Source organism: Impatiens glandulifera, chromosome 4 (genome assembly GCF_907164915.1).
Source record: "Impatiens glandulifera chromosome 4, dImpGla2.1, whole genome shotgun sequence".
Lineage (NCBI taxonomy): Eukaryota > Viridiplantae > Streptophyta > Magnoliopsida > Ericales > Balsaminaceae > Impatiens > Impatiens glandulifera.
The window spans coordinates 51,723,299-51,785,118 of record NC_061865.1 but is presented as its reverse complement, the minus strand read 5'-3'; the positions used below and the strand labels follow the sequence as shown (position 1 = coordinate 51,785,118).

General features: G+C 32.7%; 6 protein-coding genes across 8 annotated transcripts; 1 reads left to right on the top strand and 5 right to left on the bottom strand.

Moving 5' to 3' along the window:
- Positions 1-1,774: 1,774 nt before the first annotated feature.
- On the bottom strand, positions 1,775-7,182 carry LOC124936448 (cyclin-SDS-like). 2 transcript variants are annotated; one of them, XR_007099127.1, is made up of 11 exons: positions 6,717-7,182; positions 6,433-6,538; positions 5,098-6,094; positions 4,815-4,982; positions 4,281-4,447; positions 4,059-4,187; positions 3,786-3,966; positions 3,658-3,702; positions 3,330-3,566; positions 2,725-2,813; positions 1,775-2,111 (listed from the first exon to the last, which is right to left on the bottom strand). XR_007099127.1 is itself a non-coding variant. In XM_047476945.1 (9 exons), exons 3-9 carry the CDS (start codon positions 6,061-6,063, stop codon positions 3,531-3,533), a joined length of 1,692 nt encoding a protein of 563 aa, XP_047332901.1. In that variant the 5' UTR covers positions 6,064-6,094; positions 6,433-6,538; positions 6,717-7,182; the 3' UTR covers positions 3,120-3,530. The 2 variants fall into 2 exon arrangements, 1 of the variants encoding a protein (XP_047332901.1); XM_047476945.1 differs by lacking the exons at positions 1,775-2,111; positions 2,725-2,813 and having other exon boundaries at positions 3,120-3,566.
- Positions 7,183-10,911: 3,729 nt separating this feature from the next.
- Positions 10,912-13,963, top strand: LOC124936710 (cyclin-SDS). Its single transcript, XM_047477229.1, has 7 exons — positions 10,912-11,994; positions 12,134-12,301; positions 12,855-13,021; positions 13,115-13,243; positions 13,336-13,516; positions 13,600-13,644; positions 13,736-13,963. Exons 1-7 carry the CDS (start codon positions 11,017-11,019, stop codon positions 13,769-13,771), a joined length of 1,704 nt encoding a protein of 567 aa, XP_047333185.1. The 5' UTR covers positions 10,912-11,016; the 3' UTR covers positions 13,772-13,963.
- A 1,283-nt stretch (positions 13,964-15,246) lies between these two features.
- Positions 15,247-17,354, bottom strand: LOC124935354 (PHD finger protein MALE MEIOCYTE DEATH 1-like). Its single transcript, XM_047475790.1, has 3 exons — positions 17,084-17,354; positions 16,759-17,008; positions 15,247-16,675 (listed from the first exon to the last, which is right to left on the bottom strand). Exons 1-3 carry the CDS (start codon positions 17,352-17,354, stop codon positions 15,247-15,249), a joined length of 1,950 nt encoding a protein of 649 aa, XP_047331746.1.
- A 2,872-nt stretch (positions 17,355-20,226) lies between these two features.
- LOC124933888 (THO complex subunit 2) lies at positions 20,227-37,089 on the bottom strand. 2 transcript variants are annotated; one of them, XM_047474330.1, is made up of 33 exons: positions 36,723-37,086; positions 36,509-36,634; positions 35,939-35,980; positions 35,789-35,848; positions 35,637-35,699; positions 34,872-34,952; positions 34,125-34,196; positions 33,995-34,042; positions 33,824-33,892; positions 33,609-33,742; positions 33,439-33,514; positions 32,930-33,123; positions 32,682-32,762; positions 32,337-32,544; positions 32,026-32,253; positions 31,865-31,945; positions 31,647-31,766; positions 31,506-31,565; positions 30,053-30,180; positions 27,381-27,477; positions 27,174-27,302; positions 26,224-26,327; positions 25,918-26,098; positions 25,546-25,721; positions 24,636-25,242; positions 24,450-24,554; positions 24,089-24,244; positions 23,923-24,003; positions 23,516-23,606; positions 23,169-23,389; positions 21,374-22,315; positions 20,621-20,904; positions 20,227-20,527 (listed from the first exon to the last, which is right to left on the bottom strand). In XM_047474330.1, the coding sequence occupies exons 1-33, from the start codon at positions 36,855-36,857 to the stop codon at positions 20,449-20,451; spliced, it is 5,259 nt and encodes a 1,752-aa protein (XP_047330286.1). In that variant the 5' UTR covers positions 36,858-37,086; the 3' UTR covers positions 20,227-20,448. The 2 variants fall into 2 exon arrangements, with proteins under 2 accessions (XP_047330286.1, XP_047330287.1); XM_047474331.1 differs by lacking the exons at positions 20,227-20,527; positions 20,621-20,904; positions 21,374-22,315 and having other exon boundaries at positions 23,314-23,453; positions 36,723-37,089.
- Positions 37,090-39,612: 2,523 nt separating this feature from the next.
- Positions 39,613-42,463, bottom strand: LOC124934398 (receptor protein kinase TMK1-like). The gene is made up of 2 exons (XM_047474924.1): positions 40,312-42,463; positions 39,613-40,049 (listed from the first exon to the last, which is right to left on the bottom strand). The coding sequence occupies exons 1-2, from the start codon at positions 42,446-42,448 to the stop codon at positions 39,643-39,645; spliced, it is 2,544 nt and encodes an 847-aa protein (XP_047330880.1). The 5' UTR covers positions 42,449-42,463; the 3' UTR covers positions 39,613-39,642.
- A 15,144-nt stretch (positions 42,464-57,607) lies between these two features.
- On the bottom strand, positions 57,608-61,381 carry LOC124933673 (receptor protein kinase TMK1-like). Its single transcript, XM_047474107.1, has 2 exons — positions 58,897-61,381; positions 57,608-58,300 (listed from the first exon to the last, which is right to left on the bottom strand). The coding sequence occupies exons 1-2, from the start codon at positions 61,169-61,171 to the stop codon at positions 57,771-57,773; spliced, it is 2,805 nt and encodes a 934-aa protein (XP_047330063.1). The 5' UTR covers positions 61,172-61,381; the 3' UTR covers positions 57,608-57,770.
- Between the last annotated feature and the right edge of the window lie 439 nt (positions 61,382-61,820).

Genomic DNA, 61,820 nt, shown 5'->3' with positions numbered 1-61,820 from the left:
TGTTGAAACGCATCGAACATCGAGCTTCCTCACGGTAGTCCCTTCATATTGTCACGTGCCTCTTGACAAGTGTTAAGTTATGGAACGGGGCATAGACCGGGGTACCCTTACCGACCCGTTTGGAATTTATTTTTAAATTTTAACACTTTTCTGATATTTTTCAGAACCCCCGACTACTAATTAAAGAAAATAAATGTTATAAATAAATTTTTGAAATAGCTAGACTTTGTTTATTTTAAAAATAAAACCGTTATTTAACGGACGCGAAAACCCTTTGCCGAGCATAACCAAAATACGAACCTCTTATAGAAACTCTAGTAAGGTACGTTTGTAAATGTACCATTTTATTAATTTTTCTAAAATCATTTGGCGACTCTATATACAAATAAATAATCTTTTAAATTAGTTATATTCAATTAATTTAATTCGGGTTTTTGTTAAATTGTTATTTGGCCTCAAATTATTAAAATTTGAATAAAAATTAATTATTTTTATATAAATAATTTCTAAGGCTCCTAAGTATTATTTTAATTTTTTTTAAAATAATGTTTTATTTTAAAAGATGTTTGACACGCAAACGAAAGTTGAAACGCATTAAACCTCGAGCCTCGATTCCCTCTTATTGTCATGTGTCCATGACACGTGCTAAGTTGCGAAAAGGACAATATATTGAGGGTTACAATATCAATATTACATTATTATATTTTGTTATAAGTTTAATCTAATGTATATATATTAGAGGTTATGTAACTTTAAATATATCATTCAATATAATAATTTTTCAATATTCTAAAATGGTATCAGAGATAAAGTATTATTTTTTAGCTACAAAATTTAGTCTTTCGTTGCCTCCATCAATGAATTTTTTCTAATGAATTTGCCTAAGTGACTTGAAATTGGACAGAAGCATAATATTCTTTTATTTATGTCCAATCACTATCAACAAAATGACCAATGAGACACAAATAATTTACTCTTTGAACCGAAATTCAAGTGTTTATGGTAACAAAAATCATTTAATCACTATTCTTAAAATAAGTCATGAGTTTTAATTTCGCACTCATATATAAATCATAGCAATCCTTAGTTATTGTCCATCTAGATGGAATGTAAAACTTAGGACAAGCAGATGACATGAAATACTTAAATACTTCACCATCCACAAAGGAAAAAGGAAGCTCATTTATTATGAGCATACATGCCAAACTTTTACGAACATTATCTTGGTCGAATTTCCATACCGAAAGAGAGCTTATTTTTCTTGTGTCTAGACCTTTCTCTCTCGAATGATTTGCTTGACAACTATTTAAATGTTGTTTCAAGAATGATTTGCTTGACAACTATTTAAATGTTGTTTCAAGGTGTTTGTTCCATATCTCGATGGTACAATATACAAATTCTTACAATGTATGTACCTAACTATCGGATTTCCTTCATTATTTTCAAACATTTCAAAATGCATCCACACATCCGACCTTTGCATTATTACTCGTCATCTCCCTCATCTCTGTTGACTCATCTATTTGTAACATATTATTTATCAAAGTAATAAAATCTCAAAATTGTCACACTTTGCACTTTTCAAAGATTAATATCTTGAAAAATTTTAGTATATCACACAAAGAAAAAAAGACAATATTAAAAATAATAATTTGAACATCATCATTTGAGAGAACACTTGCAAACATAATATTCAGATATCTAAGATAATAATATTCAAATAGATTTCAACTCTTCATGACTAATTAGTTCAAAATCTAAGCTACAATCAATTAGTTACATCAAACAAAATTATTTGAAAATAATACCTAGTTATTCAAATAACCCCAAATCAAACAAATCACACTACCCAAATTAAAACACAAGCTACACTCACTTCGTCTACCATCTAAATTTCTTTATGAAAAACCTATCATCTCCATTCTGGATTTCATTATAAATTTAAAAAAATTAACAGTTCTGAGGCTAGTTTACCAACTAAAAAATTTCAGCATTGAAAAATTACATGCTTCAAGGATCATAACTTGAATTTCCCAATAATAGCTCTCTACAAAATCTGAATCTGAAAGTGATGGATTTCAATTCCAAGATGCTTTAAACTCCCAAACACCCTGTATATCAATGGTGGAACAAAAACATAACTTATCCCATGTAGGAAATAAATAAACTAGAAATAAAAGGATGATTTCTATAATAACAAAACCATTTAATTTGTTTGCTATGAAAGAAACAAAACAAAGATAACAATGAAACATAAATGCAAAGCCTATAAAAAAACAGTATAGTAATTTGTATGGAACATTACCCGATAAAAAATTTCAGCTTAAAAAATTACATGTTTCAAAGGTCATTACTTGAATTTCTTAATAATAGCTCTCTACAGAAAATGAACCTGATGGATTCAAACTCAAGTAAGTTACCTAATTATATTGGAAACCTCACCAAATTACTTGAACTACTCGATGCAGAAGATAATGTATACAACAGAAGCTGTGAAATCAATGATTCAACTAGAAACATGATCTCCAAAGAAAGTGTATCGATTTAGATGGGATTATGATCGATAACAAGGAAAAAGAATGAAGACATATGATTCATTTCTTAATCTATCATGCTCACAGCGTTATCAAATGATATTGGATTAACCCATAAAGGGAAATGAAACAAAGAAAAACAAAATGATAGCCAAGAAGAATGCAAATCGACCAACCGAAGGAGGCGTACCTGTTTAGAGTCCCTTGTGTAACTCTGGTAGTGATTTGTCTCAACACTCGAACTCTATACATGGCGTTACGATCTCAAGTGTCCTTTTCCTGAACAAACTCACCAAGAAGGGAAGAAGTTGAAGAAATAAATCGATAATATTTCTGATTAAGGTTGCATCAGTTATTAAATTAGTATGTAAATTGAAATATATATCTTTCTAGGCTAAGTTATTAAATTCTTTCATACATTAATTATCATTTTGATTTCACTCCTTTGAACCAATCATTTATCATAAATAAAACATAGATCATCTTCTACAAAAAAAAAAAAAAAAAAAAAAAAAAATATATATATATATATATATATATGTTTTATTTAAATGAAATAATATCATAAAGAATATATTTGTTCAGAAAATTAATATAAATTATAAATATAAACTATGCATATCTATGGACGAAAGTACCCTGGGGTTTATACAATAAAATGACTAAACAGTTGAAGGGTATAACTATACTTTCTATTTCCTTCCTATCACTTACCCCAAGACTAACTAACTAACTAGCACTGGTAGTTTCATTTTTTTATTATTTTTTTGGCGCTATATAAAAGTAGTTACATACTCTTCATTCTTCAACAACGAAAATACCCCCCTCCACTTTCTACAACCGTCTCTTCACTTCACTGTCTACTGATCTCCTCTCTAATGGCCACAACTCAAAGACAAGAGAGAAATCTTTTTCCATTTCACACCTTCGCTAGTTCCATTTCGATCGTCGATTTCCCCTTTACTTTGATTAATCGATCCCCTTTAGTGAGTACTCCTATGTGACCTTCTGGTTTATCAAGCTTCCAAGACACTGCCAACACAAACAAAATCAGTAGTAATAAGAGAATGTTTAATTTCCCTTATTCACCATTTCAATTTTACAACCAAATTAAGTAGCTTACCTTTATGCATCCAGTGAGGTCATCTCCTTCCGTATTGACATGAGTCTAACAAAAGAGCATCCATCAGTTCATTTCTTGCTATTTATTTCCATATCAATCAATTATAATTATGGAAAAATTGATGGTACCTCTATGACGCGCTGAGAGAATGCGTCTTTATTGGCGGCCATTGAAGCAAGTATGACAAGTCCAGCTGCAACTGTTGAAGGCCAGAAAGAAAGTCGTTCATGTCCTAACAATGCAAGTACAGAAAGTCCCATCACATTTTTCTCCACCTCTTCATTTGCTTTTGCAGCTTTCAGGTAAAACCTTGTTGTATAATTGCAACTATTAATTAGTACAAGTGCATTTTTTAATCTTAAATAATGGACACAACTTGTTACTAATATGGAAAACTATACCATAAGAAACTGTAGATTGTAGGCAGATAGCAATTGAAGTTGAGAACTTCCAGCACAAGCCACTCCATTGCTACTACTTCACATCTACTGAATGTACTGTGTCCAGCTCTAAATGTCTTCTGTCTGAAACTGGAAAAGCCACAAAAGGAAAACTTTGATATTAATTATTTGAACATACAATGAAAGTGCTATAGGAGAAACTGAAAAGGTTCAGGTTCTTACCTATTGTAAGGTTGGTTTTCCTCTATCCTTGTGGCTAATGTCAAACAGGAAATTCCCACAATTTGAATGTTCCGCTTGCTTCTGAAATACCCTTTGCTTAGGAATCGGTCAAAGAGGCTAATTGCTAAGAACATTGTTTCCTTCTGAAGTTCTTTTGCTGTTGAATGCTGTTTTTGAATCATACAATGAATCAATGATGGGGTCAGCATACATATATGCAACTGGACATTTTATTATGCTATTTCAATGAAAGAATATTATACATTATACCAATAAAATTATCTAATCAATTAAGTTTCATCCATAACAAATCATCCCGCAAATCAAACTGATAAAAAAGTATATAACAATAATGCGATTTGAGCATACTTTTCGAAGTTAAATAATGAAATCCCTGAAATAGAGGTGCTATCAATGATTGAATCCTAATGCAAGTTCTTAATGAACTCTAACTTGATATAATGAAAACAGATCTTATCAACAAAATCTTACTGAAATTGAAGTGGATTATCAAAAGCAATATTAGAAACTAACCTTAACTATCCACTGTATCATTTGTGACCGTTGATCGATAATGAGTTCTTCAAATCCAGTGGAGCGGCAGTACTCTGCAAAGTTCGGAAGAAGATCGTATTTTCTCTCCCTGTTCCTGAATATCTGGTAACACGTTCTGTCTTCTTCTTCTTCTAGGCACATCAACAACTGCATGCAGTTTGCCATAAATTAATTGACGTAAATGTATTAAGGTAATGGAAGTTAAAGTTGATTATAGTTCTTCCAAATTCACTTAATGAAAAGGTCAGTTGGATTGACTTACTGATGGATCAATGAAATACTCTTCTTCAGAAACAGGAGAAATGAATTTAGATTGGCAAGGTGAAGTTGATGTAGAGAATTGTTGACTATACTCAAGGAAGAGTGAGAATGTTGGTGATGGACCTGAGTCGATGAAGGATTTCTCGGAGAACTTGCTTCCAGATTCCATCCATATAGACGGACTAAAGGTTGATGAATCTAGGTCTAAACTGTTCTGTGAAATTCCTGTCCGGTGGCTAGAATATGAAGATGAATAATCAGAAATGTCTTCATCGCAACATAGATTCTCTAGACAAACTAGATCAGAGTGGTTGAAGATGAGTATTTCTCTCTGGTCTACAGTTGATTCTGAATTCGGATCTGTAAACTTGCTCTCAGCATGTTTTTCTGAAGCATCAGAGTTTTCAATAGTTAAAACTCGTGTTTCACCATCTGTGACTTCTTCTTCCGGCATGATATTTCCGACGGATGAACAGATAGTTGAATCAACTCCTATATCCTTCAATTTAAATAACTTCTCACTTGATTCTAAACAATTGTTTCCAATTTCAGATCCATCACCGTTTGGATATTCAAATTCCTTAACCTCCTTACTCTTTACAGCTCCTTTAAGCTTAATTCTCTTATGATTTCTCTCCTCCGCAACTCTCGAACTCGATTCAACGCAAGAGGATTCCGAGACTTGGATCTCTTCTCCCTTACTGGATCTCTTTGACTTGCGCAGCAGCTCGTTTTCTCTCGCATCTTCATTTATCTTCACATCCTTGTTTACAGAGATTCCGCTAGAAGAACATGAAATCTCCGTTGTCAAGTGAGAAGAAGCAGTTGAATCCACCGCCACCACCACCGGAGGAGCCATAAGAAGACGCGCTTTCTTGTCGGAGCATTGGATCGGAGAGACTTTTGTTCGGCGTTTGCGAGGTATCCTTTTGCCAGTGAGCTGGATCGGTTGAATCTCGTGCTTCATTACGTTGTTTTTGCAAATTGTGAGCTCGAATCTAGGAATTCGATTGGATGAAGATAGTAGAAAGAAGGTGTAAGAGTTTAGTTTGAACTGTGAAATATGTAAGAGGAGTTCTGACTGAGTGAAGCAAAGCAGTTAAGAAAATGAGAGAATGAAATACCTCAAATATATGGTCAAATAATATTCAAGGATAGAAAATTGAACCAAAACTATTCAAAGAGTAACAGATGTGTGGTAAATGCATCATGAGTTACTTAATTTATTGAATATGGTCATATATGACTAACATAAAAAGTTAATTATGCATCTAATAACTGCATTAATAACTGCATTAATAACTGCCACATAATTCAAAAGGAAAAAGCAATATACCATCACCATCCAGATATCTGGTTCTGCCTCATAAAATACACGAGAATTCAATTCTGCAATTCTGCTTCTACGACGTCGCCAAGCGACTGCCTCCGGTGAGAAAATTCTGCGAAAATGGCAGTTAATATGTTACCAAGGGCTTCATATGAACAATGAATACAAATCAACACAAAAGCTTGATATCTAAGCTCTAGTCGATGCTTATTCAGGTTGAACTAGTCCACTTTATGATCAAATATTGGAAGAACTTATAATTGATTCAAGCTAAAACATACTGGACTAACCTGGTAAAAGTGACAAGTCCTTCACTAAGCCCTACGACAGAAAGTTGAGTTGAAATAGGTAAATCAGAAGGAAAGAAGAAGAATATCTTATCCAATTCTTTTCCTTCATATTCTCCCCTTGTCAAGTCAAACATACATATTTGTATGGATTCAGTGACAGTAGCAGCCGATGACAACCGCATCTTAATTAACAAATCATACACCTTCGAAGACGATTCGAAGAAGATTCGAAGACGAAGGAATAGCGGTCGATGAGAAAGAAAGAGATCGGGGATGAGAAACGTCGATTTCAGTTGCGTCCAACCCTAAATCTAGAGCTTAAACAGAACATACGAATGGGAGTAAGTAGGATGATCTGGTAGGTTACTTGCAGGAGGATAACATACTTCCATGGATGAGAATCAGAATCTGAACCAGCAAGTATCGATTGAATGAAACCCCAACGCTATGAATGGCGAAGTTTACCACCGCGAAATGCCAAGAACTGGCAGTTAAGAGAATAAGAGAATGATTAAACTTTAATGAAATTATTTTATATTTATATTACATTTGTAAATGCTAGATAGTTAGTATTTGTAACTTTTTTTTTTTTTTAATTAATGGACAATTAATTTTTAATTTAGATATTAATTTATGTTGAATTAAAGTTGACTTTAGATATTTTCTTTTAAATTACATCATTTTAGAAATTTTTTTTTAATAAAGAAAAACTAGCATTACAACTCTACGTTCAACCATTTTAGTTTTTTAATTTTAGTTTTTTAATTGTTAAAATCATACCAAGAATGTCTCTTAATAATGTTTGAAATAAGTAACTTATTATTTGTGTGAAATTTATAAATAAATAAATAAATAATATATATGTCATTATTTTAATTATCGAATTTCAACAAATTAATTGTTTTGACTAGGCGGTAAATAGAATCGATCCTGAATTTTGGGTTGGCTCAGTAGAAAAAAAAAGTTAACCTTTTGTTTTACCCTAGGTTTAGTTTTGAAAAGGTGATAAAAAAAATTATTTTTTTTAATATTTAAACTCCTAATCAAATAAAACTACTGAAGAGTGAGTTGTCGTAGCATGAGAGTTTGTTGGTTTACCCCCAAGGTCGACCCTAGCTATAAACGAGTCAAGCCAAACTCAAGCAAATTTGAGCTCGAGCTTGACTCGATTAAGTATTTATTAGTTTGGCTCGAATTCGACTCGATTAAGTATTTATTAGTTTGGCTCGAACTCGATGACTACCTCAAGAGCAAAACGTATTAATTCCTCCAGATATACCCGTAAGCTAAAAAAAAAGAAAATTCCTAAACCAAAAAGTTGAAACTCTCTCTGCCACTATACTAGGAATAATCGAACTTTCGAAAGATTACGGTCCATGGAAAAATTAACCAAAAATATAACTGAACGAGACCACATGTCTCGGTCACCTTCCTTACGAGTTAAGAATTTGGATAATCGTCTACACAAGATTGGATTTATCATATATATCTTAACATAAAATGAACTCGGACTCTTTAAGCAAGATAATCTCTCATGACTTTAGAAATGCTCGTATCTTACCCCAAACACATTTCGAATCCAATTCACTATGATTCGTGGATAGGATTAATGTTTCTTCTATTTTCAAACATTATTTGAAACAGAATTGGGAACAGTCCATTTCCCTAAAATGACAAAACAACGGTCGATGTTTCACCCAGTTGTTAAGGTCACTTCATAAAATAAAAGAAAAAAAGTTATGTTGAAATACTACATAAATGAATAAAGTCCCTTGAGAGCCGATTGTTTCAATCCAGCTGTGAAGGACATTTTGTCACATTAAAGCCAAAGCTTCCTTCAAAACAAAACGATTGATGTTTCACCTAGTTGTGAATGACACTTTGTCAAAATCAGAAGAGATAAATTGCCAATCTGAATAGCTCATATCGTAAACCATGAACTATGTTTTTTCAATCAGTTGTGAAGATCATTTTATAAAAGATCTCTCTAAAGCCCCATCTTTGATAGACACAATAGATCATTATTATGATTCTTAAAGCCCCATTCTGATAGGCATCCATGTAACTTATTACTATAACATATCCCTTTAGAGTGATTTTTATCACAATTCTTCAATGAATGAGTCCTAGTTTATAATAGGCATTCATGTAGGTCATTATTATGACTTATCCCCTTGTTATCATTTGTCCCTTCAGAGTGATTGTTATCACATGTCTTCTCAATAGGTCATTGTAATAACATATTCCCTCAAAATGATTGTTATCATAGACACATCGTGATTATTATCACCATCCTCAGCGTGATTGTTATCACACTCCCAGAAGAGTCCTAGTTGTGGGTAGACACTAAAAGAGAAATTTTACCTACAATTTTAATACCCTTCCCCACAGTAAATTCCATCTAATGACAGACATCCATGGAAGTCATTATTATGACTAACTTCCAGCGAAGAATTTCATCTCTTGATAGACATAGCGTGATTATTATCACTATTTCCCACGAGAATATTCCCAAAAGAGTCATATTCCCAATAATATTTAAATCACAATATTTAAACTATTCTCATTTATATTATATTAATTAATATTTTAAAAAAATAAAATAATTTTAACACTTACTAATCCTATTATAATTTTTTTAATTAAATCAAAATGAAATACCAACTTTATTAATTTTGATATCATAGTTGTGAATAAACATCTATATTTTTATAATTAACAAAAAAAAAATGAAAATATTTAAAGAATGATATATGTGATTATGATCTAAAAATAATCAATTCATCATTATAATGATAAATATATTTATTTCAAACTAAGTATACAAATTATACTATAATTTAATTGATGATAAAAATAATTTGTATAACAAAAAGTACACTAGCTATAATATAAATAACAATAAAAAACTATACCAACCCAAAAAAAGTACCTAAAATTTTAAATGTAACATTTTAAAATTAAATTGTGACACATCAAAGTTCTTTGTTTTTTACTAAATTTTTCACTTTAGACAGGGTAGATAGTTTTATTCATTATTTGGCTATATGTTTCTATAGTATTCAAACTTTTTTTTTGCATTTTCGATTTATTCACTAACTAATCGAGAGAAATAAAGAAAAATTGCTAGACCAGTTTGAATCCGTTTATTTTCTATGATCTCGGTCGGGTTTGGAAGGCTGATCGAAGAGACGGTTTTTAGGTATTTTCAACTTTTTGCTATCTTTTCTTACCATCGAGATTAATCAATATGAAAGTTTTCAGTATCAATTTGTTCATGGTCATAAGCTTTACTCCTAATCTTGAACAATTAAATTTTGCCTAGGGTTTTGAACAAGACTCCTTATAAGATAATATAAACTATGAATTAACACAAATAAAATGAGAAAGAGAGCATGCATGAAAGTGGCAAAGCCTTGTGCAAATATCTAATATTTATATGATTCAAAAAATAAATATAATTGAAAAATAAATATATTTTATTTCAAACAAATACAAGCTATTTTAACTTTAACCATTATACACTGAAATAAATAAATTCAAATCAAACAAAATTTTTTCTAAGTTATAATACCTCATGTTAAAGTAAAGTTATAATATATTAAAGAAATTAAATATATATAGATAATTGTTGGGAAATTTGACGAAATGACTATAATAATTATACTTTTTTGAAAAATAATCAAAAATAAAGTTTACAAAAATGACATTTTTGTTCTATCTAAAGACGCATTATCGCGTGACAAAAAAGCATAACTTGATAATGTTTGTAAAAATGACATCGCGTGGGTGCGTCGCGTCACGCGAGGTCATCTTTGCTATGATTATCAGGTCATCCATTCGCATCACGCGATGACGCGAAAGGTATTTTCGTCCGAAATAATATTTTTTCAAACTTTATTAGGTCTGGGTTATTTCTCAAAATGATGTTATTATTAAGTTCATTTCATCAAATTTCTCATAATTGTTATTACCATACTAGACACTGACTTACGGTAATAAATGATTTAAAATAACAATATTTTATACAAATAATTTATTAAATTGAGAATAAAATACAAAATTGTTCACAAGGTAAAAAGAAAAGCAGTTATGATAACTGAATCTAATGGCGCTAAATGGGGACCACTACGAATATATGATAAAACTGTTTTCTCTCACTCATTTCTTAACTGCTTTGCTTCACTCAGAACTCCTCTCACATATTTCAGAGTTCAAACTAAACTCTTACACCTTCTTTCTACTATCTTCATCCAATCGGATTCCTAGATTCGAGCTCACAGTTTGCAAAAACAACGCAATGAAGCATGAGATTCAACCGATCCAGCTCACTGGCAAAAGGATACCTCGCAAACGCCGAACAAAAGTCTCTCCGATCCAATGCTCCGACAAGAAAGCGCGTCTTCTTATGGCTCCTCCGGTGGTTGTGGCGGTGGATTCAACTGCTTCTTCTCACTTGACAACGGCGATTTCATGTTCTTCTAGCGGAATCTCTGTAAACAAGGATGCGATAGTAAACGAGCTGCTGCGGAAGTTGAAGAGATCCAGCAAGGGAGAAGAGATCCAGAGAGTGATCTGTCAAAACGAATTCCATGTCTCTGAGTCCTCCTCTTGCGTTGAATCGAGTTCGAGAGTTGCGGAGGAGAGAAATCATAAGAGAATTAAGCTTAAAGGAGCTGTAAAGAGTAAAGAGGTTAAGGAATTTGAATATCCAAACGCTGATGTATCTGAAGTTGGAAACAATTGTTTAGAATCAAGTGAGAAGTTATTTAAATTGAAGGATATTGGAGTTGATTCAACTATCTGTTCATCCGTTGGAAATATCTTGCCGGAAGAAGAAGTCACAGATGGTGAAACACGAGTTTTAACTATTGAATTATCTGATGCTTCAGAAAAACATGCTGAGAGTAAGTTTACAGCTCCGAATTCAGAATCAACTGTGGACCAGAGAGAAATACTCATCGCCAACCACTCTGATCTCGTTTGTTTAGAACATCTATGTTGCGATGAAGACATTTCTGATTATTCGTCTACATATTCTAGCCACCGGACAGGAATTTCACAGAACAGTTTAGACCTAGATTCATCAGACTTTAGTCCGTCTATATGGATGGAATCTGGAAGCGAGTTCTCCGAGAAATCCTTCAGCGACTCAGGTCCATCGCCAACATTCTCACTCTTCCTTGAGTATAGCGAACAATTCTCTACATCAACTTCACCGTGCCAATCTAAATTCATTTCTCCTGTTTCTGAAGAAGAGTATTTCATTGATCCATCAGTAAGTCAATCCAACTGACCTTTTCGATAAGTGAATTTGGAAGAACTATAATCAACTTGAACTGTCATCATTACCGTAATACATTTACGTTACCTAATAGAGTTATTACGTTAATTAATTTATGGCAAACTGCATGCAGTTGTTGATGTGCCTAGAAGAAGAAGAAGACCGAATGTGTTACCAAATATTCAGGAACAGGGAGAGAAAATACGAGCTTCTTCCGAACTTTGCAGAGTACTGCCGCTCCACTGGCTTTGAAGAACTCATTATCGATCAACGATCACAAATGATACAATGGATAGTTAAGGTTAGTTTCTTTATCCCTTGTTAAAAAAATCTTTGGTACATGCAAATTGAACTTGTATTATAACTCCATTCTTGAAGTTTTCACTGAAATTATATGCTTGTTTATTTCTTTGGTGTATTTTATGGTTAATACTGCTTTTGGTGAAATGCTTCAATTTCACTCATGCTAGATGTTTGTTTATAAGACTATAAGAAGTCAAATTCTCCTCCATTTCTATGAACATGTAAGATTTTGTTGAATGGTTATATAAGATCTGTTTTCAATGTATCGAGTTGGAGTTAATTAAGAACTTGCATTAGGATTCAAACATTGACATCACCTCTATTTCAGGGATTTCATTATTTAACTTCGAAAAGTATGCTCAAATCACATTATTGTTTAATACTTTTTATCAGTTTGATTTGTTATGGATGAAACTAATTGATTAGATAATTTTATTGGTATAATGTATATTACTCTTTCATTGAATAATACAATCAATAGTTCTTATTATGTCCAGTTGCATGTATGTATGCTGACCCGATCACTGATTCATTGTATAACTCATAAACAGCATTCAACAGCAAAAGAGCTTCAGAAGGAGACAATGTTCTTAGCAATTAGCCTCTTTGACCGATTCCTAAGCAAAGGGTATTTCAGAAGCAAGCGAAATATTCAAATTGTGGGAATTTCCTGTTTGACATTAGCCACAAGGATAGAGGAAAACCAACCTTACAATAGGTAAGAACCTGAACCTTTTCAGTTTCTTCTATAGCACTTTCTTTGTATGTTCAAATAATTAATATCGAAGTTTTCCTTTTGTGGTTTTTTCAGTGTCAGACAGAAGACATTTAGAGCTGGACACAGTACATTCAGTAGATGTGAAGTAGTAGCAATGGAGTGGCTTGTGCTGGAAGTTCTCAACTTCAAGTGCTTTCTGCCTACAATCTACAGTTTCTTATGGTATAGTTGGCCACATTAGTAACAAGTTGTGTCCATTATTTAAGATTAAAAAATTCACTTGTACTAATAAATAGTTGCACTTATACAACAAGGTTTTACCTGAAAGCTGCAAAAGCAAATGAAGAGGTGGAGAAAAATGTGATGGGACTTTCAGTACTTGCATTGTTTGGACATGAACGACTTTCTTTCTGGCCTTCAACAGTTGCAGCTGGACTTGTCATACTTGCTTCAATGGCCGCCAATAAAGACGCATTCTCTCAGCGCGTCATAGAGGTACCATCAATTTTGCCATAATTATAATTGATTGATATGGAAATAAATAGCAAGAAATGAACTGATTGATGTTCTTTTGTTAGACTCATGTCAATATGGAAGGAGATGACCTCACTGGATGCATAAAGGTAAGCTACTTAATGTGGTTGTAAAATTGAAATGGTGAATAAGGGAAATTAAACATTCTCTTATTACTACTGATTTTGTTTGTGTTGGCAGTGTCTTGGAAGCTTGATAAACCAGAAGGTCACATAGGAGTATTAACTAAAGGGGATCGATCAATCAAAGTAAGTAGTACATGCTTTATACTCAACTTACACATATGATCTATAATTAGTTAAGATGCTGGATTTCCTTATCCAGTATTATTAATTAGTAATAATAATGGGGTGAATTGATCTCCCTTGTTAGTTAGTTATTAAAACTATAATATTGTTTTAGAACTGCCAATCAAAGGACAAAAACAAGGCAAATAGTAGACACCCACCCCACAAACTATCCACCATCCCTATTATTTGTAATTTCGAACAATTACTTTTATTTTAAGAAAATATTTGATATTTCAGGCATTCAAAACAATAAATTTGATCTTTGTCAGTATTGTTACTAAATATTGTTGCTTCCTTAACACCATTTTAACTATCCTCACTGGTGGTCATCCAAAGGCTGCCATGTGGAAATCCTATACTCAAATATTTATGAACCCAAATTTAAGGAAAAATAAATGGAATGAGAATCCATGATTTTCATTGGCTCTATCATTGTTGTGAGAACCTGAATTCTGTAGGATGAATTTCAAAAGCCCTATACAACATATATAATCAATATTTTTGATAATGTATAAGACTTTTAAATGTTCCTTAACATATTCCAAAAGTTCCTTTAACATGATTCACTAGAGCCATCAATATTCACTAGGTCAAAACTTGAAAAATTATTTGCAACCCAACCGTAGACTATTTACAAGCTGGTTAGGTAATTAGTAATGTTGAAGATCTCAAATAATAATTTTATTTAAACACACATAACAACACAGCCCCCGCCGCCTCTTGTTTAATATCGACTCAGTATTAATGTATACCCACTTTTTGTTTTTTGGAATATGACTGATTTGAATTTGTTAATAAGTTTAATAACTTATAAGCTGAATTTTAGTTATTTAATATGCATAATTCCACTAAAAATTATCTTAAATTGAAGTAAGAAACTATTATAAGAAGGATAATATCTTTCTAAAATAAAAATTTATAGAATTTTTTTTTTGGTATAATATGCATGAAAAACTTACTATTTTTAAATTGAGGTTAAACTTACAATTATCAATATAAAACTTACAATTATCAAAATAATTTGTAAACTTACCATAATTCAAAGAATCAAAATAATTATTCTTTTATAACCAAACAATTCTGCTGTCAACAGTTTCCTTTGCACCTTATTCATTCATTTATCTATCTATCTATCTATCCCACCTTTGAGAATCATTAATAAAGTATATATCAAAACTAATAGCAATAATGCAACTTACAAAAATAAGCAAAATTAATAATATCTACCATTCTTTCTACTAAGTAGTACTAAGGCAAAAATTATATGCATAACACAAAATTTCAATAATCATTTTGATTTATATTATGATTAACTCATAATACATACTTCAAATTAAGTTTCTTTTTAACCAACTGCTATAAAATATAAATTTATATGATGGATCACTTGCTGGCTAATCTTCATCCACTCTGATATCTCAACGGAGTACACAAGTCCAACCCACACCCTCTAACCCAAACATGCGCACCTGGCTCAACCGCGCACGATAGCACCGTATCATCTTCCATCCCTTTAAGCCCTCCAATTTGCTTAACTTCAAACTTGTCCATCAAACAATAAGTATCTCTAAATACATCTTGGGCCACCACTTTCAATTCCCCAATAGTTATCTCCGCCGGAACCCTAACCAATTCCCCCGGCGGCAATGGACGCTTTAACTCAGTCTCTAACTCGTCAAAACTCGGTAAAACTCGGCACGTCAATGTCATTAACGACTCATCATTGTCGTTTTCCTCAACCACTTCCCATTCTTCCTTCACAAAGTTCTTACTGTATAACACAACTCGTGATGCTAAACTCACAACTGAGTCTGATTCTGACTCGGGGTAATCCATTAGAACGTTCTCGTATATAAACAGTACATCGTTATATATTTCCATACCAGGCAACAATGACGAAGAGTTATGATCAATAATGGCGAACTCTATCATCTTAGTTGATGAATTTCTTGATCTAGAAACAATCTGATGATCAAATACAAACCCATCAATTGATTTCAACACATAATCAATCAAACCTGTATCTCCAACATAAACCCTAGCTGCATCCCTCAGTTCTTGTCTTTGCATGCTCTTCTTCTCCTTAAGTATGTTCATGATTACCTCTGTAGCATACTCCAATCTCTTCTTAGGCCATCTCGAATCATGAACAAGTTGAGAAAAAACAAATTCAGATGATTCTTTTATGGAGAATTCAACAAGTTTCGTCGATGGATTTATAGTTCGACGAATCACATGATCTCCCAATCTTACACAATTGATAGATTTAAGAAGAAAATCAATCAACCCTGTATCTCCAATGTATTGTCTAGCTGCATCTCGTAGTTCTTTCCTCGACATTACATATTCAACGTTTTCATTTCCTCTTTTACTCTTCAATTGATTCGATATTACCTTCATTACATACTCTAATCTCTTCTCTGACCATCTACAATCAATGTTGGCTAATGAAGATACAAATGATTCCAGACTTACCGCAGAATCTGTACTCTTCTTTTTGTTCTTCCTATCTATAGAATCGAGACCGAGCATGAATTGCAAGAGATCTCCGATTGTAATCAATTGGATCTTGCTTAATCCTCTGTAGTTTTGAATAATCTTCACTAACCTTAAACCTAATTTGGAGTTTCGAAAATCATAGGTGATTTTATCAAGGTCAAGAGTGGTGAGAATATGAACAGCCATATTGTAATCATCTTCGGTAACATCAAAGCTTCCATTTGAGAATTTATATCCCCAAGTTTCAAACCAAGAACGTCCTTGTGCTGCGTTCTGTAACAATCTCAGTTCTATAGTTCCTCTTTTCAGATTATCACTCACTGAGATTTTCCTGTTAAAGAATGAAGAAGAAGATGAAGAGATGAAACAGTTGAATTTCAAACCAATGTTGGAAGAGAAATGAGAAATTCATACCTGATTCGAAGAACTGTGCAGATACGATCCCAAAGATTCATGAAATCAGTTTCTCCAAGGAAAGTTGATCCGCATTGGATTCGATTGATAGATAGAAGATGTCCGAATCCATTGCAATGAATCAAAGCATGTAATAAATGATTGCCGAGATGAAGGAAATGGAATTGGAACTGGAAAGAGTTTTTCAACTCGTCTACCGCTGGTATTATCATATGATACCTCCGTTTCGATACAAAATGGTGTCCCCAACCTTGAGAACAACAATTTGGTCATAAACATGAATCTACGAAGATGAATCGAATCGATTATAATAGTATATACCTACCTATGGATTCGCAATGGTTGCAGAAAGGATGATGAGAATGTTCAACATTTTCCTCGACGATGTAAAGTGGTAAAACGAGTTTATCTGGACCAACGACGAGATAGATAGACCAGGTCAGCATTCCGGTGCCGTGATCTTCAATTTCGCCGTATTCTTGAAGAAGACGACGAATGTTGTTTTGGAAAAGGCCGCGGAAAACGACGATAGAACTGGAACTGGCGAAGGTGTGAAATGGAAAGAGCTTTCTCTCTTGACTTTGAGTTGTGGCCATTAGAGGAGAGGAGATCAGTAGACAGAGAAGGAGAGAGAGAGAGAGAACACAGTAGAGAGAGAGTCAAGGTGAAGTGAAGAGACGGTTGTAGAAAGTGAAGGAGGGTATTTTCGTAATTGAAAAATGAAGAGAATATATGTAACTACTTTTATATAGCGCCAAACAAAATAAGAAAAAATGTAACTACCAGTTAGTTAGTCTTGGGAGAAGTGATAGGGAGGAGATTGAAAGTATAGTTATACCCTTTAACTGTTTAGTTATTTTAATGGATAAATTCCAGGGTACTTTTGTCCATAGATATTTATATTCATTTTTATGAATAAATATATTTATAATTAAAATATATTTTAAAATAGGATCTATGTTTTATTTATGATAAAAACATTGGTTGAAGAAGTGAAATTAGAATGATAATTAATGTGAAAGAATTTAAATAATTGAGTGTGAAAAGAAATATTTTAATTTACATATTTAGTATAAAATATCTATTACTTATTTATTTATATATATATATATATATATATATATATATATATATATATATATATATTTAGATTTAATTGTTATTTGAATTTGTAATATGGGGAAATTTCACGAAATGACCCTAAAATGGGGGTTAAATGCGCTCGTGATCATCGCATTAATTAAATACTCATTTGCGTAACGCAAACGGAGGATCGTCATGCGAAGAGAGGGCATGTGAAAAGTCCAAAGTGATCGTGTCTTTCGCGTGACGATCATGTCTTTTACGTAACGATCATGTCCTTCGCGTGATGATCCTAACTTTTACGTGACGATCCTACCCTTTGCGTGAGACATGAGTAATTTCGTAAGAATATTTTAAAATAGTGATTTGGGTTAAGGCTATTTTTAGGGTCAAGATTAAAAAATTATCTATACATTCGAAATTGAAGTGTTATTTAATAAAAATTGCAAATTTAAATATCAAAATTTGAAAGTTTAATTCAAATTGATTATTTATTGTGACATGCATTTTTATTTTTTTTTAAATTAATTTGTGGTGTCTATAAATTAAAAGGGGTATATAGATTAAAAATATGAAAAAAATAAGAGTTTCTATCCTATTCAGATTAAACCCTCTCCCCCCAAATTTACAAACATTCCTATTATTCAATTATAACGAACTGAGTACAATGAATTTTAGCAAAAACATCAAACTATTCTAGATTCTAGGTTGGGAATGGAAAAAAGGGTAAGGTTTTCGGAATGGTTTGGACCTCCATTTAGTTTCACCCACCCTGATCATGGATAGGTCGCAATGGTTCGGACCTCCATTTAGTTTCACCCACACAGATCATTGATAGGTCGTCCTTTGTTCGTTCGATATCGAACCTGAGACAAAAAATAAAAATGGGTCATTTTGTTGCCGCAAAATTAAAACATGTCACGTCAATACAAATAAAAAGATAAAAGTTAAAAAATATTTGAAATAACTAAATAAACATCACTCGACTAGCTGTTTTAGATGCAAAAATATTGATCAAATATGTATAATTTAATTGTTGATCATTTAGTATATCATGTGACATTGTTGATCAAAGATTGTTAGCTCATTTAGTATATCATGTGACATTGTTGATCAGAGATAATTCTTGATTAACTTCATCTTTGAAAAACTTTTTTCTGGCGATGCAACTGTTATTAGTACATTTAACAAAATTTTATAGGTAATTTAAGTATTTTGGAATAAATCATTCAATTTTGTCATACATTGTAACATATCAATTGCTCTTTTTCATTGGTTAAATAGAATCTCACGATCAGCAATTCTGAATACAATTCATCACCATTAATGTTTGAACGTCCATCGTGACTCAAAAATTGTTGAAACTCCATACAAGACTTCATCAGGCTAGTTAAAGGCTCATGTTTTAACTTTTCAAATTCAATAAAAACCCAAATATTTTTTGATATTGTTTAAATTGTTCAAACCGAACATGAAGCGAAGATCGAGCTTGATCAATTATAAACAAAAAATATTTAACTCTAAAAGACTCTTCACCAGATTGTGTCACATCAACATTGTCACTTCATCAAATTATTTTTTCCTCGAATGATGCGTTTTTCTCGAAATTTAGGTTCAATCTCTATTTCACTTGCCATTTGTATAGCTTCATTAATAGCACTAGCAAATCCCTCTTCTCTAAATCAATATTCATATCTTCAGATTGAATAAACTTACTCATAGCATTTATTGCGTATAACAAGTTATACCATATTACCATTCCAAGCAAAAACTCAAAACACTAAAGATCATATAATGCTAAGGTCTCAGCATATTTTTTGTTTTAGAATCTTCATCAACTTTCGCTAAACCAAGTAAAGCATCTTTTATAGAAATCGTGGTAGGCTTTTACATCATATTAAATATAATATAATATATTATATATATTAAAAAAACATATTAAAAAAACGCCTCCAAATAGGTCCGACCCTGGTGGCAATGGTTCAGATCTCCACTTAGTTTCTCCCACCCTGATCATAGATTGATTACCCAGTTTGAGTGTTGGATGATTTTAAAATCGAATAATTCAAACCATATTCGATAAAAACGACTCAAATTCAAACTTTTTATAAGAACCACGTTGTAATAAGTTTGTTGAAATGTGAGTATTTGTTTTTGACCATATCAAAGAGAAATAGTTTTGTAAGATCCTACTCAGGCACATAGTTCAGTTCATGAAAGTTTATTGCCAGGGGGACAACAGATCTAGTTGATTCAAATCTAATTGAAAAGTAAATAAGCTGAGTTTCAAGCTACTTCGATTTCTGATTCTAAGAACATTGAGTGTTTGTGAAGACTAACTCATAACAAAAAAACCAGAAGATGTTAAAATAAATGAATAGCAGCTACAAAATAATATTTTAATTTACATTAGCAGAAAGTTATTAGTACAACAGCTTGAACTGATCCATCCATCCAAATCCACTCTACTGAGAAAAGTTATGATGAAATTAAAACTTCATGCACTCACTGCTCTGTCTAATGTTTTTTCCAGTAAAAACTAAAGAATTTGATTGATCATCATGACAAACATTTAGAAAATTGTCAGAAAATTTCGTTTCGTTTTATTCATTTGCGATGCGGCCTCCTCTTTGGTGGCGGTTCAACTCTTTGCCTCTTCTCGTCGTCCCATTCTCTTTCCTGCATTCTAAATCATACTCGTTAAGGGATTCAAAACAAGACTTTGAATTATTATTATTAATATCAGTTAGATGGATTTTATTTCTTTTCTCAAGGATACTGTTCAGTCTCTCGACGAGCCATTTTGCTGATTGGTTCCTTACGATCCTCTGTGTAAGAGGGACGTGGAAGAACAGCTGGCTTACGATCAGCCCTTTCTCGAGCATCATAAGATGATGAAATTCCCATAGCAACAACTGGAGTAGTAGTCGGTGCAGCTGGTGAATACTCCCCTGGCTCTGGCATTTGTTGTTCTCTTTTAAGCTTCCGTCTTTTAGAAGCTGCATCCATCTCTTCCTTTAAAACGCTCGCCCCCCTTTCTCTTTCCTTTTCCCTATCCTCCACCTACAATAGATCATTTTGTAGCATGTGATTACATAAATAAAAAGATAATAGGAAGCTAAAATTATCTACATTAATGTTCTCAGTTAAGGCCTTATCCTCTTAAGGGTCAAAGGGGGACGATTTCATTTTATTTTTATTTTTGAATTATAATTTTGTTCCCTAAAGAAGGCTAGCACAATCCCACACCACTTAAATCAGAGCGTTCTTACTAAGAATCGAACTTAGATCTCAACCTAATTTTGATCATGGATTTTTTCTTTGAAAAAGATTAGCACATCCCCGACTTAAATCATAACATTCTTACTTAAATCAGAGCGTTCTTATTAAGAATTGAACTTAGAACTCAACTTAATTTCGATTAGGGTTTTTTTCTTTGAAAAATGTTAACACAACCCCGACTTAAATCATAACATTCTTAGTGAGAATTAAACATAGCCTCCCTAAAGATGACTTCTGGGTAGAAACATACCTTTACTGATATCAGATCTCTTTCGTCGCGTTTCCTCTCACGAAAATCTTCCTCCGATCTCCTTTCTCTCTCATCATGTCTCGGAGAAAGCCTTTGTTGTGTGTGCCTACTAAGCCTTCTATCAGCATCTTCATCCGCCCTTCTATTAGCAACTGATTGGGGAGTTACATGAGGAGGCAACGGTGGAGGTGGCGGCAAGCTTTGCCCATGAAAACGCTCGTCACCTTTAGAAGATTTCCCCCTGTCGTCTCTACTACTTCTTTCTTCTTTACCTTTTTCAACAACCCTATCGAACCCCCTATCTAAAGAATGCTCCCTTCCGTGCCTTTCCATTGATCTCTCTCTAACCCTTTCCGATAGAATATTATCATCTCCACGCGACTTCTCGTGACGTTCCAACCTATCCCCCCTGTTATTATCTCTTGCATGTCGTTCACCAGCCTTAATATCTTTGTCCAGAGAATCTACTTGATAATGTTTTTCAGTTGACCGGTTCCTATCAGAGATTCGGACTTCGCCCTCTACATCTCTTGCATCTGATTCTCCTCTCCTACGTTTATTTACTCTGTCTAAATCTCCGGCAGGACTTGTTCTCTTCTGAGGTTTATCGTTTGTCTTTGAGGCCGTAACAGTAATACTATCATGCTTAGGAGAAAGGAGAGTTCTAGTTGAATGGACCTTTTGAATTTCTGAAGCTTCAGAACTACTATCATCTTTTGCAGATGATTTAGCAACGAAACTCTCACCTTTAGAAGACTCACCTGCTATATTGGAGGTTTTAAAAGAAGCTGGAACCGAATTACCATTCGCAGAACTTGCAGAGGAAATAATATTGTTTACACCACCCTGTTTTCCGATCTTAATGTCATCTTTACTTGGATCTTGTCTTGGTTGCTTTGAAAGAGACCCAGAAGGCAATGAACGTTTAACAGAAGCTCTTCCCTGTTAACAGAGGCAAAGTTCTTAGAACAAGACTGAAAATTAAGTGTCTTGACTTACAAAATTAAGTTGAATCGTGTGTTTGATAAAACTAAAAATTAAGATCTGAATACTAATCACTGAATTTTAAGTAACTAATGACTTAAATATGTGAAGATGAAAAACTGAATTAATCAAATAAAAAAAATCTAAAGTTTAAGATCTCAATATTTAAATTGGTTTGACCATATCTAAAACTAATATCTAAACAACTATATCAAGACTATTATACCCCTTTATATTAATTATATTAGCTAATAAACTCAATATATTAAATAGTTAAAATAAATACTAAGTTCTTTTTAAACTTATATTTTATAATTAGTTTAAATATGATCACATTTTTATCTTTTAGATGGTGTTAAAATTAATCTATGTAAAATTAAAAATTTGATTAATTATGATCAAAGAAAAGAAGGAAGAGGTTTGTTGTACTTGTAAGGAGAAAAAGATAGAAAATTTATAGTAATAATTTTATTAAATTTAGATGGATAAATTGATCTTTTAGTTTTTTTTAGAATGACAGGTTTAGCTATTTTCCTATTTTAAAATAAGCTAGACATTTTAGTTTTTTATTTTGAACATAATTTCACTTAAATATATAGAAATAAGCGATTATAAATATACATTATCAAATAGACTTATATTAAATGAGTCCTTAATATATTAAATTAAGTGATAAGTCATGTTATTCTTTATATGAGATTATAAGTTGTTTTATCACATACCTTCAGAGTGACCAATATTTTCCAAAGAAACGCGGAATCAATTTAAGCACATTTGTGAGTTAATACTAATAAGTGAAGTTGAATTATACCTCAGAATCTGCAGATGGTTTTAAGCCAGGCTTGGTAGAATTCTCTTCCATAGGTCTGTGAGCCGTTTCATCAATCTGCTTCTGATTTTCTAAGGCTTTTGATGCAGGCAGAACAGAAGGTTGGGAATCTAACCCGTTAGTTATCGAACCAGCCTTCGGTTTATTACCATGTCCAGCCTCAGATTTGAGTGAAGCACTTTCAGCTCTTTCCAGCTTCCCATCTGCAGGTAGTGTTCTTACATCAGGTCTTTAGGGATGTTCCCAGAATCTGAATGTTCAGTTCCTCTGACAACAATCTTCATCTTTAGAACAGTTAGACATCCCATTTTGTAAAGAAACTAAATTACCAGATAAAGGTTTTGGAGCAACTGATGCTGTTGCTGCTGGCTTCAGTTCAAGGTAACCCATTCCAAATTCTTCTTCAGACACCCAGGAAGGCTGCAAATTTGTAGAAAAAGGAATAATATTAAGACATGTTTGACGTAGAAATGTTATAAAAGATAAGGTAAGCGTATTTTTTTATGATGGCATGTGGGGTTTGATATTGGGCTATTTGGGGCTTTACAAAAAGAAAATCATATCCCTTCAACCATCAAATCACTTAATTTTAAATTACTAAAATTTTCTTTTGTATTTAAAATACCAAAACACCCTTACTTTACTTTTTATAAAATTTAAATTTTTAATACAAAAGAAATTTTTAGTAATTTCCCCCCACAACAAACTAGATCCAAACAAGACCGAGTCTTTTTACCTTTCTAGCAGCCAAAGCTGCTGCAACACCAGTAGCCAACACTTTGAGATCCTCCCTTTCATCACTTCTTATTTTAGCAACCTGTGAAGAATAAGGGTTAAGATCAGAGGCCAGAAGATAACATCAGCTTAAAAAGACTATATCAGCACATCAGAAAAGCCCTCACCCGTTTTTCAATGTTGATTCCACTTTTACGAGTTACAGGAAAGACACTTGAAATCTTCGTCAACATTATCAGAGAGTTTCGGATTTCCATGTACTCCGTAGATTCCAGACACTGAATCAGCAACCTCGTAATTCGCTGACTCCACTTCCAGTGAACCTAAAATAAACAAGTTAGAAAATTCTGTACTAGTGTGTGACTTTCATGTTTCAAGGTTACTATGGTTTACCTGAAATTCTCAGGTATTGCATCCTTTAAAGAAATATATACTAGATATTACAAACTATTACTAAGTAATATGTTTGGCAAAGTGAAACAATTTTTATAAGAAAATATCCAACATTTCGAATCAGGTCCATCTCACCTTTATAAACTGGCCATAAGTAACACGCTGGCTGTTTGGGTATCTATAATAGACAGCAAAACCCGGCATATTTCCACACTCACGCTCATATATATTTTCATCACTCTGCAAAAAGGTTGCAAGAAACTATTGAGAAAAATTCAACATTACAAGCGTAATAAAAAATTCTCAAGCCGAATAAAATACCTTCCAGTGGTAAGCAATTTTCAACGTCTCATACAAAAATCTCCCAAGCCGAGCCACTTCATATTCCGTGCAGCAACAAATCATAGGTTGTAGGGTTTTGCAGATTAGAACATCAATATGATTAACAGTGTTAAAGAATGGTGTTCCAAGAGAGTGAAGGGTGTGAACAAACATGGCACAGTAAACAGCATCAGGCATACTAAATGTACATCGTGGAAAAATACAACGCTGAAGAAATTCCATATTGATCTTTAAGGTGTCGGGACAGGAGCTCAGCCACTTGTCTTTCTCGAGTGCGAGTCTCCGACGAACGGAGGTTACGTTTTCTTCATGCTTATGGAATTCACTAGTTAGTCGGTCAAGAGATTCTTGAATTTTTTCCTTATCTTTCTTCCTTTTGGCAATTGCGGAACTGGAATTATCAGAGAGTTCTTCAAGAGCTTTAAGAGATGATCGCTGCTTGGCAATCTCTGATTGGTAACGATTTTTGGGAACATACAGGTCATATAGTGTTAAACCCCAAAACGTTGCATATAGATCAGGGGAAAGACTATTCCAAGCTTTTGAAGGCAGCATTGTTCTAACTGTAGCAAGAAGATCTGACCACCTGTAGAAAAAGAAAAAGGTTAAAATGGAAATCTACAGCAATCTAGTTCTATCAAACAACATTAACAATGACATTTTCCAATTTGGTAACCATTGTATTTGGATACGTTTTCAGATACAAAATCAAAAATAATTATTTGAATGTGTCTGACAAATTTAGTTTCCAAAACTATTATATAAATAATTTATGCTCACCAATATATACTACAAAAAATGCAGATCAAGTTTTCATGTAAATTCTTTAAAATCATAGGGATGGCAGTAAAATGTCAGTGACTGAAAAGAATAATCTCAGAAGAATTACGCTGTAGGTTTCAGAGGATGACCAAGATCCAAAACCAATTTCCCTGACGAATCTATATGTTCAATCTCCTTATCTGCTAATGCAGTTGTGTATTCATTGTCATTTAAAGGCCAGAAAACATTAGAATTCTGGGACTTGAAAAGCCTCATCACCGGACGGTAAATTAAGAAAGCCACCTATATCAAAACAAAAACCAAAGATGGTGTTAATAAGCAAATTGAGATTACAGCCAAAATAAAATTAGGTCTCTTCAAAAATATTCACTGGACAAAGGATGTACATATATAGAGAAAAGAATTGTCGTGGCCTTCTATATGAGGCCAATGAATCTATTTAATTTAATACATAAACGCAAAGAGAAGAAAGGTATACCTCAGGATCCAGGTGATATAGGTGAATAAGATCATGAAGAGATGGAATTAGCTGCGCATAAGCTGTAGATGGTGTAACTGCACTCCACAAGAATTCAACATATTGAAGAAGAGTTCCATGGCATCTGTCGAACTGCTCACTCACCATCTTAATATAAGAAACGTCAGCGTTTAAGACAACCCTGCACAGCACATTATTGAATTACTAACAACTCCCAAAAATGAGTTTGATACCAAAATGTATTTCCAATTTACGGAGCACATATAAGTCTGAGAATCTTCACAAGAATTACAGATCAAGACTTACACTGAGCGATGCTGGGCAATTAGCAATAGCAAAGGAATTGCTAATTTTGGTTCATCCTTTGGAAGTAGAGAATCCCTCAGCCTGTTAGTGGATTTAATCAATGCCTGCAATAATATTATGTAAACATTGAAAGTCATGCTTAGCCACAGAAAATAGAAAAGATAAAAGAGAACATTGGGAATAATATCAAGCGCCAAGTTTGGATATGTATAAGCTTCTGGAGATCAACAGAGCACCCAACTAATGAAAATATGTTTTTTCTTTACTCTATAAATCAGTAGTATCATCAAGTCCAGTATCTAAGCCTTATCCCACACAAAATTCACCAAAACAGGGGATGTCATTTCACCAATTGCTTTTATCAATCCTAGCATAATCAGTTAGCTTATCCTGTTGTGACTGCCAAGTAAGGTATCCTGCATACCAATCATTTCCATGATACCTACATATTCCAGTGGTTAAAAATCTCATTACCCCATTTCATGAGGCATAAAATTAACAAAAATATATGGGACAAAAAACTTCTTTATTGTTTTCTTATGAACATGGTGTGTGGGCCAGTTTGCGAACACCTCGACTAATCCCCAGGAATGTTAGCACATTAACCCACCACATCAAACTAGGTGCTTTCAAGGGGAATCAAACCTAGTACAAGACACTCTTATCTTCAGCTACCAAGGGTAGGTTGTGGTACAGACTCTAGTACACTAGATTGGAAACCAACTTATACATGCAAAACGTTCAAGTTAGACATTTTTCTAAGATGACTAGTTGCAATGCTGGAACAAGATAAAAATGGAGAAAACACAGTAACTAGATTCTTGGACGCAAAAGAGTACAACTAAATTGTCAAGCAAGTCGATAATAGTCTAAAGCAAGCCTATCCACATCATATCACTTAAAAAATGAAATTATCCATATAAAATACCATATCAGTCCAAAAGAAAAACCTTGTTATTTCGAGTCATTCCAAATGAGGTAGCTTGATATCGAAGACTGTCACTCCCGCTCATGTAATCCAACTGTTCCTCAGTCATATTTTCAGTGTATTGGACGTTTGCCATCTGCTGGATAAGCTCCTATTCATCATGGAAAAGTTCAAGTAAGCATAGGATTAGCATACACTGCAACAAACTATATGTAGATGCAAGAAGTACCTGTAGAAGAACAAGTTCAATTCCTTGCCCTCTTTTCAACTGATTAACAAGATATTGGAACAGGCCCCTTAGTTCCATTGATGGATATTTCTTGCATCTGCAAATAATACTACAGGTTTAACTAAAGTTCTATAGGCAAATTCATCTAAAGCCACATAGATATCTTATGAAATTTTTAACATAAAAATGTACCTTTTTGTTATTGTCAGAGAACACATATATTATGTAGCAATAATCAATAGAATAGACTAGCGCAGACATTTAGGGCCTATTTGATAAAACTGAAAATTGAAGATTAATTACTAAACATGGTAAATGCAAAGGAATATTATATATTATGAAACATAAAATGCAGATCAAGAAGTTAAGTGTGTGTTCAACAATCAACATGAAGTAGTAAAGTTGCATTAAATTGAAACTCTGCACTTATTTGCAGCTCCACCTAATAAATTAAGTGAGTAGACCAATTAAGTTACTAAACAGCTTAAAACAAAAAGTAATGTATTTATTCAGATCACTAAAAGCAATTATGTGTAATAAACAAAATTATCAAACACAGCCTAAGATTTTCAGAGCTTTCAGTCATTTGTAGAAAAACATTTTGGCTTTCCAAGAATCATCAGTAGATCGCTGACCAGTGATAGTGATGATGTAGTACTTCACATTTACAACAAGACACGGAAATTTGTTTTGAATGCATCCTGTCAAATACTTTTCTTTTTTTTGGGAAAAATCAAATACCTTTCTTAAACTAAACAAGATGGAGATCATATTCCTTATTAGTTACACAATTAAGAGATGAAACAATTTCAACACTGATCCATTGTGGTGGAAACATATAAGGTCAGAGATCAGCAATTAGTAATTAGATTACCCAACTATAGGTAAAATGAACAGATTTCTTAAGAGTATATTACTGGCACTGTGAACTTTCTTTCTTTCTCACCAGATAAATTCCCCTTCATTTTAGAATAATACTGGTCGCACGTTTGTAAAAAGGAATTGTACATAAGATATGATAGGCATCGTAAGAACCTCCAGTCTTTGCAGAATTGAGCAGCACAGTCATTATGAGACCTTTGACATATAGATAACAGGAACAAGATGAACCAAACTCCAGTGAATCACATTGAAGAATGAATCCGCTTCAGGTTTCCAATGTCCCCACTTCCAAACCACTCAAAGAACAAGAAATGGTGAAATAGAAGTGTATTGAGAATCCTAGAACTGGAGAACTGAGATGAATCTTGAAGTATCAAAATTAGATTTACAATTATTTGAGTGGAAGATCAAATCTCAGATACTCGTCCTCTACATGCATCCGCATCAATTGAAGAACCATCAACTGATAATCAACATGTAGCAACAAATGATTGGCACACATATATCCATGGTTGGGCCTAAAGATGGAAGATGGTCATGCTTAGCAAGCGATTTGAAAAAGAACCCAATCGATTTTGTACTATGAATCCACCAGCAACCAAAACCATGTGCAACTGGATCTCGATTATAGAACTACTGACAGCAATTCAAACAACCCAGGAAAAATAATTCTCTTCTCTGATGTGCGACCAAGCCTATCTTCATAATAAGTAACTCACCATGTGCACAGATTACTAATAATGGATTCAATAGAAGAGCTATTTAAGGCAGAGATCACTCTGTTCAAGACTCAAATCCAGTTCTCCAAGGATGGCGTATGTCTCCCCTAATATTTTCATCTTTGATGTGCGACTGAGCTTAACTTCATTATAAGTAACTCACACCATGTGCATAGAATTACTAATAATGGGTTCAATAGAAGAGCTTTTTTAAGGCAGAGATCATTTTGTTCAAGACAGTCAAATTCGTTCTCCAAGGATGTGCGAACAAGGTAACATCAAAATTTCAAATGTATCAATTGGCCTCCTTATTACGGCCTGCATCTGCTTCTGACAATTACTCAGGAAACCCTCCCATTACAGAAGATTTGAGCAAATTTTGTCCTCGTATGAAGACAGATATTAAACAGCAAATTTGGATTAGAGCCCTCCATTTAAGTATGTATTTGTTTTTTACTGAAATCCTCACTATAAACTGAGATTTTCTTCTCCTTGAGAAACTCGGTCCATCACCCACTCTCAAGTAGGCCCAATCTGATTTATAACCCACTCCTCTTCAGAGGTTAATTCTTACACTGCTTCAAGTCATGAAATATGCATCACCAATCCTATTAAACATGAGAAGAAAGGCTGAAGAGCAATCTTTATGGAAGAGAGCATTTCACGAGAAATCATGCAATTTCCACAATCAAAGATCCAGCAACAAGTTCTTTCAGAGACTAATCTGCAACCCACAACATCGGGTACAGCATCACATGTAATCTATTTCTACATTCAGCAGAGAACGCACATTTAATTGCTACTACATTTAGAAGGTTACTCTACATAATAACCAACCCCACATTTCCGTCGAGGAAAAATTTCCCCATTTAACAAACAGAAAGCTATGGTAATCATCAAAAGGTTATAATTACTCTAAGCTTCATAAACAGAACAATAACATCAACATGAAAGATCCAGTTAACGCAGCACACATAAAACCAGAATAAAACGTAAAATATTTATGCAGGTTGGTGGCACTAAAGAGAAAAGTATATAAATTATAAATAAAGAGGTAATAGATTGACATACAGGTGACCCCAAAATGACGCTAATGACTGCAGCCAGTCTGATAAATTAATCCCATCATCTTTCAGCTTATCACGTCCACTTTGTGCCAAGCGTTCAATTACCACATACTCCAGAATATCATACTCCAGCTGCATGCATTCATAAGGTTAGAAAAGAAAAAAACTGGACAATTTAACACCTACCACAAAGATCAAATCTAGAAAGGTAAAAAAAAACAGATGTGAAAGCACAATAATTTTTATGAAAGCAAAAACAGAGAAAATTAACAGCACTTTGAACAACATTAAGCTGGCCTAAAAAGAGAAGATTATACCCTTATAAATATAGTGTGGATATAGATATTGGTTGCCAACTCATGGATGGGCATAATTTAAGAATGGGATCAAATACACCTTTTCCAATTTAACTAAACAAATCATCAGTGACAGAAGAAACAAGAGATTTTTAACCGTAACAGAAATTGAAGGAACAAAAAGTCTTGAATGAGATACAGATATTGGTTGCCAACTAATGGATGGGCATCACTTGAGAATGGGATCAAATACACCTCTTCCAATTTAACTGAACAAATCACCATTGACAGAAGAAACATGAGATTTTAACCATAACAGAATTTGAAGAGACAAAAAGTCTTGAATTAGATACTTCCAACCATTCTTAGTACTATCTTTATGAAAACATGTTTGGCTTCCCCAGACCTTCATCATCCACAAAGCACCGTCATTGACAATATTTCCATTGTGAACATACTTTTGAGATAAGGTGTGGTTTTAACAAACTGAAAACAATTATCTACCCTTGTTATTTCATTTTGTGTTGATGACTATAGCATCAGATAAACAACAATAACCTTAAAGATCTATAGGGTACACCAGCTAGATGTAAAATACAAAGAATAATAAGTAATGATGATGATATTAATTCTGCTCCACAATAAAAGAGGGGCCATTTAAAATTCTTATGTTGTTTTCTTATTTATTGTTTTGTTTTTTACTTCCCTTTTGTGCATCTTGCGTTCTTTTTAATAAAAGTTGACCTTTTTCAAAAAAAAATAATAATTCTGCTCCACAATCAGAAAGAAGACTTCTCACATTTTATATGCAACATGAATGCATTGTCTAGAGATGGATTAGTCCATATCCACCTCAATAGGTCAAATCTATATATGGGATATGAACACTAATTAGTTTGTTATTTTACCATTTAACTAGTAAAGTTACACTTAGATGCAGTAAACATAAGAAATATATCAATAAGAGCTAAGGATAACATATTATCATCACATTACAAACTTGGATACTAGTCCAGATTTAATTGTTTCACTGCAGCCATGAACATAAATTGTCAATTTGTCATATATCCTCTTTGTGTGTGTGACAGAACAGTGCGGAGGATAGAGAGTGAGGAGGGGAGATATTCAATGATAATCTCAATACAAGAAAGAAAGTTGCACCTGTGTCAAATACTTGAATGCATCCACTACAGGAGCAATCATATCCCTGTATGCCTCTATCTGGAAGCAAAAGTCATAACATAGATCTGTCATTTTTATCACATAGTAAGGAAAAAATCAAATTCTTGATTAAGGACCTACCTGGTTAACAATTGTCCGAAGCACAGTCATTGGACTAGCATGAGCAAGTTTTGCAACCATTCGACCTAGCTGCTTAAGGTTTTCCTTAGCAAGTCGCTTCAAGATCCGCCTAGTGTCCAACTGATTCAAAGAGCAAACAATAGTTTATATGTGACTGAGAAAAAGAAACAGAAACTACGCAAGTCAAAAATATTGTAGAAATAAAAGATTTGGCCTACTTTTGCTGTTTGCCTAGCAACCAAGATCATTGGAGTTCGCTCGTCATCTTTCTCCCATTCACCATACAAACGATACCGCGCCTACACAAAAAACCCTCTGAGAAAACATGTACACTGTAATCTACATGATGGCATGGCATAACCTAGGCCATAATACTTACCTCATAGGGAAGAAGATTCATAACTTCCCATATCACCTGCCCCACAGCTGGATTTGCAGGAACCAACTGCAAAGAAGGAAGCAGACAAGACCCTAGTGCTTCCTCAATTCTCAACCTGGCTTCTTTCAAGTGTAGGCGAGGGTTAACATTTCCAGAAGTTGAAGATCTATCCCCCGCACGAACAAATTCGACTGCAGAAAGGTAGTAGCCTTTCAACACTCTACATACCTACAAATGATGTATTTACACAATACAATTAGTAAGTAATAATCAGCTATGATGTAGGATCCTACAGAACCCAAAGTATATACCTTCTGCAGCAAAAGGGTATTGCGATATAGATAAGGTCCAACAGAAGCAAGCATCTCAAACAGCTCTTTCGGAACATCAATAAAAGGGTTTTGAACCAATGAATTCGTCTCCATCAAATCACAGTCACTTCCTAAGGGTAAGCTAGTATTTGATCCAGAAGTTTTACGAACAAGCTCATATGCTGGAGATAGAGATTTCTGAATAAGCCTGAAAATGTCCAGGATACAGAATTAGAAGAAAACTAATTACACATGCAGAATGAAATAAGAAAATGCATATATATGGAAATGAAGATTAATAAATATCCAACTAAACTTGACATGAAACAGTAATTGCACATTTACCTAAACATCTCATCGCAAATTTGGGTATGTTCTGCAGGATTCAGAACGGAGAGACGGTCAAAAAGTATACGTGCGTGGTACCTGATCATCCATTAATACGGTTACAAGTCCTTATCAATTTAGAAGTTAGAAAATAAAAGCTTGGCAATTTTAACAATCTCCCAAGCACAGAACAAGGATTAACCAATGACGTAATAAAGGACCATAATCAGCTTAACTAACACGTAATAATAGAGGCACAAGTATACCAGTCATCCACAGAAAGAAATCCTGTTAGCAAGCCCAAAGTCTGATTATTTCCAAGTTCTGAAGACCATGCAGAAACAGCTTCACTTTCTATATCTAAAGCAGCATATAGGTCAACAGTCACATCTCCTGTCTTTTCTTCCTCCATCAGATCCTTCCCAGTAGCAGCAAGATTTATCTTCCCAATCTTATTAGCCTGAAAATTTCATAGGCCAAATGGTTAGAATCAACAGATGTTAACAATGTCTAAAAGGCTGTCAAAAATCATCATGAAAGACTAGACAAAAAAAAAATTAAGATGCCATGATAATCTGCACATTAAAGACTTGCTGCCCATTAAGAATTTGGAGCCCATGAAATATACTGCTGTGTACCCAGATAAAAAAAAAGTAAGAGCACATAAACAGCTTCCCTACACCTATGTTGAGATTTATAAATAAATAGTACAGTGTGAAACGACATCCATGATAATCTCACGAGTATTTATAATCAGATAAGTGAAACAGTATACCTCTTCAAGCCGTTTAGAGGAGAATGCATTGTATTGTTCAAAGGCCTCTTCATCCTTGGGAAGCAAGTGCACATATCTGATAACGCAAATTCATTGGACATGCATAATCAAAATGCATTAAAGGGAGGTGAACAAATAATAAGTACTTGTGATAGTGGAAGAAATTTTACATGCTATCAAGATCAATAAAATCTCTTTTAACCAACAAAGCAGTTAGTTGATAGAGACTGAATGGTACAGTATGATTAACTTCCATCCGCTGATAATATTGAAATTTAGAACCAAGGATCTGTGAAGCATGAGACTGCAAAATAGCATAACAATAAGAGAAATTAGATCATTCACCAAAAAATATCATTACTAACATCACTCCTACAAAAGATACCTTTGGAAAAATGGGAATCAGGTCTAAGAAAATGCTATTATGGGTCTGAAGCTCAAAACACTCTAATACCTGGGATATTAAGCATTAATCAGTAATAGGAGAGAAAATGTAATACAAACTTGTACAGAACTACTTAACATCAAATACCAAACACATAACCTTAAAACTTACAATGTCAAATACACGATTTGGATCTAGGTCAAAATGTCCAATTAATGACTGCAAGCATGATTAGTGTTAGAAAATATAGGAGAGTTTCAGTACAATAATAACAAGAGATTACATTGAGATCAACATAGACCTTAATTATGCCAACAGTGGCTGTTGGAGTAACTTGACTTGAAGCATCAGAACCCTGACTAAGAAGGGTAACCTGCAAGAAATGGAACAAGTTAACCCCAAGGCTTCAGTTATACAATCATTACTTATTCAGACAAACAAGGGAAAAGTAAGCACCATTAATGAGCATCTTCAACTGATAAATAATGAATATTGTTAAACTTTATCAGAATAAAAACTCTAATCCAAAATAAACTAAATTCTAATTAGTAATTTCTTCATGCGCATAGCACTGAAACTTGTACATACATTATATTATGTTTTTGACAATGTGATGAGAAAAGCAATGTCCCAATGTGAAATATAGAACTTCGTCGTGCAACTCAGAACAAAATGTCATTTCGGCTTGTTTCTAGTTTATGTTAGTCCACTATGATTTCCTTTCTCCCCTCTCTTTCCCCATTTTTTTTTCTTTATTATCACTATTTGTACTGAAAGAAGAGTGTTATGGGACAACTTTATTATTACAAACTTTAACATTTTAAAAAAAGGTCAGTCCTCTATGATTACATTCCAAAGGAAGGTGATTTTACAAATTACGCCCAAGTAGTTATATGGAAAAGCACATTTTTCTTCCCATTAGTGCTCACGGCTAAAAACAAAACAAAGAAAATCAAGTACCAACTTTTCAAGCCATTAAGCCTGATTCATGCGTTAAAGTAGAAATAATAAAACCAGAAGTAAAAAAGGGAACTATCTGAAAAAATACCAGCTTTGCATAGCCCTCACTCTCTTCACGAAGAAGATTAAATTTGGTTTGCTGATACAAGAGACGCGTGTTTACTCGAACCTGGAATAAGCAGCTCAAGAAAATTAGAATACCAAGACTTGGCAGAACCATTAATAACATCCTTGGATTAACTCTCCAGAAGAAGAATTGAGAATTCATAATAAAGCTAGTTAGATTGCTACAAATACTGAAGAGAAGCAAATTTTTACCTATAGTGTAAACCAAGGAGTGAATGGAAACTAACAGTGCAACATAGATGTTAGGTAAATGCAATCCAAAACAAGGTATGCAAGCTCTATAATTCCAAACTGTCTCTTTGTATCCTTGCACTTCACACCTTATATACAAGTAAATCTGACTTCAACTATGCATATCATTTGAATATTGATTTCTCATATGAACACCGGTTTGATTTTCATCTAACATACAGGTAATAGTATCTCACGTCACTAATGCATTTTAAGATTCACAGTAATACATTTTTCAGAGGTATGTATGCAGCAATTCATGACTTCACCTTTGGGAACAAGGTGTCTAAACCCTAAACCAAGTCATGGGTTTGAGTGGCAACATTATGTAATCCAAAATATTAGAAATCAACTTTACAAAATATGGTAAACAATCAACTTAATCACTATTAATTCCGTATCATGCTGACCTATACAGCCATTAACCTTTTACTCTATGTGGTACACATAATTAGATTGCAACTATGACAGCATTATGAACTATTTTTTGGACTACCTCTTTAGATTTCAAATCTGCAGCTTTAATCTTTATCATCTCTGACTCCCACAAAAACTCTTCCTGTGCATTATGAAATACAGATAATGTATCTTTTAAATTCTTCCCTGATGCCAATGGAAAAAAAATCAACAGAGAGAGTAGGAAATTACCTCACAGCGCTCTTGAAAGAGTCTCACTGGGACTAGTGCAGATTCGACCAGCCACTTTGCCTAAAGATGAGAGGGAGAAATGAACCAACATAAACAAGGAAATACATAATAAGGAAATACATAATAAGAGTAAGTTCTTTCAGTACTAACCAATCTAATGAGTCGAGATCTATAATCTCCAGGGAGTGTAAGCTGCAAAATGACAACTTGGCCCATTAAAATTCACATTATTACCATGTGACAACATAAGTACAACAAAAAAGCAGTGACCTGATCAAACAAATAATCACTGTATCAGCTGTTATGAGACTCGAAATGCAGCTACTGTGAGAAGGTCATTACAAAATAGTGCTTTCATATATAAACTACAACACTACAATGGTTTTAACAAACAGTTTTACTTGTTCATAATGGGAACTCAATCCTTTGATCCTCAAGTGGAAAATACTAGCGGGAAGGTTGATTAAATTCATATTACAAGAGTTCCGTGATATTATAACATATTGACATTTCCATGAAACTGATGCTTCACTGGAAAGGTGAATTATCCTAAAGGTTTCAGAAACACTAGCTTTGAAATAACTCCCAAGTATATATGCACATCATAGCAGCATTTCTTCAAGTTCTTTAAACTTAAGAAAGCAAGATAAAAGATGAAAACTAAAACAATTTCCCAATAAAGCACAAAACTGTTAAGAAAATCCCAATCGAAAAACCCACATCTTGACACATTTGTGCAATAATATCAGCCAAATTCGAACTTATCGCCTCATCCGAAGATTTATCCAAGAACTCAGCAGAATCCAATGCTAATTTACACTTTTGAAATGGCAGCTCCCCTCGAACCTAACAACAATACAATTCAACAAAACTCAGAGAATTAAGCTGAAATAAGTCATCAAGTAATTAAAACAAAAAATGAAAGCATACATACCACTGTCCAACAAAGCTCATAGAGAAACCGAAGAACTGGGACCTGTTTAGGAACCTTGAAACTGGTGTTTCCTTCCTTCCATTGACGAATACAATCCGTTGTAACGTATAAACACTCTACCGGCGGAAGAGCCATCCTGGTGAAGGGAAAACTAGGGTTTTTTCAATTGAATTGTATGTAAGAAGTAGTAGTTGCAAGAACCACCGTTCACCCCTTAGGGTGAATTTTATTCTGGCGTATAGATTGAGAGTGAAGATTTACGATTTTCGATACAGTTTTTGAGAGGTATTATAAGGGTTTTTGATATATGGAGCTGGATCAAAGTCGGCTCTTTCTCTCTCTCTCTCTCTCTCTATACGGAAACACTGGTTCTGTGCCTCTGGCAATGGTCGTTTAGCAGAGATTTCGGACTTCGGAGCGGAAGAAGACGGGTCGGGTTTCGGATCAGGTCGCGTGGATCTTACGAATAGATTTGGCGATAGGATAACGGCTATATAAGCCCAATTATTTAAAATTGTAATACTAATTGGGCTGGTAACTAAGACCCAAAACTATAGTGCAGCTTAAAATTGGGTCCATTTACTTTTGGCCCAATGGGTGACTAGAATCTCATTGATCATATGGATTCTTATAAAAAGAATTTATCATTATTTATTAAATTTTAATTTAATATACAAATATTGTCACGGAGTTAAAATATAAATTTATTTTAATTGATTTGAAATCATATTAATTAATTATATAAAAATAAATAATAATAGTAATAACTCATAAAAAAAACAAATGTTAGAATTTCATTATCAATTAGAACATGTGATAACTTTGGAGATTAGGTTAGTTTTCTAGGTTAAAAATAATAATTATTACTCAAATCATTTCATATTATATATTTTCAATCATTAAATCATTTAATTCATTAATTATAATATTAAAATATTTTTATTTTATTTTTATAAAATTAAATTTTAAATATAAAAAATATTATAGTAATTCAACAAATTAAAAATCTAAAAATGGACCTTTTAAATAAAACAAATAACTTTTTTTCACTAAAAACCCTCAAATAACATCATACAAGCTTTTAATAGTTAGGTTTTAGACCCTCATCAAACAAGGCTTAAAGATAATAAATCTCTTACCCTAAGTTTAGACCCTCACACTAATCAACACCTTTAGTGAGTAGATATGTCATATTTCTTATTCAGCAATACCATTTTTTATATATATTTTTTTAACTTTTAAATGTTTCACAATAATTCTCTTTACTTCAATTATAATTTGAGTGTGATTCGAATATGGATTTTTTAAATTATAATTTGAGTGTGATTCGAATATGGATTTTTTAAATAGCACTCTTGTCAATTAAATTAGCACTCTGGTCAATTAAACTATCATAACGAAATTTTTGTAATATATCATATCTTTGTTGTTCTATTGGTATTTATTTAGTTACAAACCCGGAAAATAATTGAAGAAATCCGTAGCAATAATTCTTGGCCAACCAGATTTGAAAGATAGTTTCTAATTGTTTATGAATCATATTATTCAAAAAAATGGCAGGCTTCATATTTTCTTATGATGAGAAATGTCCAACAAACCCTAACAAAATAATGTCACAATCTAAAGACATTTTAAAAGGGGAAAAATGTTATAAAATGAGAATGAGATGGGTCATGCCTATGAGAGTGTAGATTAGAGGGAATAGACACAAGACAGACTATCTAGAGAAGAAAACAAAACCTTCTTTTAGAATTGGACCCCCTTAAAACTATAAAGGTTCTATTTCTTCGTGTTTATCCTATAAAAATAATAATTTAAATATATCAAATTTATAAAAATAATAATTTAAATATATTAAATTTATAAGAATAATAAATTAAAAAAAAACTGAGTTTGAATGATAAATCATGTTAGTTTGAGAATAAATTAACAAAGTAGGTTAGTTTGGGATTTGAACGACAAATTATGTTAGTTTGAGAAATCTTCCGCCAATGAGATTGTGTTAAAGATGAACATTGAATTCTCGTCATTTGTTGTGTAACAAACAATGAAGTACCTGCAACCAATATATTAGAAAAAAAAATACATTTATAATCTATAAATAAACAACCCATTAACTTTATTTTTGACATTCTATCCAACAATTTGCATGTAATCTATATAACCTTTTATCACAATATTTGTCATTCTAATTATCAAATAAAAAAAGATAAATGTATAATTTTAAAAGAAATAAAAATTAAAAAAAGTATTACTTAAAAAGAACACTAAAATGTATTACTTAAAAAGAACACTAAAATGAAAAATAACAGTGAAATGAGAAATATTAAAAAATATACCGTTTTCGTTTCACAAGAGTTTTAGAACAGTGTTATATTGAGATGCTCAAAGAAGAAGAAATAAAAATTAAGAATCAAGGTCATGCAAACGAAAAGGAAGGAGAAGACAAAGAAACATTAGCAAAACAAATGACAAAAAGAAAAGCATGTCATGTTGAATTCGCTGTTTTTCGCAACTTTGTCTGTCGTTGTTCCTATCATTCCTCTTTTAATAAATAACTAAATATTTGTAATAAAGACAACTCTTTGAGATGGGCACATAGAACACGACCCTTAATTGATTCATCTATGTCACACTTCCATTAGAAATTTTAAATTCAATTTCTCATCTCACTCTAGGTCGAAACAACTTCTGAGAAAGCGGTTTTTTCGTCCATTTTTACGAGATTCGATATGAAGGTAAGTCATTTTCTAAAAAATAGTACTCGCTTTGAGCATGTTATTTAAATCCATTATCTTTGCCCAAGGGACGTGGGCGAAGAGTTGGGCGTTGGGCCTCCAACTAATCAAGGCATTGGGACTCAACTTTATTTAAATTTCGAGTACGAATACGAACTGCCCTTAAAGACGGGCGACCAATTTTAATAAGCGTACACATACATGTCCTTAAAGTCTAGTTCAGACGGTTTCCACAGCTCTGATAGAGAAGACAGTACATTAACAACATTACCCATGTCTGGTCTCTGGGTTGGTTCTCTTGAACAACAGTAACTCGCTAGTTCAGCAACTGTTCGGACACTGCCAAGGGTACCCTCATCGAGTTCGATAGTTGGGTCAACTGCTTTTGGGAAGGCCTCTTTGTCTATCATTGATCTGCGAAACCAATCGACCAGATGAACACAAATTTCTTCCTCTTTGGTATCGTCATCCACATCATGAACACCTTCTTCCTTTAGGGTCTCGTCTAATGCCTTTCGACCTGTTACCAGTTCCATTAGGATCACGCCAATTGCGAATACGTCGATTTTTGTAGTCACTCGGCCTGTCACTATAAAATGATAGGTTCAATTATATTCAAGGTTAGCCAAAATGTAATCATTGGGTGTAATCACATATTCAAGGTTAGCCATAATAAAGTTTAGGATATTTTGATTGTTTAACCAAAAATATTCTAATATTTCATCAAATAAGATTTGTTTTTCTTCAAATAACTCTACATAAAACAAGCTCTTAGTTATAAAAACATTGTCTATATATAATATGTAAATCATCATCTACAACAAATTCAAATTATATTGAAGGAAGTTTACCTGCATACTCAGGAGCAAGGTACCCAAAAGTACCCGCAAGCTTAGTGACAACGAAATCCTTCCCCTCCGGGGCAAGACGAACAAGGCCAAAATCGGCAACTTTAGCGCGCATATCATCGCCCAAGAGAATATTGGAGGGCTTAAGATCCCTATGAATAAAGCTTTGGTGTGCCAATCCATGAAGATATTCAACTCCTCTAGCAACATCAAGAGCAAGAGTCAACCGTTTAGCCCATTCTAACGGCTTCAATCCTTCCTCTTTCCATTGAAAAAGATGTCTACTCAACGTCCCTTGAGGCATATACTCGTAAACAAGCAATCTCTCGTTACCTTCCAAACAATACCCGAGTAGAGCGACCAAACGCCTATGCCTAACTTTAGTAAGAACCGCAATCTCCGATTTGAATTCCTCCAAACCTTTGTCCGTCAAGACCCCCGATTCCATCCTCTTAACCGCGATCTTAGTCCCATCGTGGAATTCCCCTTTGTAAACCGTACCAAAACCGCCTCTCCCGAGTATATTCTCCTCGTTGAAATTGTTGGTCACGTTTCTCAAGACCTGAATCGAGATCACCATTGTCCCCGTTTCAATCACATTAGGACTCTGTACTCTTCCGTATCGTTTCCTCTTAGACATGTAAACGAAGAACGCGCCAAAAGCTACAAGGAAAACGAAGCATGTGGCTCCGATAACAACAGAGCCAATAATGACTCCATTCCATGACTTCTTAGAGGCGGTTTGAGTTCCATTGTCCGAAGGCGAACTTCCACTAACGGAGGGAGGACTTACAGTATCTTGCCCAATATTAGGGTTTCCATTTACATTAACTAACACGTTAGTACTAAAAGCTGGAACTTTTCCATGAATTTGGTTATTTGAAACATCTAGATCGGTTAAGTTAGATAGAGTGGTGAGTTCAGCTGGTATGGTACCGGAAAGATTGTTGTTGGCAAGGATTATCTTCCTGAGAGAAGGAATCGATGAGAAACTTGGAGAAATTGTACCAGTAAGACCCATTTTAGCGAAATAGATCATGGTAATGTCGCCATTAGAGCAAACAAGACCAGTCCAGCTTTGGCATGGATTGTTTCCTTTCCAGTTTTGTGCAATTGAGGACGGATAACCTAAAGATTGCACAATCTTAAGCAGAGAACTAACTCGAGAATCACAGGGAGCTCCAGGGGTTGATAAACAGAAGCTATTAGAGTTTTTACTCATATCAACTTGAACAGATGGATCGAAAATTGGGGTTGGACCTTGTAAAAGGTTGTTTGTCAAGTTTACAACCTTTAAGGAATCGATCTTCGTTAAGGAGTCCGGTACCGGACCTGTAATTCTGTTGTCTCTTACACTAAAATCCTGTAATATCAGCAAACCGGAAAAATCAGGGAGAGGGCCGGAGAAGGCATTATTATGTAGCCAAACCTGTTTCAAGTGTGTCATGTTCTGTAAAACAGCGAGTGACCCATTAAGCTGTGATGTTCCTTGTTGTCCGTTCAACCATAGGTTTTGAATCGACGAACCAGAAAACCCCGCCGGTAGTTCTCCTTCGAGATTGTTGAAATCTAAACGAAGGTCGGTCAGTCCGGGAAAGTTGGCGCTGTTGAGAAATTCAGGGATTTTTCCGACCATATTGGTGGAGGTGGCGGAGAAGAGTTTGAGAGTCGAAGCTTCTTTAAGACTGGTTGGTATCGACCAGGGCGAAAACGCGTTGTATTCAAGGAAAACCTCTTGAAGAGAAGACATAGCAGTGAAGAAATCCGACGGGATTGAAGAGAAACTGTTATTATTGAGAAACAAGAACTTTAGAGAACTCAATCCCGCTAAACTAGGTATAGGTCCGCTTAACTGATTCTTCATCACTTCGAATCTAATCAAAGACGTAAGGTTAGATAAGCTCGCCGGAAGTGTACCTCGGAGATTCTGGTATCCGATTTGGATACTGGTGACTCGTTTATCGTTCGTACAACTTACGTAACCCCAATTGCAGGGGTCCGAGTCAGTCCATTTTAACGAACTCGGCGATCCGATGCTTTTTTTCAAATCCTGCATTGCAGATGTATCGTCTGCGCTTGACTGACAGAGAACGGAGACGAAGATGAAAAGAATCCATACACTCGAAAGAGGTTTTAGCATTTTGTTTTGTTGGGAATAGAGAGATTTTGAGAAAGAAGATTTGGTTGATAATATTTGAAAAAGAATGAATAATCCCGCGGCTATGTTGTGGTGTATTAGTTGGGATATCATTTTCGTCCAAGGCCGTCTTTGACGGGTGAGTGAGTTCCCATAATACAACAAACAAGGTCAAGAAATGAACAGCAAGCGTGTGAATCACGGTAATCTATTATACTTTTCCAACTTAGTTTTTTCTTTTTTTAATTTATATTAGAGGAGTGATAGTGAGGGAATTTGGTAAGAGAATTTAGTGAGGGAATGACTTGACATCACATTCATTAGTTGTTGGAAAATGTAAAAGTGGGAGGAAAGAGAGAAAAAAGAGAAATTATTTGATTTTTTCAGCGATATTATGCCAAAAGTAATTCTCTCACCTAATCATTTATCTTTATATTATATATATATATATATATATATAAATTATTATTTATTATTTACATTTTAATATATTATTTTTATAAATTAAATTATTTATATTTTAATATATCTATTTAAATTATTATTTTTAATTTGATTATATATTTTTTAATATTATTATTTTATAAATTTAATTATTTATATTTTAATAAATCTATTTAAATTATTATTTTAAATTTGATTATATGTTTTTTAATATTATTATTTTATAAATTTAATTATTTATACTTTTTATATATATTTAAATTATTTTTTATATAATAATAAATATTCATGACTACATCTTAATCATACCAACAAGAACTTAATCATACAAATAATCATCTCTTTTCTATATATTTAATCATCTTTGTATACGTCTTCGATGCCCTTCTTGACTACACCTCTTACAAATTATAATATTTCGGTAGTTATCCATCTCGGTTTGAATACGTTGACTTTGAATTCATTGATTTTTCTTTTCCTCAAATTTTCATTGGGAACGAGATTATCAAATTTCTATCAATCGTGTACTATTGACAGCGTCCAATATACTTCGTTAGGTATATGATGAAATTGATACTGCCACATCTTAGAAGTAGTTGTCAAATTATGACATGACTCAATGTATTGAGTCCAATTGAGATTACACACAATACAAATATAGAAGTTTGTCGTTTCTCCACCTATTGACTCCGTTCAAAAGGTAAATGATCACTCTACTCCGGTGATCATTTCCCTTACACTTTAAGGAAACACTATTGCATATACGAGCAATTGGCCAAAGATCAAACAAAAGATCATCAATGATCTTTTAACTAAATCAAGCCCACTTGGTCAATGAACAAACCTTGGGAGGCTATAAATAGTCTCCTCTGGGCAAACCGAAGAAAAGAGATCCACTCTCAACCTCTGAATCAATCCGAGCAAGAATCTGTCATTAAAAATCTTCAAGTTTTTCTGAAATTTTGAATTTTTTGTGTAAGGCTATAAAGCTCTCTAATCTAGTCATTCAGGAAGCTTCTAAAAGAGTTAAGGAGTGTTCTCCAACTCACAATAAGCTTCCAATCATACTATAATTCGATTTACAAGTTTTAATTGAAATTTTTATATTTCAGTTCGACTAGTTTTATATTCGGTATGATTGTATGATTTCTTGATTGAAAAATGATCTAGGATCATATATAAGCTTTCTAGCGAAACAAAACTGAATTAATCAACCTAAATCAAAATACTCAAATTTGATTTAGAAAATTTTCAAAATTGGATTTCTGTTGTTGGATTATTACTTAAAAACAACAACACAAAATGCTTCCCAACATGTTTATAAGGATGTTCGGAATATATTAAAACCAATTTCAAGCCATCTCGATCATGTTTGATAAAAAATTAATTTTTTTATAAAAATAAAAATTTCAATTCTTGAATTGGTTAAAACGAATCGTCAATGTTCATATTTTTGTTTCATTCAACCATATGAAGCATAAAGAAGCTATTTGCAAGCTCTTTATGCTTCATTAAAGATTAAAAACCAAAAACCCATTTTTTACCTCAAAATTGTTTGAGTTAAATGGATCATCATTTCGATCGAATGATACATCAGAATGATGTTATAAGTGATCATTGGGACTAGGAAAAGTCTTCTGCAATTTTGAAACCCAATTGATTGCAGTACCTCCCAGAGTATAAATGTACCCTGTTGTGTTCTTTCTACTATAACATCACCACCATTGTCAGCATCAACATATTCTTTCAAACCCATATTAGACTTTCGAAAACATAAAGCGAGACCCTTACTTCCTCTTAAGTATCATAGTATCCACTTTACTGTTTCCCAATGTTGTCTACCCGGATTGCTCATGAATATGCTAACAACTCTCACTACATGTGCTATGTCTGGTCTTGTGCAAACCATCGCATACATAATACAACCAATGGCAGAGGCATACAGAACAGTTGCCATATAATTTTTCTCCTCCTCTATTGAAGGCGACTGATCTTTAAATAGTCTGAAGTGACTAGCTAAGGGGGTAGTAATTGGTTTTGCATCATACAAGTTGAACCTGCTAAGAACTTTCTTCACATATTCTTCTTGTGAAAGCTTGAGAACTTCTTCATTCCTGAAAATTCTCATCCCAAGGATTTGTTTAGCAGCATCCAAATCCTTCATTGCAAACTTTTTAGACAACTCTTTCTTGAGCTTGTTAATCTCATACAAGTTTGCTCCAGCAATTAACATGTCATCAACATAGAGGAACGGAATAATGTACGATTTATCAAATATTTTGATATAGCAGCAATGATTAGCTTCACATCTTAGAAAATTATTACTTTTCATTAAGTTATGAAACTTCTTGTACCATTTCCTTGGAGCATGTTTCAAATCATACAGACTCTTCTGATGCTTACACACAAACTCATCTTTTCCTTTGATTTCAAATCATGCTGGTTGTCGCATATAAATCTCTTCATCTAAATCACCATGAAGAAAATCAGTTTTGACATCCATTTGTTGAAGATGAAGGTCTTCTTTCACAACCAAACTCAAAATAGTTCTGATTGTCATCAATTTAACTACTGAAGAGAAGATCTCATTGTAGTCAATACCTTCTTTCTGTTGAAATTATTTCACAACCAATCTTGCCTTGTACCTCATGGTTTTATCATGTTCTTCTTTAATCCTGAAGATCCATTTGTTGTGAAGTTCTTTCTTTTCCTTTGGTAGCTCAGTGAGCTCCCAAGTCTGATTCAACATCAAAGAGTCCATCTCATCTTTCATAGCAGACTCCTACTTAATCGATTCATCAGATTGTATTGCTTCCTCATAACATTCAGGTTCACCCCTATCTATCAACAAGATATAGTTCAAAGATGGAGATCACCTCTCAACTGGTTTTCGATTACTTGATAATCTTCTCAACTGTATAACCGGTGTTTGCTGATTTACCTATGGGGCCACGTTCTCAACGATTTCATTTTCAACAACACATTGTTCTTCTTCGACAACCGGTATATATTCAGCTGAAAATTCTCTCAAATCGACTATACTAGTCTCTTCCAACTTAGAATCACCATCTGATGTCTTCCCAACACAATCTTTGTAGAGAACCTGTTCATTGAAAATAACATTTCTACTACGTATGATCTTCCGATTTTGATTATCCCAGAAACGATAACCAAACTCGATATCACCATAACCAATGAAAAAACATTTATTAGACTTTAGATCAAGCTTGTTCCTATCACATTCATTAATATGAACATATGATAAACAACCAAACACTTTCAAATAAGAAAGATTTACCTTTTTATTGCTCCAAACTTCTTTAGGAATTCTGAATTCAAGAGGAATAGAGGGTCCCCTGTTTATAAAATAGGCAGCAGTATTAATAGCTTCTGCCCAGAAGGTTTTAGGTAGCCCTGCATGCAATCTCATGCTTCTAGCATGCTCGTTCAATGTTCGATTCATTCGTTCAGCTACTACATTCTCTTGAGGCGTTCGGGGAACAGTCTTCACCATACTGATCTCATTCACAGCACAATACTCTTTGAAATCTGAATTGATATATTCACCTTCGTTGTCGGATCTCAAGCACTTAACTTTCTCATTTGTTTCATTTTCAACCAAAGTCTTTCATTTCTTGAAAATAACAAATACTTCAGACTTGTGCTTCATAAAATATACCCATACCTTTCTTGTTGAATCATCTATAAACGTCAAGTAGTATTGTGATCCGCCAATAGAAGAAACAGGTGCAGGTCCCCACACATCAGTGTGTACCAACTCTAGACTTTCTTTCTTGAGCTCCTTTCCAATCTTTAAGAAACTCATCCATTTTTGTTTTCCAAGAATGCAGTTTTCACATAATTGATGTTCAATAGACTTCAGTTATGGAATCTGTCCATTCTTCAAAAGAATTTTCATCCCTTTTTTGCTCATATGGCCCAACCGGCAATGCCACAACTCACTATTCTTCGAGTCATCAACTACAACAACAACTGTTTCTCTGCAAGTTGAAGTCGTGTATAACATTCCAGTTTTGTGACCTCGAGCAACAACTATTGCTCCTTTAGTCACCTTCCATGCAACATTTCCACAACTGAAATTGTGACATTTTTCATCAAGTTGTGTAACAGAAATTAAATTGCGCATTAAACCTAGAATGTGTCTCAACTTATTAATCTTCCAAACATAATCATTTGCAATCTTCAATTTGATATCCCCATGCCAACAATATCCAGTGGCTCACCATCTGCGAGATAAACTTTCCCACAGTTTTCAGCCACATAATTCTCCATTAATTCTTTGTGGGCAGTGGTGTGGAAAGACGCTCCCGAGTCAAAAATCCATGAATCTATCGGGCTATCAACAGAAAGAAGTAACGCATCAATGACAGTTTCTGTAACAACGTTGGCTGTATCATTTTTATCATCACTGTTTCTCTTCGGTGCTTTGCAGTTCCTCTTCAAATGACCCTGTTTACCACAATTCCAGTACTCAAATGTCCGCCCAGACTTGGACTGACTCCTCTTGCTCCTTGACATAGATCTGCTCTTACCTCGGTTGAAATTTTTATCATTACCTCTGCCACTGTTTTCCACATTTAAAGTAGAACCTTTGAACGTTTCACCAGAATCAATTTTACGAACCTCTTCAGCAAGAATACGATCTATAACTTCAACAAATTTCAGTTTAACATTTTCAACTGAATTACTAATTGCTGCCCTCATAGGTTCCCAACTATTTGGTAGAGATGCTAACAAAATCAGGGCACTAACTTCATCCTCAAAATCAATCTCAACAGATAGCAATTGATTCACAATTGTATTGAATTCATTCAAATGAGTAGTGACAGAAGTACCATCAACCATTTTTAAATAAAAGAGTCTTTTTATTAAGTGTACCTTGTTGTTAGCAGATGGTTTCTCATACATATCAGAAAGAGTTTTAATCAGACTCATGGTGGTCTTCTCCTTTGCTACATTGTGAGCAACCATCTTGGCTAGCATCAATCGGACAACTCCCAAAACCTGTCTATCAAGGAGTTTCCATTCAGCTTCATCCATCTTCTCTGATTTCTCACTCAAATGAACATGAAGCTTCTTTCCATAGAGATAATCTTCCATCTACATTCTCTAGAAGGCATAATCTGTCCCATCAAATCTTCCAATCCCATGTCATATATTGTTCTCACTTGCCATTGTTTCCAGTGCTCAAATCTAGCCTAGATGCTCTGATACCAGTTGTTAGGATTTGTATCTCTCAAATCCGACCAGCTTGAAACAATCTGTAAAAATGCAAGAAAGAAGAACACAAGAAAACACAGATTTAGAATGGTTCACTCAAATTTAGTTACATCCACTTTAGCCACCACCAGATTTCACTATGAAGAAGAAGGAATACAGAGTTTTTGCCTCACACTTTTATCTCTCTAAAATTCAGTCTATATCATGTAAACTCTTAATAATCACATATTTATAAGGTAAACATTCAGGTAATAACCTAAATAATTCTTGATCAGGCCTAAGCCCAAAACTAAATACAAACTCAATAAACTCTAATTAATACTTGTAGAGTTTATTATAAGTGTAGACTTCATAACTCAATAAGTGGTGGGATAGTAGTGTTCCTAATTTCTTGCTTTTGTAAAGCTATAAATAGCCCTGTTTTTTCATTATTTATTTAAGGAATTCAGAAGGGAATTTTTTTTACTCAACATGAAATACCAAACACATAACCTTACAACTTACAATGTCAAGTACAAGATTTGGATCTAGGTCAAAATGTCCAATTAATGACTGCAAGCATCATTAGTGTTAGAAAATATAGGAGTGTTTCAATATTGATCAAAGTCGGCTCTCTCTCTCTCACCGGAAACACTGGTTGCAATGAGTTTAGCAGAGATTTGGACTTCGGGGCAGAAGAATTCGGGTCGGGTTTCGGATCAGGTTGTGTAGATCTTACTAATAAATTTGGCGACAAGGACAACGGCTAGATAAGCCCAATTATTAATTGGACCGGAACTTGAGACCCAAAAATATTGTGCAGCTCAAAATAGGGTTAATTTACTTTGGGCTCAATGGGTGACTCAAGACACAAGCTAAGAAATTATATTTTTATATATTATCATTATTTATTAAATTTTAATTTAATAAACAAATATTTTCACTGTGTTTAAATATTTTTAATTGAAATCATATTAATTAATTATATAAAAATAAATAATTATTATCATAGTAATAACTCATAAAAGAACAAAGGTTAGAATTCCATTTTTAATTACAACAGCTTAAATTAGAAATGAGAGTGATAATTTTGGAAATTAGGTTATTTTTTTTTTTTTTTTTACATTAATCCTCTTATATTATATATTTTCAATTATTAAATCACCGCAATTCATTAATTATAATATTAAAATATTTTTATTTTATTTTTATAAAATTAAATTTTAAATATAAAACATATGAGTAATTCAATAAATTAAAAATCCAAAAGTTAACCTTTAAAAAAAATCTAAATAACATTTTATTTTCATCCAACAATATTTTCAAACAACTAACAACAAACAAGCTATTAAACCAAACAATTAAAGATAATAAACCTCTTACCCTAAGTTAGACCCTCTTCTTCTCAAACTAATCAACCACTCTAAGTGAATAGATATGTCATATTTCTTATGCAACACCATTTTCTAATATATATATAATTTTTTGACACGAATTAATTATTGTCTATATTTTAATTAATTGTTTTTAAGTGAAAAACTAATATTGAATTTGTAGACAATAATTTTGTCAATTAAACTATCACAATAAATTAGCGCAATTTTTTTAATATATACTATATATCTTTGTTGTTCAATTGATATTTATTTAATTACCAACCTAGGAAAATAATTGAAGAAATTTGTAGCATTAATTGCTGGTCAACCGGATTTGGAAGAGTTTCTAATTGTTTATGAATCAAATTATGAAAAACAAAATGGCAGGCTTCATATTTTCTTATGATGAGAAATGTCCAACAAACCCTAACAAAAGTCCAATCTAAAGACATTTTAAAAGGGGAAAAATGTTATAAAATGAGAATAAGATGGGTCATGCCCATGAGAGTGGTGGGTTAGATGGAATAGACACAAGACAGACTATCTAGAGAAGAAAACAAAAAGTTCTTTTAGAATTGGACCCCTCTTAAAACTATAAAGGTTCTATTTCTTCATGTTTATCCTATTGAAAGTTTTAAGGACAGCTCAATTAGGTCATTCTCCTATCAATATTACCCTACACATAATGGTCCCATATAACATGCTCAAAATATGTGGGAATCTTATATGGAATTGATAACTAGATTTGACTACTCTATGTCTCTATATGTCTAGCTTAATTAATCAAATTCATTATGATATAACTTTATTAATACAAAATTTTGATATCATAAAACCTTTAAATAAAATTATATATTAATATCATAATTAAATTGATCCTTCTGGAGAAGCTAGACTATACATAACATTAGGGTAAAAATTCAATTATGATTTAAAGTATGGTCTTTTAACTTTTGAAAAACATTTACTGTCCAAAGAATTTTCAATCCTAAGTTAGAAAACGAGAAATGAAAATCACAAACAATACAAAAAACTTGACTTCATGGTAAAAGCTCTCATATGGTCTAAGATAATTATTTTTTCAACTTCCATATAAATTAATGGGAGTTGTTATTTCGAAGTACATCAATATCTTTTGTATGATTCTGATAATATTTTTTTTGAAGTAACTCTTTTTCTTCATAGGATGTTTTTAACATGTTTCATTTTTGTTACAATACCAAGAATATTGGTCAACAATTGAATTGACTTAAATTTTTTTGCCCACAAGCCATTCTTGTCATGAACTAGACTTCAAACTTGTTTAAGCAAATAGTGTGTTGATTCTAAAACTAGAACTATTTAAGACTCATGTGAGTTGTTACCCGTGATTCCTTATCTACTACTCACAATTGAATTGAATTTTATATAGATAATTTATTCAGAGAAACTAGCATCATGACACCTCTCACAGTCGTGACTCTCCGCTTACAGTGAAAATCGAATTCGTTACATTTTGATCTTTTAAATTTTTTTTCTATAGAGTCACATTGGTTGGGTTTTCATTTGTCATTTACATTTCGGTCTCTGGGGTCATTTTATTTTATGGAGGATAATAATACACTCTTACTTAAATTAAGATGTTTTTAGAGAAAATTGAAAACTTTTTTTTAGTTCACAAATCTCTTTCAAGTTGAGATACATTCATAATTTAAAATTAGTATATTTTTTTTGACTTATCTCCCTCGACAATACAACTATTTCATAAATATTTTGATAGTTTGAAATTAGACATGAAGTAAGATGAAATAGTTTATAACTAATTTAGTAAGAACTTTTTTTTAATTTGAGTTAAAAGTTTTGATTTTCACCCAAACATTTTCTTGTCAATTCTGTCAATGATAGTATGGAAAAGCTATTTATTGTTTCTAAGGGAATCAAGTGGTAAATCAAGGTAACTGTCTTTCAAGTTAAATTACCAATTGAAACCTAAGAATGCTAGCAATTCCGATTTTAACATTTATTGGGTATTAGCAGAAAATATAACATAACATTTAATAAAGTTATGGATTGCTCCAAAACAAAGCATATATACATTATAAAATATTGAGTTTGACGAAAATAAAAATGAAACAAAATATTTAATTCTTAAGAATAACCTAATCATAAAGAATCAAAACATGTAAAAAAGAAAATAGTAATTTTATTGTTTAAACCCATAATAATATATATTAACCATAATTACTTACAATTTCAGAAAAAAATGATTTTTTGTATTACATCTGGATTTAGTGAAAATGATGTTGAAACAATTATTGTAAACACTAATACAAATTTGTAATTGGGCTATTTGTAATATTTACGTGTGCTTGCAAATTTAGTTGCGAAGTTCCAAACTAGTGTTAAGAAAATTATTAAAGTCAATTTTTAATGCAAAAAAGATTGTTAAACACTTGTTGTAAATTGATATTTTTTTTGTAGTGAATAAAAAAGAATTGAGAATTTGAATAATAGAAAATGTCTTCAAAATTAACTAATTCACAACAATCTAATATGTCTCAACTCTATTTATTTATAATAGTTTTATAATTGAGCTATAAAATAATTAAGTATGCCATAATAAACTCAAGTTCATTCATTAGGTAACCCTTCTTTTAAAATAGTCTATAAATAGGGTTCACGGGAGGGTTTTTGGTTTGTTTGTTAAATTAAAATTTAGTTTATATATCTTTAACAATGAATCATATATTTTGGGAAAAACAAAAACTGATCAATGGAGAGGTCGATTTTGGACATAGCCGAATTTACTTTAGGTCCGATAAGGGCTTCATTCCTTGTTCTCTAATTCTAAAAATGAGAGGCAAAATTCACTATGATCCACCCGTTTTATTCATAATTTTTTTTTTCAAACGCATATTATATAATTTCTCGAGAAGTCTCTTCCTTTTAGGGTAATCCTACTCCACCACCACAAGTAGTTGGGATCACCCTTTGAGGTGGGGCTATAAGACATCACCATGTCTAAGCAAGGACGAATCCAGGATTTTTATTTTAACTGGGCTGAAAATATTATTAATATCTATATATATATATATAATGATGCTTAATTTTTAAAGTGTCCGAATTGTCGGGTGGAGAGTTGTGGTTAATTTGGATACTTGGGTCGGATTGTGGGTTGACCCGCCCATAAACTTAAAACGGTTAAAAATAAAATTAAAAATACTAGAGGTATGTTTCGAACTTGCAACCTAACAAAAACAAGTACAATCTTTTAACCAACTAGGTTACTAAGACTTTATATTTTAAATTCAATGGACGTTTTAACATTAATATATATATATATATATATATATATAATAATGTTAAGTAAATGAATACTTAGGTCGGATTGTGGGTTGACCCACCCATAAACTTAAAACAGTTAAAAATAAAATTAAAAATGTTATCCGTAATTTTTTTCATAGTTTTTTATATTATTATTCGTGCAATAAAGAAAAACATTAATCAAATCGTTCTATGAATATCCTTACTAAAATAAAATAAATATATAAAATTTAATCAAAGATAAGAATATTTTATTTAAAAAAGAAATTTATAAATTTAAAACTATATACTTGAAGAAAAATTAAGTTTAAAAATACAGAAAGTTAAATTAATTAAATTTTAAATAAAAAACTAACTATATAGAAAATATGAAAGTTAATAAAAAAAATGAGGGAGAGGCCAGGATTTAATCACCTGACCTCCCCATTATAGTTTCAACCCAATGCCAACTGGTACCACATCATATTTGTTATTTATATACATATACGCATATTTTCTTTTAAAATTCTACCCTGGGCTAGAGCCCACCGCAGCCCGCCACTTCGCTCCGCCATTGTGTCTAAGACTTGAAAGACTTCAATGGTGATAACATATTCCCATTTTATCTAATATTATAAGAAATAAATATTGGGGCAACTCATTAGGAAAAAAAAAATATTAGAAAAAGTATGATCTAATATATGTTCATGGACCAAACCTAATTTATTTGATTTCAAAAACATCACCCACTATTGTAATTTCATTTACACAACAATTACAAAAAAATTATTTAAGACAAATAATTTTCATGACATTTATTATTAAAATAAGTACATAACTATATTGAGTGTATATTATATTATTTAAACAATAATTTTATAAAAATGTAATCATAAAAGAAGACAAAAATCAATAGAATTGTCTAACAAAACCGAACCTCATATAGAGGGCATCTAATCCGGCCACCAGCACTAAAAAAAGGAAACAGTTACATGCAAATAAAGACGATTGGAAGAATATTATTATTATTATTATTATTATTATTATTATTATTATTATTATTATTATTATTACTTATAAATATAATTAATTTCAACCCTTCACGTCTCTTTCTTTACCACTTATAAAAACCCTTTTGTGGACATTTAGACTTTAGAGAGGGGCTTAAATGCTTCCTTTCTTTTTATCTTTATATCTAACTAAGGATTATTATTATTATTATTATTATTATTATTATTATTTTAAAGGGCCACATGTGCATCCACCACACCGTTCTTTTAACATGGAGATACTTAGTTTTCATTTAAGTTGAGGTGGTGTTGTGTTTAGTTTGATTCAGCATTTAATTTTTATAATTTAAATAATATTACCGGCGGTTGGTAGGTTGTTTGTTGTTAATACCTTTCAATTGTCTTAGTGGTCATTTTTCGAGTCTGTGTTCGTCTCCATATTAGTAATAAAGTAGAAAAAATTATCGGATCTGGAGTTGTTTTATTTTTTCAATAAATAGTAACTTAAACGAATCTTTCAGTTTGAGGTTTTACGAGGTATCCTCTCATTATTTTTATGAATTTCTCATTTTTATTATTATATAAGTAAATGGTCAATTATCACTTGACAATAACACTTTTTGACATTGCTTACAAATACTAGATGAATGAAAATTTTTACTATCGTTCGGAATATTTAGTAAAAATTCTTTCGACACCGTTTAATTGATTTGTTAAACTTGTTATGCTTCATCGCTTATCGTCATGAATATTTGGAGTAACCATGAAAAATTACAATATTATCTTTATTTTCATTAGAATTTTAATTATTACAAATATTTTATATTATTTAACACTTATATTTTTATTATTTTATTTTGATTTTGTTGACATTATTTTATAATTTAATTTTTGATATGTAACTCTTTATTTGAATTAATGAAAATTAATTTTAAAAAATCATTAATATTTTACAGATGATACAAATTTTAATTTTAATAATTATTCAAATATTAAAGATATGTGAAAATAGTATCAAATTAATGTTATTTTGAATATAGTTTATTTTATATAGAAAGTTAATATTAAGATGACCTTACCTTATAACAATACTCATAATTTGTCTTCCTCTCTTTAGAAAAATAAGTTGATATGTCAAAAATTTTGTTCTTTCAATGATTTTTTAAGCACTAGATGGTGTCTTGTTTTTTTTCAATCACTCAGTTTTGAGTTGTTGTATTTTGTTCGGTTTAGCATTTTTATTTAGTCGTATCGGTTTTTTTGTCTCGAATTTTTATAATACGAATAATACTCTCAATCGTCAGGGATTCTTTATTTCTCATATCCTTCGATTGTTGTGATTTTTTCTTGAGTCTGTGTATGTCCTCTCCATAGCAGCAATAATTAAATTTGGAGTTATTTTTTATTTTTTAAACAAAAAGTTACTCGATTTGATCTTTCGTATGAATGACCTCTCATATGTATCCTCTAATGATTTGTATAAATTTCTCACTATTTCGGCAATATACGTAGATGATCCATTTTTATTTAGCGGAACCTTTTTCGGCGTTGTTTATCAACCCTTGACTAAGGTAATATTAATTGCCGCTCAAAATATTTGGTAGAGATTCTTCCGACATTGTTTTATTGGTTTGTTCGATTTGCTCTACTACAACAATCATTGTTCAAGAACTCAAATAAGTTCCTCTTTGAAGGAGTTCTCAATATGAATCACTTCTAATGGGAGTTTTATTTTTTTTAAATTGTTTATTAATTTAATATCTAGATCATTAATTATTAATTTTAATTTTGTAGACATTATTTTGTATTATTGATTAATTGATATTTGATTGAGAATTAATTCTTTATATATATATATATATATATATATATATATATATATAACAAGTAAATTTAATTATATAGTTTATTATTGTTTTGTTTAAACGATAAGATATGATATATTATATAAATTTATAATCTTGTGATAGTTATATAATGTAATATAAAGATGGAAAGATAATTTTGTATTTTTAATTAATTAAAGTAAAAAACATGAGTTTAAAATTATTTGTTTATATTATTCTCTTTATTTATTTATTTATTTATTATTTTTGTAGTTTAAATATTATTAGTCAGTTGTAATAAAATAAATATATAAATAAATAAAATTATATTATTTTTATAAGTATTGTAATAATAAAATTATTATATTATATGATATAATAATATTAAAAAGCTTATATAAATTATTATAATAGTGGGTGATGATACCACGCGGAGTCTAACTTACTGCATTTAATAAATTCTTAATTTTTACCAAGAATATTATAAATAAAATAATAATAATAATAAATAAGTTAATAAAGAAATATTTAAATGGACACGGCATCAGCAGCAATTACTAATTAGTGAGTCATCATATAGAAGAGTAACGTCTTACGTAAGTTAATTTTGCGTAATTGTCGCTAACTTTCCATAAATATATAATTAATTAAGACATCTCAATGGAAATCAACCAAAAAAAATGAAATCTTTACCTTTCCCCCACCCAAAACATAAATAAGACATATAAATCTATAATACAGATCTTATCCTATTTTAATATGTTTCAACTTTTTTTATTCATATGTATTATGATTTTGTTTTATTTTGTAATTATTTGAAATATATATATATATAATATAAAATGATATTTAATTTTCAAAGTATTCGAATTGTCAGGTCGAGAGCGGTAGTTAATTTGGATATATATTAGAGAATAAATTGATACTTGGGTCGGATTATGAGTTGACCCGTCCATAAAATTAAAACGCTATATGTATGTTTCGAACTTACACCCTAACAAAAACAAGTACAACTCTTTAACAAACTAAGCTAATAAGACTTTATATCTTAAAAATTTGATGAACACGAAACATTCTAACAATTTAACTTCAATTTTTTAACTAACTAAAATATATATATATATATATATATATAAAATGATGCTTAATTTTCAAAATTTCGGATTGTCGGGTTGAGAGTGGTAGTTAATTTGAATATATATGTAAGAGTAAATTAAAAATGCTATCACATTTTAACCGTAATTTTTTTCTCGATTTTATATCATTATTCGTGTAAATGTACGGATTACATGCTAGTTAATCTAAACTAATTTATTTAAATTATTATTATATATATATATATATAAATTATTATTATTAGATCAAATTTTTTTAAATAAAATTAGACAAGTTTGATAATTTTTTTAGATTTCTGATCATATATATCAAATAACATTTTTTTTTAATTTTATTTATTAATGCACTAACATAATTCAAATAACAATAGTTCCAAACATTTAAAGTCACGGAATTCGAACAGGTTCAAGTTTGACCATAATATATCAAAATTCTATATTCCTTCAATCGTGGGTCGGCATAACAATACAATAGTTCAATTTTAATGTAGAATTGAGTTGCAAGTTGCAAAATTTTTGAATAGCTATCAGAACCAAATTTTAAAAAATAATAATTCTTATTCTAGTTGTTCATGGTTTAAGTAGAACAATCATCCAAATAACAAATTTATATATATATATATATATTGATCCACATATTTAAAAACAAAACAAATTTATAGAACCCACTAATACAATCATTTCAAACCAAAATTTAGAAAATAATCATTTCCAAAATAAAGTAAATATAAGTAATTTGAAATATGCCCCCAGCTGGCATATATGATATAGCATCATGGCATGTCCATTTAGCCTATCTCCTTCCCCACCACCACTAATCATAATCTTTAAAGACAAATTCCAAAATAATAAAAATAAAATAACACTCCTAATCATGCAACTTATTATATACAAAAATAAAACCATTAACTAGATTCACTGTATGATAAATAAATATCCCAAATTTAAACTTCACAAACCCTACCCAACAAATCTAGAACAAGTCTTAAAATAAAAAACAGGACGACACGAGACGCACATAAACCCTAACGATAACATTACTAAACAAGAAATTAACGGCCATCAGTCGATGTAAACGAATCAGCAAAGCCAGAAGGTCTAGTGGGTATACTCGTTTGAGTATTATCACCACTAGCGAGAAACGAAGTCGATGAAATGTCAACTCCAGTCATATCTTCCAAAGATTGCCATTTCTTCACAGCCTGTTGTAAAGTCATATCGAAATCGATTCCATACATGTCCTCAAAGTCTGGTTCAGACGGTTTCCATAGCTCTGATAGAGAAGACAGTACATTAACAACATGACCCATGTCTGGTCTTTGGGTTGGTTCTCTTGAACAACAGTAACCTGCTAGTTCAGCAACTGTTCGGACACTGCCAAGGGTACCCTCATCGAGTTCGATAGTTGGGTCAACTGCTTTTGGGAAGGCCTCTTTGTCTATCATTGATCTGCGAAACCAATGGACCAGATGAACACTTTCTTCTTTTTGAGTCTCGTCTAATGCCTTTCGACCTGTTACCAGTTCCATTAGGATCACTCCGATTGCGAATACGTCGATTTTTGTAGTTACTCGGCCTGTCACTGTAAAATGATAGGTTCAAATCAATGTTAGCCAAAATGTAATCATTGGGCGTAATCACATATACAATCATCTAGACCATACTAAATTCGTTTGAAAATACAATTTTTTGTCGAATTCAGATGGGGGACATTTAGAAACAGCATGACCTTGATTATCAAAGGATTATTCTGATATCAAATTACGATCTTTGTAAGATTAATTCCAAATAACCCTAGGAGCTTTGTTTGATCTTGAGTTCTTTAGATCAAGTCTCATTTACTTTCGAATATCAAAATCACTAAATTCATCAACCAAAATACCTAAAACCTCCTACATTAACGAGATCTAGATCAAGCAAACTATATGTTTGATGAAGAATTATTTGAATTTAATTCAAATAACATTTTTTTCATCATTTAAATAATCAACCAAGACACATACTTAACTTTAAGGGATATTTTAATTGTTTAACATAAAATTTTATACTATTTAATCAAATAACTTAACATAAAACATGCTCTTAGTGGGAATAAGATTCAAAATTTTATAAAAACATTGTCTATAATATGTTAATCATCATCTACAACAAATTCAAATAATATTGAAGGAAGTTTACCTGCATATTCCGGAGCAAGGTACCCAAAAGTACCCGCAAGCTTAGTGACTACGAAATCCTTCCCTTCCGGAGCAAGACGAACAAGGCCAAAATCGGCAACTTTAGCGCGCATATCATCGCCCAACAGAATATTAGATGGCTTAAGATCCCTATGAATAAAGCTTTGGTGTGCCAATCCATGAAGATATTCAACTCCTCTAGCAACATCAAGAGCAAGAGTCAACCGTTTAGCCCATTCTAACGGCTTCAATCCCTCTTCTTTCCATTGAAAAAGATGTCTACTCAACGTCCCTTGAGGCATATACTCGTAAACAAGCAATCTCTCGTTCCCTTCCAAACAATACCCGAGAAGAGCGACCAAATGCCTATGCCTAACTTTAGTAAGAACCGCAATCTCCGATTTGAACTCCTCCAAACCCTTCTCGGTCAAAACCCCCGATTCCATCCTCTTAACAGCGATCTTAGTACCATCATGCAATTCCCCTTTGTAAACCGTACCAAAACCGCCTCTCCCAAGTATATTCTCCTCGTTGAAATTGTTCGTCACATTTCTCAAGACCTGAATAGAGATCACCATTGTCCCTGTCTCGATCACATGAAGATCACTCGGACCACTACTACCATGGCTAGTTTCGCTAGTGGTCGCTCTGTTAACACCCGTGCCCGAAACAGTTATCTTCAAGTCCCCTCCATCGGACCCTGAGTTACGAGGATGAATCACGAACCCGTTAGGGTTCTGAACTCTTCCATATCGTTTCTTCTTAGACTTGTAAGCAAAGAACACGCCAAAAGCCACAAGGAAAACGAAGCATGTGGCTCCGATAACAGAGCCAATAATGACTCCATTCGACGACTTCTTAGAGGCGGTTTGAGTTCCATTGCCGGAAGGCGAATCTCCACTACCAGAGGGAGGACTTACAGAATCTTTCCCAATATTGGTGTTTCCATTAACATTAACTAACACGTTAGTTCTAAAAGCTGGAACTTTTCCATGAATTTGGTTATTTGAAACATCTAGCTCAGTTAAGTTCGATAGAGTGGTGAGCTCAGCTGGTATGGTACCGGAAAGATTGTTATTGGCAAGGATTATCTTCCGGAGAGAAGGAATCAATGAGAAACTTGGAGAAATTGTACCAGTAAGACCCATTTTAGGGAAATTGATGATGATAATCTCGCCATTAGAGCAAACAATACCAGTCCAGCTTTGGCATGGATCGTTTCCTTTCCAGCTTTGTGCAAATGAAGAAGGATAACCCAAAGATTGAACAATCTTAAGCAGAGAACCAACTCGAGAATCACAGGGAGCTCCAGGGGTTGATAAACAGAAGCTATTAGAGTTATTACTCATATCAACTTGAACAGATGGATCGAAAATCGGGGTAGGACCTTGTAAAAGGTTGTTTGTCAAGTTTACAACTTTTAAAGAAACAATCTTTGTTAATGAATCCGGTACCGGACCTGTAATTCTATTGTCTCTGACACTAAAATTCTGTAACATAATCAAACCGGAGAAATCAGGGAGAGGACCGGAGAATGCATTGCTATGTAACCAAACCTGATTCAATTGAGTCATGTTCTGTAAAACAGCGAGTGATCCATTCAACTGCGATGTTCCTTGTTGTCCATTCAACCATAGGTTTTGAATCGACGAACCAGAAAACCCCGTCGGTAATTCTCCTTCAAGATTGTTGGTCGCTAAACGAAGATCAGTCAATCCAGGAAAGTTACCGCTATTGAGAAACTCAGGGATTTTCCCGATCATATTAGTAGCGGTAGCAGAGAAAAGTTTCAAAGTCGACGCGTCTTTAAGGCTTTCAGGAATCGACCAAGGCGAAAACGCGTTGTATTCAAGGAAAACCTCTTGAAGAGAAGACATACCAGTGAAGAAATCGGAAGGAATTGAAGAGAAATTGTTATTGTTAAGTAACAATGACTGTAAAGAACTCATTCCCGCGAAACTAGGTATAGGTCCGTTTAATTGATTCTTCATAACTTCGAATTTAATCAAAGACGTAAGGTTAGATAAGCTCGCCGGAAGTGTACCTTGTAGATTCTGGTTACCGATTTGGATTCTCGTGACTCGTTTATCATTTGTACAACTTACGTAACCCCAATTACAAGGATCCGAGTCAGTCCATTTCAACGAACTCGGCGATCCGATGCTTTTTTTCAAATCCTCCATTGCTGATGCATCAGCTGCGCTTGATTGACAGAGAACGTGAGTGATTACAGAGAAAATGGATAGAATCCATAAAATCGAAAGTGGTTTCAGCATTTTGATTCGTGAATCTGATCGGAAAGATGTTTTTCCTCCTTTAGCATTCGAAGATGATGAAGATGATAATGGCGATTGATATACAGAGCTATATAGAGAGATATACAGAGCTATATAGAGAGAGAAAGAAGAGAGAGAGTAGATTTTGCAGAGAAGCGGCGGAGATAAGGGGAAGGAGGGGACAAGGAGACGAGAAAGTAGGGGGGATTGAATGTATTGAGAAAGGAGGGTTTTAAATAAATCCTTGTTTGGTTTTAATTTAAAAGGTTTGAGAATGGATAAATGGAAATTTGGTAATTTGGTAATGGAAATTTAATAAACAAACGGGACGTTATTTTGTTGTGGTGTATTAGTTGGCATATGGTCCCACTTCTTTCCTTTTCGTCTAAGGCCGTTCCTTACGCTTTCTATTAATTGAGAAACTTGTTTGTTATCAATTATTTCTTATTTTATTATTTTAATTCATTACTAAATTATTAAAATATTTTTAAAAAATTATAATTAATTTAAATTGAATTGTCACATTAAATTTTTTATTTATCTAATTAAATTAATGATATAAATCTTTTATTTATTTAATAATTTTTTAAACCAAACAAAATTTCATTTTTTTTTAATTTTAATTGTATAAACCCCAAATTATAAGATT

Excerpts from the sequence above, each read along its gene's own strand:
- LOC124934398 (XM_047474924.1), bottom strand. The coding sequence starts at position 42,448 with ATGCTAAAACCTCTTTCGAGTGTATGGATTCTTTTCATCTTCGTCTCC. Across the intron at positions 40,050-40,311 it reads CCTTGCTCCTGAGTATGCAG|TGACAGGCCGAGTGACTACA; the intron begins GTAAACTTCCTT and ends ATCATTTTATAG.
- LOC124936448 (XM_047476945.1), bottom strand. The coding sequence starts at position 6,063 with ATGAAGCACGAGATTCAACCGATCCAGCTCACTGGCAAAAGGATACCT. Across the intron at positions 4,983-5,097 it reads AGTATTTCATTGATCCATCA|TTGTTGATGTGCCTAGAAGA; the intron begins GTAAGTCAATCC and ends AACTGCATGCAG. Across the intron at positions 4,448-4,814 it reads TGATACAGTGGATAGTTAAG|CATTCAACAGCAAAAGAACT; the intron begins GTTAGTTTCTAA and ends ATTCAAAAACAG.
- LOC124933673 (XM_047474107.1), bottom strand. The coding sequence starts at position 61,171 with ATGCTGAAACCACTTTCGATTTTATGGATTCTATCCATTTTCTCTGTA. Across the intron at positions 58,301-58,896 it reads CCTTGCTCCGGAATATGCAG|TGACAGGCCGAGTAACTACA; the intron begins GTAAACTTCCTT and ends ATCATTTTACAG.
- LOC124935354 (XM_047475790.1), bottom strand. The coding sequence starts at position 17,354 with ATGGCCACAACTCAAAGTCAAGAGAGAAAGCTCTTTCCATTTCACACC. Across the intron at positions 17,009-17,083 it reads CAACCATTGCGAATCCATAG|GTTGGGGACACCATTTTGTA; the intron begins GTAGGTATATAC and ends GTTGTTCTCAAG. Across the intron at positions 16,676-16,758 it reads TGCACAGTTCTTCGAATCAG|GAAAATCTCAGTGAGTGATA; the intron begins GTATGAATTTCT and ends ATTCTTTAACAG.
- LOC124933888 (XM_047474330.1), bottom strand. The coding sequence starts at position 36,857 with ATGGCTCTTCCGCCGGTAGAGTGTTTATACGTTACAACGGATTGTATT. Across the intron at positions 33,893-33,994 it reads CAAATCGTGTATTTGACATT|GTATTAGAGTGTTTTGAGCT; the intron begins GTAAGTTTTAAG and ends TTAATATCCCAG. Across the intron at positions 33,124-33,438 it reads CCTCTAAACGGCTTGAAGAG|GCTAATAAGATTGGGAAGAT; the intron begins GTATACTGTTTC and ends TGAAATTTTCAG.
- LOC124936710 (XM_047477229.1), top strand. The coding sequence starts at position 11,017 with ATGAAGCATGAGATTCAACCGATCCAGCTCACTGGCAAAAGGATACCT. Across the intron at positions 11,995-12,133 it reads AGTATTTCATTGATCCATCA|TTGTTGATGTGCCTAGAAGA; the intron begins GTAAGTCAATCC and ends AACTGCATGCAG. Across the intron at positions 13,517-13,599 it reads TCTCTCAGCGCGTCATAGAG|ACTCATGTCAATATGGAAGG; the intron begins GTACCATCAATT and ends TTCTTTTGTTAG.